This window comes from Gigantopelta aegis, chromosome 6 (assembly GCF_016097555.1).
Source record: "Gigantopelta aegis isolate Gae_Host chromosome 6, Gae_host_genome, whole genome shotgun sequence".
NCBI lineage: Eukaryota > Metazoa > Mollusca > Gastropoda > Neomphalida > Peltospiridae > Gigantopelta > Gigantopelta aegis.
Genome location: NC_054704.1, coordinates 92054142 through 92126230, shown reverse-complemented (window position 1 = coordinate 92126230; position 72089 = coordinate 92054142). Strand labels below are relative to the sequence as shown.

Here is a 72089-nt window from a genome sequence, read left to right as displayed (position 1 = left end):
TCCTGGACTGACACAACCAGTGTGTAATATCTGAACCAGTGTGTAATATCTGTTATCAGACACGGGTGCCTCATCAGATGGGACTATAAGCCCTGGGGTAGATGAAATGATATCCGAGGTGGACTCCATGTCAAAAGGGGTTTAACACTTACTTTGATAGGCCTGTCATCGGGGATTATGGCAAGGGGAGAGAAGCTGGCCCTTAGGGGGATGTGTACATACTCTCTTATAAAGACCAGATTGTGGAGAGAATAGCAGATCATTTAGATACGTGTAATGATCACAAACAGCACACAGTGTTTGTATGTGCAGGAATATAATGTACACATGGGTACTAAATATTATAATTATCATTTAACTACATGTGCTTAGCTTCAATATGTTTATGTGTGTATGTGTTTGTGTACATGTGTTTGTGTGTGGAGAAATAAAGAGAGACAGAGAGAAAGAGAGACAGATAAAGAGAGAAAGAAATAATGCATATGTCTGTGTACGTGTGTGTTTGTGTGTGTGTGTATGTGTGTGTGTGTGTGTGCATGTGGGTTTGTGTATGTGTGTATGAATCTGTGTATGAGCATGTGCCTGTTTGTGTATGTGTGTATATAAACACTGTATATGTGTGTGGTATGGATTTAATAACCCTCATATGCCATACTGAGACAAATGGTGCGTGTTGAACATCTGGATATAAAACTCCTCTCTTTTTTTTACCTTTGATCTTACAACTGAATTTGTTCACAAGGCAAATTAAAACTTGCCTTGGAAACATTTTTCACAAGATATTCCGATTCTTAGAATTTTTCTCATTAATTTTCACTTGTGAGCCAACTAAACCTTAAGACCACACAAACACATGCCCAACATACCAGCAAAGCACCCAAAAATACCATCCACTACAAACCTCTTCAAACAAGACAGGTGTGAACAGTTTTAACTCTTACGTCACCCGCATTTCTTCACTAGTGGTAAGACTTCCAGTGCTTCCCCCTCCCCATCCCTACCATACCGTCACATGTGGGTTGACCCCTTTCTCCTGATAAACATCTTCACAGCAATTAAACCGTCCCATTTATACCAGAACATTTTTGTCTTGATCTTTGAAGGTGATTGTTATCAGGAATTTCTGCACATGGTCATTTCTGCGTCTGTGTTGTTATGTGGAACTGAACAAATATTTGACTTGTCCAGCCAGCTCAAGAAAACGGTGGACAAAGGAATGTTTTGCGAGTTTTGTCTGTTTTAATCCTAGAAACCTCTGGATTTTCATGTGGTCAAAAATGTCCATTAGTTAATAAAAGCACTGGTTTCAACTTTGGGGGAATATTTGAGTGAATAATGATACAGAACAGAATACATGACCATGATGGTTGTGGTGATGATGATGATGATGATAGTGATGGTGGTCATGATGATGGTGCTACTGCTGCTGATGATGATAGTGATGGTGGTAATGGTGGTGATGATGATGGTGATGGTGATGATGGTGATGATAGTGATGGTGATGATGGTGGTGATGATGCTGGTGTTGGTGGTGATGTTGGTGGAGATGGTGATGGTGGTGGTGGTGGTGTTGGTGATGATGATGGTGCTGGTGATGATGACGATGATGGTGGTCATGATAATGGTGATAATGATGATGTTAGTGGTGGTGGTGATTGTGGTGATGATGATGATGATGATGATGATGATGATGATGATGATGGTCATAATGATGGTGATTTATCTTACATGTAGTTTTGGGACCGCCAGAACATGACTGAGATGTACATGCAAGAAGCAAACAAATTGAGCTGTCACCTTATTTCAGTGTCACAGAATGATTTAGACAGGATGTCAATATCCTCACATTATGGGAGTCCAATTTGTGGTCTGCCGTTAAAGAGGAGTTTGATTACACTCTACTTAGCCATCTGTCACATTAACTTTAATTCTCCTAAATTACATAATCCAGTACACACTAACCTGTATTAAACAGCCACCTGTCTTTAATAGGCCAGAGGGGGTGGGAAGTAGCCTAGTGATAAGGTGCTCGCTTGATGCACGGTCAGTGTGGGATTGATCCCCATTGGTGGGCCCATTGGGCTATTTCTCATTCCAGCCAGTGCACCTCAAGGTACCTTAGATGAACATTCTACCAACGAGCCAAACCTCACGTCTAGTTGACTGCACGTACAGGTAAATTTAACAAGTATTGATTTTGCAGTGAAATCTTTCTTTTTTTGGTGAATCGCTGTATATTATTACTACAAGTGGCATTTTTATCTTTTGATTTCTGGCAGTGACAAACAATATATTTCCCACAAAGCCACCAAAAAAAGACATTAATTTAAAATGTCATTTGTCAATAATTCAGCAGAAATGTGGGTCAAAAAACAGAAGAAGAAAAAGAAAATGGAGAGATCCATATTTTTGTCATCGGCTGCAGGTTTTGGCAGAAGTAGTTTACACTGATGTGTGTTCAGCCAGTGTGGGTTATCTGCGATCTGTTCGCCTGCCAATACAAGTTCTGTTTTGTGGAACTTACACAAATAAACCCATCTTTAACTCCCATCAGACCTCCGAGCTTCCACAACACATACACGTGTACACAAACACATACACATGTACACAGAACACATACACATGTACACAAAACACATACACGTGTACACAGAACATATACATATGTGCATACTGCATATAACATTTACCAAAAGGCCATTGCCAAATTCCAACAATAAAAAATATCACAAAGCTGCAAAAATACAGGAGTAAACACATGTACATAAAGAAATGAATGGGGTCTTTTTTTTTAAAGCACCCCAGCACAGCATTTAATCAATGGCTGTTACATGTGAGCTAAAGGGTGTTACAATGTTTAACACCACCACTAGAGCACACTGTTTTATTATCCATTGTTTGATAATTAAGATATATATAGTCAAAGAGAAAAGTAACTAAAAAATTTTCAATAGCAGCAAGGGCTCTTTTATATCCTAGACAAGACCCTGTTGGAAAGACAAATAATGGAGGAAGGAAATGGTTTATTTAACGACACACTCAACACATTTTATTTACGGTTAACGAATAATGAAGGGTTCAGGGTGTTGCTGGATACAACTGCTACAAGCAAGTTCAGCTGGCCCAATCAGTTACTTTATTAAACCAACTATGGGTGATGTGTTACTTTATTAAACCAACTATGGGTGACGTGTTACTTTATTAAACCAACTATGGGTGACGTGTTACTTTATTAAACCAACTATGGGTGACGGTTACTTTATTAAACCAACTATGGGTGACGGTTACTTTATTAAACCAACTATGGATGACGTGTTACTTTATTAAACCAACTATGGGTGACGTGTTACTTTATTAAACCAACTATGGGTGACGGTTACTTTATTAAACCAACTATGGGTGACGTGCTACTTTATTAAACCAACTATGGGTGACGTGTTACTTTATTAAACCAACTATGGGTGACGTGCTACTTTATTAAACCAACTATGGGTGACGTGTTACTTTATTAAACCAACTATGGGTGACGTGTTACTTTATTAAACCAACTATGGGTGACGTGCTACTTTATTAAACCAACTTACGTGTTACTTTATTAAACCAACTATGGGTGACGTGTTACTTTATTAAACCAACTATGGGTGACGTGTTACTGTATTAAACCAACTATGGGTGACGTGTTACTTTATTAAACCAACTATGGGTGACGTGTTACTTTATTAAACCAACTATGGGTGACGGTTACTTTATTAAACCAACTATGGGTGACGGTTACTTTATTAAACCAACTATGGATGACGTGTTACTTTATTAAACCAACTATGGGTGACGTGTTACTTTATTAAACCAACTATGGGTGACATGTTACTTTATTAAACCAACTATGGGTGACGTGTTACTTTATTAAACCAACTATGGGTGACGGTTACTTTATTAAACCAACTATGGGTGACGGTTACTTTATTAAACCAACTATGGGTGACGTGTTACTTTATTAAACCAACTATGGGTGACGTGTTACTTTATTAAACCAACTATGGGTGACATGTTGATTTGTTTGCTGTTGGGTTGTGTACTGTATATGGGGAAAAGTGAAAGTTTGTTTTGTTTAATGACACCACTAGAGCACATTGATTTATTAATCATCGGCTATTGGATGTCAAACATTTGGTAATTTTGACATTTAGTCTTATAGAAAGAAAACCTGCTACATTTTTCCATTAGTACCAAGGGATCTTTTATATGCACCATGCAACAGACAGGACAACACATACCACATCCTTTGATATATCAGTTGTGGTGCACTGGCTGGAACGAGAGTATATTGAAACCCCACCCACCAAAAAAAACCCCACTAATAACCCCACCAAAAAACGAGAACCAAAATATAATTATATAAATTACAGCTGATAAAAGACAAAACATTTACATGTGCTAATTTTTTTAATTCATAAGTAAACAGTATTTTTTAGATTTTGGCTTAAAACCATAATACCTGTATAATTAAATTACATACTAAATAAACAAACCCTACAAAGTAATCGCTCTGCTAACATTTCTCATTCACAAAATCAGCACGAACCCTCTGATGTCAACAAATACACCCAGCAATCATTAGCTCCATATTCCACCAACTGTCGAAATGATTCGGGAATGTGTTTTGCATCTTGCCTTTTTATTTCTGTGGCTGAATAAATGCATTTTGAATGTGACTGGCAATTGTCGAGTAAATACAAGACTCCCGCTTGCCGGCATTTGAATCATCACAGACTGATTCCCAGCCAATAATAATATATAAGCCAGACGGTTTGCCCGAAGCCAAATCTCAGCCACCAAAGAGCTGTTCTGTAGTTCAATAATATCTCTGAAATGTAGTGAGAAAACAGAAAACGTTCTCCGTTTTTTTTTCTAAAATTAATTTATAAGATAGTGTGTTAGAAGATCTTAACTGCATATGTGCAGATAACCTTGTTATAACAGGACACCTTGTATAACCAACCACCTGTCTTTACAGTTACTTCATATACATGTGTATATGGAGCAGTCTTGATTTTTTAATCAAAGGCTGCGGTATGTGCAATCCTGTCTGTGGGATGGTAAATATAAAAGATCCCTTGCTACTAATTGAAAAATGTAGCCCATGAAGTGGCGACAGCAGTTTTTCTTTCTGAATATTTGTGTTGTCCGTAACCATATGTCTGATGCCATATAACCGTACATAAAAAGTATTGAGTGTGTCATTAAATAAAACATTTCCTACTTCTTCTTCTTCTTTTTTTTGAAGAAAAGGAAAGGAAGTGCATGTGCATGTAATGAGAAAGGAAACCTGCTGTCATTAAACAATGGGCTTGATTTTTTAATCTTTTAAATCAATTTATAATCAACAGAACACCCAAGAAGTAAATACATATATATTATTCTGTCTGTATTATGAACATGAAAACACAAGGGACATCTTATCTTAAAAATAATTAAAAAATAAACAAAAATTAAAAAAAACCCTTACATCCTATATTCTAAACCTCTATCCTGCTTTTTCATTTTTTTTTATCTTGCATGTTTCACTCACACTCATGCTGGCAGCCACCTTTCAATTCACCTTGTGTTTACTCCAATCACTAGTCTGACGGAAAATTCCCCAAAGCATCAAAGGTTTCGTTTTTATCACAGCAGATTAGCAATGTGGCTGTTATAACATTCTGGGATGAATTACAAATTTACAAAAATTATTCATGTGATGCGGAAATCACACAACAGGTGTGTTCACTTTGAAAATGATTACTGAGGTATTTTGTGTTAAAAAATAGAACCACACACCTGCCAAAGCACATTATTTCTCAATTTTAACAGAATTCTACATTTTTAATGCTTAATCACAGTAGCAGAAAAGCACCAGTTTAAAGGAAAATATTTTAAAATTTAGTTATATTTATTTTGTTACTTTTCACTTGTATCAAAATATGTCAGATACGAAGCTGTTTATTAAGTTGTAACTTTACAAATCTAGTTTCCTACAGGCATTAAACATTCCTCAAGTCCTACTACAAAAAACATAATGCATATAACAAACTTATACTAACAGGTAACATTTTATTTTCAAAATACTGAGCACGGTCAGTCTGGGATTGATCCCCATCAGCTATTTTTCGCTCCAGCCAGTGCACCACGATTGGTAAATCCAAGGCCGTGGTATGTGTTATCCTGTATGTGGGATGGTGCATATAAAAGATCCCTTGCTGCTAATCAAGAACAGTAGTCCATGAAGTGGCGACAGCGGGTTTCTTCTCTCAATATCTGTGTGGTCCTTAACCATATGTCCAATGCCATATAACCATAAATAAAATGTGTTGGATGTGTTTTTGAATAAAACATTTCCTTCCTTCAAAATCTTGATTAGCAATAAGCTTATATCTAGTCTTGATTATCAACAACTCTTTAATGTTTTAAAATTGTGTAGCGATCTCTGAAAGTTGTGTAGCGAATCGCGGCGTAATATTGAACAAAATGTTCCATGACTAAATGCTTACATGTGTGTCTTTTATTATAAATCATTATACTTCCTCAGTGTCTAAATCAAAGAAAGAAATGTTTTATTTAATGATGCACTCAACACATTTTATTTATGGTTATATGGCATGAGACATATGGTTATGGACCACACAGATATTGAGAGAGAAAACCCGCTGTTGCCACTTCATGGGCTACTCTTTTAGATTAGAAGCAATGGATCTTTTATATGCACCATCCCAGAGACAGGGTACTTCATACCACAGCCTTTGATATACCGAGAAATAGCCCAATGGGCCCACCAACGGGTATTGATCCCACACCAACCGCACATCGAGCGAGCATTGTACCACTGGGCTACATTCCGCCCCTGTCTAAATCAAGTGCCACAGTGACCCATAATAATGGCTGAGCATACATGTATTATGTTCTGAGGAGTACTAGTATCTAAACAAGTAGTCCTATTCTTTCTTTTCACACAGTGTTCAGTAATAGTCCTGCCATTCAGCTTTTGGCAACATAAGATCAGTTTTATTGCATATAGATATTCCACATTTGGGTCACAGGACACAGGATCAAACCCTCTTGGTGTACCCATTTTCTGACTGAATTTTCCTCATCCCAACCAGTGCACCACAACTGATCAAAGGCTGTGGTATGTGCTGTCCTGTATGTGGCAAACTGCATATAAAAGATCCCTTTGGAACAACGTTCACACAATAACATCAAAGAGGGTTATGATTGTCTCAGTGGCTGCGGAATAGGGAGAAGCCCTGTCCCCCCCCCCACCCCCCCATCCATCAACTCCATTATTATGCTCAATAGGCTGCAAATGTTATACCTGAACACCTGAAATTCAACATTTTCCTGATTCCCCCTCTCTCCCTCACAAGTTCAAGTCCTTCAGGCTCTATAAAATCCATTCCCCACCCACAATCCCCCACCCCCACTTTCAAATACACTCCACGGGCCCTGGATCTACATGTATGCCACTTTCAGTAGCAGGTTTCTTTTCTTATTCTGTGCACGAAGCATCGAAGAGCTGGACAGCTATTAGTGATATGGAAATGTTTTATTTAACGACGCATTCCACACATTTTATTTGCGATTATATGGCATCAGGCTATTAATGGTAACAACCACTAATTAAACAATGCACCAAGGTGTCATTAAACAAAACATATATTTCCTTTCTTTTCATGCAGAAGTGTGTGTGTTAGTGCGTGCGCATGTGCGTTTGTGCGTGTGTGTGTGTGTGTGTGTTCGTGCACGTGTGTGTGTCTACAATGGTACCCAGCTCATTCCGACATTTTTTGTCACCACATGGAACGGTCTTCTTCTTCACTCGGTTCTTTTTTCTCAAATCCCAAACCAAACTCTCTGCTTCTTGAAGGTAAAGTGCTAACTCGTGCGTCTGTTGACTATTTACTTTGGTCACAGGTGTCGAAACGACTGCAGTGTTAACACAGCCCCGAAACAAGCTGTAACACTTGTGAGAGAGGGTCGTTTTCAAGAGGCCGGTCCTTCAAAGTCACAAGAGCCTATTCAGCTCCTTTGTGAAATGTGGTGAATGCTAGCCGTGTAACACAGGTGATAGTTCCATTCACACCAGCATACAGATTCTCATGTTAATCGAGTCCGGCGCACGTCTTTTTTGTGAGTTCGGACGCAGAACAACAATGACAAAAAAAGAGAAAAAAAGAGAGAGAAAAAAAAAGAGTGAGGTGTCTTTGAAAAACCATTCTTTGAATTTGGTTTGCTGTGCTAATTTTTCGTTATGTAACTTAAGCAGGAAGTTGTGAAGAAGAACAAATTATCTGTGTTTCATTGTTTGTTATGTAACATGAATGGTAGGTACATAATTCTTTTTTTTGTTGCCCCACTCTTTTTGACAAATCAGGGCCATTATTTTTCTCCCTTTGTGTGTGCTAATAGTCATTATTTTGACCTCTAAGTAGTTCAAAATCAATTATGTCAGTCATGAAAATCTGTGGAGCAGATCCCACTCAGTGGTAGTGTTTATATGAGGTGTGTAGTAGAGTGTTTATACGAGGTGTGGTAGGTTGCAAGATCAACACCCCTTGGTGGACCTCTTGGTCTTTTTATTTCTACCAGAGTTTACCTGTATACTATAACTGATATATAAAAGGCTATGATATGTGCTGTCATGTCTGTTGGAAAGTGCTAAGAGGTCACAACTGATATATACAAAACTGTGGTATGTGCTATCCTGTCTGTGTAAAAGTTTTGTGCACTCTGTAGTCAATACATAAAAAGCTGTGGTATGTGCTGTCTATTGCAAAGCTGTAAGAGTTTTTTGTCTTACTTTCTCAATGGACCCATTCTCTAATTGTTTTTTCCCCATCCCAACCAGTGTCCCATGAACTGTATATCAAAGGCCATGGTATGTACTATCCTGTTTGTAGAAAAGTGCATATAAAAGATCCATTGCAGCTAATGGAAAAAATAGATTTCTGTGTCAGAATTATCAAACATTTGACATTCAATAGTCAATGATTAATAAATCAATGTGCTTTAGTAATGTCATTAAATAAAACTAACTTTCTTATTTTCTAGACCATTTATCACAAGTAGACTATGATAAAAATACTTAACAGCTGTTTTTGGTTGATTGATTTCAACTTATTTTCGTGCTTATATCCAATTAAGGTTCAAGCACGCTGTCCTGGGTACACACCTCAGCTATCTGGGCTGCCTGTTCAGGACAGTGGGTTAGGTGTTAGTTTGTTAGTGGTTAGTGAGAGAGAAGAGGGTGTAGTGACCTTACACCTACCCATTGAGCCCTTAAGAACTCGCTCTGGGTTGGAGCCGGTACCGGGCTGCGAACCCTGTACCTACCAGCCTGTAGTCCGATGGCTTTGCCACTGCGCCACCGAGGCTGTTTTTGGGATGAATAACTACCTAGGCTGTCATTTAACACCCCTTTCCTTTTCATTCCCAGCTTACTGCTAATTAAAAAAGCTTGTCCAATGAAAAAACATTTTACAGGTGTCCACAGAAAAGGCTTGTCCAATGAAATGGCATCTTACATGTATCCATTTTTACATACATGAGAAAAAAACCTTCCATGTATTATTAAATGATGTTATAATAAGTGAAGTAAGACTGCAACTGAAAACCATCATCTCTTCATGCTAAATGAAATCCAAATTGACAGCAAATGCAAACACATGTCACAATTTTCTTCTTTGAAATAAACCACTCTACTTTTCATACTATTCTTCTTTTTTCTAGTAAACAAAAAAATCTTCGACACCATCTCCATAAGTGGCAAACTTGCCCACAAGAACATGCATCTCCATTTGAATTAAAGCATCAATGGGGCTAAGCGAAACCAGCAAGGACAGTCGATGCACAGGCTAATCTAATAAAGGTGGAATGGCCGCACAATAATCAATGCTACCTGATCAAACTGAAAGGCTGGTCCGCTCAGGGGACTAGGCACCCCTGGGGGTCATTTGTGCCTAATTGTGATTATACCCTCACATGAGGTAACGTTGCAGCACGTTATCGAGGTTGTCACTCAATTAGCAGCATTTGGTGCTGCATTGATAGATGTTCCACACCACATGGCCAGCATTGCATCACACACTACTGTTGGACATTTGTGTGATGTGTGATGTGTGTTTGTGTGAGTATGAGTGTGTGTACGTTTGTGTGTGTAAGTATGTGTGTCCATGTCTCTGTCAGTACTGAGGGGTGAGACGTAGCCCAGTGGTAAAGTGCTTGCTTGATACGCGGTTGGTGTTAGATCGATCCCCGTCGGTGGGCTATTTTTATCTCCAGCCAGTGCACCACGACTGGTACATCAAAGGCCGTGGTATGTGCTATGCTGTCTATTGGATGGTGCATATAAAAGACCCCTTGCTGCTAATCGGAAAGAGTAGCCCATGAAGTGGTGACAGCGGGTTTCCTCTCAATATCTGTGTGGTCCTTAACCATATGTCCGACGCCATATAACCGTAAATAAAATGTGTTGAGTGCGTTGTTAAATAAAACATTTCCTTCTTTTTCTTCCTGTCAGTACAGTGTGTGGTGGTTGTATGTTTGTGTGTATTCTATGTATATCATATTATGTGGCTCTTCTAATTAGTGGCAACCTCATCAAACAGCTATCACAGTCAGCTATGTACAGTAATAACAACATTAGTTCTCGTAAATGATTACCTTTCAGATCTGTGCTAAACAACGATGGAAAACAATGTTCTCTATGAAGAAGGAATCATTTTTCTTTCTCTTTTTACAAACAACATATCTGGGAAGAGTCCCAGAAGGTCAAGTTGTTGTCATGTCTGTGGTGCCATCATTCAGCACCAAGTAACAATAAAAAGGGAAATGGACTGATGAATGGATGGACAAAAAATATGTAGCTCAGTGATAAAGCACTTGCTTGGTGTGTGATCAGTCTGGGATCGAACCCCTTCAGTGGACCCATTGGGCTATTTCTCATTCCAACCCAGTGTACTACAACTGGTATATTAAAGGCCGTAGTGTGTGCTATCCTGTCTGTGGGATGGTGCATATAAAAGATCCCTTGCTACTAATGGAAACAATATTTTGACATCCAATAGTCGATGGTTAACAAATCAATGTGCTCTAGTTGTATCGTTAAACAAAACAAACTAACTTTTTAACTTGTTTTTGTCAGGGGCAGATACATGAATTTAAAAAGGGGGTATGCATATAAATAAATAAAACTTAGTGTAGTAAATGCTGTATGTTATGGGTGCAAAGCACATGTCAAGGTTGTGAAACACTGAACACTCTCTGCAGTGACCTGACTAATCAGGTGTGTGGCACAAGTAGCCACAATAGACAAGTACCTGATGCAGAGACAAGCACGTGGCAGTTGGAGAGACAAGGACTGGGGTGGGGAGGTGAACAGCAGAAGAAGTTAAAGGATAGGAAGAGCTGCCAGATCAGGAAAAAATTAGATGGAATTCAAAGAAGAGAAAGGAAAGGGGCAGTAAAAATAATAATTTTAAAATAAAATAAACAATGGTGGGTGGATGGATGGATGGATGGATGGATGGATGGATGGATGGATGGATGGATGGATGGCTGGCTGGCTGGCTACGGATGGACGGGATGGATGGGTGGATGATGGAGTTGGATGGATGGATGGACTATATGGATGGAGGATGGCTGGTGCATGTGTGTGGTACGTGTGTGGACGGACTTACATCACTGCATGGAATGGATGGAAACTGATGGCATGGATGGAGCGAAACGGATATACGGCCACAATGACAGTTAGTCATATGAACTAGAGAACTACAACTGTGTTGACGCACTTACATTGCCAAAACAAACTGTCAAAAGCCACACTGAAGTTAATTAATGAGAGAACTACAACTGTTGACATTTATTGGTCAAGCACCTGATATACATTCAAGTCACATCCCATAATTCATGAGGTGTGACAGAACGTTGTCTTGTACTCACTACTGACCCACTGTGAGAAAACGGTCTCAATTCGCAAATTTTACTTTCTTATTTTTATGTTGCAGGCCTCTATGAATTTAAAATTTGCATAAACCATTTATAGGTTATGCAAAAACAAATTCAGCTAACCCATTTTGTAACCCGTCATAACCATGCAAATGATGTCATAAATTCAATGCGCGAATGAAAAATGGGTTGAGCAAAACTATGGCTCTTGCAATTTGCAATGGTTTTAAACTTTATATATAGATGAAGCCTGTGATATTTGAAAATTTGTGTAACCGATTAATGGTTTATGCAACAATAATTCCCTTATTCTACGAGTGGTGGGTACCAAACCCAGTCTGATCATCGTGTGTTAATTTCTCCAACAATCCTAAAATGAAACATGGTGAATATTTATTCATTAACAGTAATCAAGTTGCATTAATTTTGTTACTCAACAGAGTTATCATATAACTCAATTCAAGTCCATATCAAGTCACACGGATTACGGACACATGTGTGTCCGCCTTAATTAATTTTCTTTTAACTGGTTATGTAACAATAAATTATAAGATGAAAGCCACAAATGTCAGATGTATACCATGTGAGAAATGTTATTCTATGTATATGGTGTATGCTTACTAGAGGGGGCGGGATCCAGCTCAGTAGAGCACTGGCCTGGCATGCATGGGTTGTGGGATCAAAGCCCCTTAATGGACCCATTATATGATTAGGTTTTTCCAGTCCCAACTAGTACCCCATGACTGGTATATCAAAGGTCGTGGTATATGCTGTCCTGTCTGTGAGAACGTGCATATAAAAGACTGCTTGATGCTAATGGAAAAATGTAGTGGGATACTAAATGTTTGACATCCAATAGCCAATGATTAATTAATGTGCTCTAGAGGGTGTTAAAACAAACTTTAACTTAGAGGAAAGATGTAGCCCAGTAATAGAGCATTTATTTGCCCATGGTGTAATAGGTTCAAATATGTATGCTCTCAGACAGTGTTTCCAGTACCCTTTTAAACCCATTCCAACCAATGTCCTATGGTTGGTATAATTCATAAGCTATCAGTCTGTGGAACGTACATATGCAGTGAAACTCATCAAAACTGTATAATTCATAGGCTATCAGTCTGTGGAATGTACATATGCAGTGAAACTCGTCAAAACTGTATAATTCATAGGCTATCAGTCTGTGGAATGTACATATGCAGTGAAACTCGTCAAAACTGTATAATTCATAGGCTATCAGTCTGTGGAATGTACATATGCAGTGAAACTCGTCAAAACTGTATAATTCATAGGCTATCAGTCTGTGGAATGTACATATGCAGTGAAACTCGTCAAAACTGTATAATTCATAGGCTATCAGTCTGTGGAATGTACATATGCAGTGAAACTCGTCAAAACTGTATAATTCATAGGCTATCATTCTGTGGAATGTACATATGCAGTGAAACTCGTCAAAACTGTATAATTCATAGGCTATCAGTCTGTGGAATGTACATATGCAGTGAAACTCGTCAAAACTGTATAATTCATAGGCTATCAGTCTGTGGAATGTACATATGCAGTGAAACTCGTCAAAACTGGATCCTCTGTAGGCATAATCCAGAATTCCCTCAAATATCAGAACATAGCAGAATCTTTCTGAACCAGATACCCTTAAAATCAGGTTTTTTACTTGGTTCTGTGGATATCTGTGTTAGACGGGTTTCCTGTACTGTACTAAAAAAAAAAAAAAAAAATCCCTAATTTTGTTTAAATGAAGATTGAACACATGCTCATTCAACCTCAACAATGATTCTAATCTATGCAAAAATTGGTATTATTACAATGTTGGTTTTTGTTAAAACTATATTCTGAATCTTTATGATGGCCACCAAACTCAAAATACTGTATGAAACCAAATAATAATAATAATAAGCCATTCGGTATGGTAATGACACCAGCTTGCCAGCAATGCACCATTTCCTTCATGCCTCATCTTCCAGATATTTAACCATAAAACCCAATGCATTGATGTGGATATGACAATCTCACACATGCCTTAAAATAAACAAACCCACACAGTAACCACTGTGTTGCAAATGGAAGACTTAAGCTGGATCTTACTACATGTATTATCCAAAAGTGTTATAGCATTAAAATCACACACTATATAATCCGCTGCCATGTTAATCCAGCCACTAAATCTCAGCACTGTAATTTTCTCGCAGACACCTTCTCCTAAAAATGGGATACAAACCATATCAACTTACACTTTTATATTGCCCCCAAATTCTTGAAATGATTCCAACTTCCAATTTGCTAGCTTTTCCCAAAATTTTATTAAGCTGCAGCTGCCAAATGGTGGAAATTAGTGCCAAAAACATTTGTCTTCCAGATATAGCCAGGCTACCAGTCCAAGCTTAGTTCATTTTACTTGTATTTAATTTCATGGGGAAATATTTTTTAAATCTTAAGCAATCATGGCCAAGTTGTTAAAATAACCCTAGGTTTTCCTTGTAATTATTTCTGCTCAAATACAAAATGCACTTTAAATTTGATTGTGTATGAATGTATTTGGTTGTTGAAAATCACCATCTGGATGGGTGGGGGGAGGGGGGAGGGGGATGGGGAGAGGGAGGGGGATGGGGATGGGGAGGTCGAGGGGGAGGGGAATGAATGATTTTAGAGTTACAGGACCAGTGTATCATCCCAACCCCACCCCTGCATTCAATGCTTGGTAGGTTAATTACTAGTTGTTTGTTAATGAGAGAGAAGTTAGTGTAGTAACTTACAGCACCTTACTTATGAACAAATTTAACTTCATTCTGGAGAGCTGGTTCCGGGATTCGAACACAATACCTACCAGCCTTAAGTTTTATGGCTTAACCATTACACCACTGAGGCCAGTCCTATTCCAGTGCTGATCTCTAACACTGAGGTGGACATAATCCCCGTACCTGAAGAGTCCTCATCTCCGATTTCACTGCTAATATAAATACAACCGGACAAGCTATTCTCGGGCCGGTCGGGTATTGTTTGCACAATACCGACATACAACCTCTTTTATTTCTATTAGTCATACAGTTGTATTTACACTCACAGCAATCACTCGGCTCAAACAGGCCATCAATTCTACATTATCCTGTACTCGTATGCTTTACATGTTAGATTACCAATATCCAGTACTAACCACAAATTGAACTGCAACAATGCCTGATGCAGTATACTATTAATTAAAAAGCAGATGTTTAGGAATAAAATTCTGAGTGGATTTTTATAATTTTATTGCCAATATGAAAAAGGGAAGAAAAGAAAGAAAGAAAGAAATGACTTATTTAACAATGCACAGCACATTTTATCTATGGTTATATGGCATCACAGGTAATGAAAGAGGAAACCCGCTGTTGCCACTTCGTGGGCTTCTCTTTTCCATTAGCAGCAAGGGATGTTTTATATGCACTATTCCACATATAGTAGATACCCAGCCTCTGTTAAACCAGTTATGGATCACTGGTTGGAAAAACAAATAGCCTAATGGGCCCACCGATGGAGATCGTTCCTAGACTGACCGAAAATGCTTTATAAACTGTACAAATCAGTCATATGTGGGGGCGGGAGAGGGATGGTAATTTCTGGTCACAGGTATAATTTTTGTTAAAATATTAATTTTTTTAGTTTCACTTCATTTCACTTTTTTTAGTTTCATTTTATCTCCAACTACAACCCTTCATTTTTAAATATGACACCCAAAGAGCAGTTTATTTTTATTATGAAAAATCAGGACCCAGCCAACATACATGTAGGTGTTATTTGCAAGTTGGTTTTCCAATATAATGAATAGACTGTAGTAGTGACATACATGTATGTATATGTATGTAAAAATATAGTCATTAATTGTTTGTTGATATTGCAACTTTCTAATGTTATTTTGTGCACTCTGTTCCCATGTGGAATGTTTAAATGCAATAAATTTTATCTTATCTTATCTTATCTTCAATACAGTTATAAACTACCAGCAATCTGTGTATTTAAAACCACATACCGGGTATACTAAAACTATACATCTAATAAACTGATTCTGAGAACAGGTTACAGGTTATGAAATGTTTGTTATGTGTGTGTTTGCTGTAGATTTCCGGTTTGTAACACTGGTAAAAAAAAATAGGCCCAAGAAAATTGAACGCAGCTGGGAGTGTTTTACACAGGAGCACAACCAGTGGTGTTACTTAGCACGGTGTTGACACGAGAATAGTCCAAGTTTTCCCAGGAACCTCAAAAATGCTGCAAGGTTTGCTTTAATTAGATATTAGTACGCGATGAAATATGTCCCGTATTGAACATGTAAACTATACATATACAAGACACTGTGGAGTCTTAGGGAAAAAGTTCTAATAATACATGTAGAGTAAGGGTGTTTGTTTTTTGGTGGGTTTTTTCTGTTAAAGATTGTTACAGAATGATTAGCCAATTATCAGTAACCAACTTGAAAATAATCCAAAATTTGTTCTCGTTTTTCTCTTCTGTACAGGAAAAACATTAACAGCAAAAAAAACGAAGTTGAGGTTGTATTTTTATTTTTCTCGTTAACAGTATTACACTGATTAGCTTTGTTTACTGTATTTCAGAAAAGAAAAAATGTCTTCAGCAAAGGTTTATAATAATTAGTTTTCATTTTTAACTAACAAAAATATACATAGATACATGATATGAACAATTAAAAACTGTAAGGGATTTATCATTATGGGTTGGAGGATAACAAGAATAGCATTTTAGTTTAATTAACACTGGCTACAAAACATATACATTTTAAAGAATAAAATATGGCAGAGCCACCAAGCATAAAATAAATTTTAGAACAGCCTTAATAAGCATACATGTAAAATAGAAAAGATATGTATAACAGCTACTATTTATAATAATAATAATGAACTTCTGTACGTTTACGTCACATTTGTGAAGGATTCGAAATGTTCATTAACAGATTTCCACCTTTTAAAAAAAATACTTTTCAACAGATGTACATGACATGTGGTTGAAAACTGAAGAGCAATGTTTCGCAAACACTCTTCCAATATTTTCATGGACCCCGATAAAGATCGAGCCAGAGACGTAGCTATGATGCAACCCCCTCATCTACCTGATAACAAAACTACCGCTGCATTTACACACCTGCAAGCGAGAAGAACGAGTATTTAGGAATGAGAAGATAAAACAGCTACAGTTTCTGTTTTCCCGCTGATTAAAGGCCAGGAGTTGATCGAACGTTGAGATAAAAATTCACCAGGTTTATACTGTCATACTGATAGGAATCTCACCCAAAAATTACTATGTGGCAAGAATCCGTAAGAATGTGCAAAATGGAACAGAAGTGAAGAATTTCTGTAACTTTAGTTTATGTATACAGCTAGGTAAGCCTCCTGATAGAATGTGTAGGGGTTCTTAAGGGACTATATTCCAACAGCGAACATTTTGTTTTGCCTTTACCATAGTTTGACACTCAATGGCTGATATATTTTCTGTGCTGGGGTGTTGTTAAAACATTCATTCATTCATTCTTAATTAATTAACAATATTTCTAGTCAATTAAAAATTGATTACCAACTACTGTTTAATGTTTTAAAATTGTTTAGCAATCTTTGAAACTTGTGTAGTGAATTGCGACGTGATACTGAACAAAATGTTCCCTGCCCGAGTTTGCAACCATTGTAACTTATTTTTAAGTAATACATCCTCTTGAACAACTGAGGTTATATCTTGAATATAGTTTATTGTTTAGAATATCAGTATCTGTATATCGAATGTGTTTCTGGTCATCCTAATGTTTAAGTAGTAGCTATATGAAAGAGTTTAGGTGCAAAAAGTGATATATCCATTTTTCATTTTCAGTAAAAGTGGGGGTTTTAATTGGCATATATCGTGTTTTGATTTTTTTTAAAACGTGCTTTACCCAATACAATTTCATAAGGATCAATCACGTTTTGCGGCAAATCAGCGGGCCTACGATTAGCCCTTACTGACATACAATAGTGGCTTTAACTAAAAACTAGAAAGAAAATGGTTTATATCACGTTTTGCACCTGAACTCTTCATATATATATACACACACACACACACGTATATGACATTTTTAAAAAGAAAAATATTTAATATGTTATTTCAGTCATCAAAAAGGTTGTGTTAGTTCGAAATATCTTACAATGGCTGCAACCTGAGGACCGTAACTTGAATGTACACATCACTACAGTGTTTGCCTGAGATATAGCAGTTTGTAGGATCGATCCTTCAGTGGTAAAGCGCTCGCTTGATGCGCGTACGGTTCGGTTTGGGATCAATCCCCATCGGTGGCCCATTGGGCTAATTTTCGTTCCAGCCAGTGCACCATGACTGGTATATCAAAGGCGATGGTATGTACTACCCTTTCTGTGGGATGGTGCATATAAAAGATCCCTTGCTGCTAATCAAAAAGTGTAGCTCATGAAGTGGCATCAGCTGGTTTCCTCTCTCAATATCTGTGTGGTCCTTAACCATATATCTGATGCCATATAACCATAAATAAAATGTGTTGAGTGCATCGTTAAATAAAACATTTCCTTCTAGGTGGACCACTCCATGTTTTTGGTTTTAACCCTTTTCACATAAGTGATATATAAAAGTTATTGTATACACTGTTCTGTCCTGTCTACAGAGAGATCTTGCTGGTAATGAGAACAAGTAAGCAACATGGCAGAGGCACCTTTCAGTTGGTTTATTTTTACTTTCAGGAAGAAAAAAAAATCTATTTTAAATTTTTCACAAATTATTTTCAGTTATCACACATCTACATATTGTTTGTTACTTTTTACTTTTAGCCTTATTAGCAACAAAGCTTTTCTAATTTAATGTTACAAGGTCAGAAAACGTATATGTATATATAATTAGCATCAATCTCAAAAGCAGGCACTGATTACGAAAAATGTTTTTATAATAATTAACAAAAAAATTACAATCTATTTATGAAAAATAATAAATCTATCAGAACGTGTCTTCAGGGCACTCATAAAGTTTAGCTGAAGTCTTTATTTCATACTTTTTTCTGCAGTGCCCAGGGCTGTAAAACATACACAATGTTTTATGACACATCAATCATCTTATTATAGCCCAATTACATGTACTTGTCCCTGTATATGTATATTAGCAAAAGGATAATAAGGTCTAGACAAAAAATATATGTGTTTCCGGTTTCCCGACCTACCCTAATTTTATGTAGTGGCCCTGAAATTTTTTGAAGCAAATTGAAATAATTAAAAAATGATCAATGATTTTTTGCACTAGTTTTGGAACACCTTGGCCAATTACGGTTTCTCGATTTAATTCAATTTTAAAAAAAAAGAAAAGAAGGTCCTACCTACTTACAGTACCCTATTTAAAAACTTCTTTCTTTAAGGCCTAAAATATATTAACAGGTGAAAAAGGTTACAGTTTTCTTTATAAGCAGAGCCAAAACAAATAATTGTTTATTTTTTAAAATGGCTATATAAAGTACAAGAACATATTATAATACTCAGATGGGGTAAACCGTATAGAAATTGGAACCCTAATGTCGTGAATGAAAAAGTAGTAATGCTACCTATTTTGAAACGGGTATTCATAAATGACAAGTTAAAGTTTGTTTTGTTTAACAACACCACTAGAACACATTGATTTATTAATCTTCAAGCTAGTGGATGTCAAACAGTTGGTAATTTTGACATAGTCTTAGAGGAAACCTGCTACTGTTTTCCATTAGCAGCAAGGGATCTGTTATATATTATATATATATATATGCACCATCTCACAGGCAGGACAACACATGCCACAGCCTTTGATATACCAGTCGTGGTGCACTGGTTGGAACAAGAAATAGCCCAATGGAGGTAGGAAGGGATGCAAGGCTTAAAATTAATTTTGATGTGAGGGAAGCAATCTTTGCTTCTCCATTTTTAACCTGAAAGCAACAGCTAAAACATTCCGGCTCAGTTCTAAAAAATATTAACAAAATTAGAGTAAGGACTAAAAAAATATGCGTGTGTTTCACGTTTCATCCTTGAAAAATATAGGTTAGGTATTATTATTATTTATTTATTTTATTTTTAATTGAATCAAACTGAAAAACTAAAAAAAATCAGGGATCATGATTTAAAAAAAAAAAAAAATATTTTTTAATTTATTTTTGTTTTGTTTAACTGAATCAAACTGAAAAACTAATCGGCCGAGGTGTTCCGAATCTACTTTAATGAATTTATAAAATCAGGGATCATGATTTTAAAAAAAATAAAAAATGGAAACACATATTCTGCTTTAGGCCTAATTGTGGTAAGGACTTAGAAAAACATAATAAAAGATTGTAATTTAAATAGATGCTCCTAAAAATTATGAATTCTGCATATATCTGGATTACTATATATATATAAGAAAAAATAGATGAAAAACATAAGTTACTTGCAGTGTAAAACCAGATTATCAGAAAACATGGTGTGTATTTAGAGCATCAATTGTTGACTTCCCAATGTTAGTTTGAAGCCTTGAGAAGTAAGTTTGTGCACTGACACACAAGTACATTATGTAATCTGCTGTTACAGGTGTCAACTTACAGGTAAGTGTACAGGTAAAGTGACCGGGACATCCGACCTAGAGTGGTCCAGACAAAATCAACTATTGACGGATAGGCCACTTCATCCAGCCATTTTGACACCCAATAGCTGGCGTGCTTTTCATACTGGAGTGGATATAGTTTTCATTCTAGAGTGTCATTACACTTACTTCATTCATTCATTCATTCATTCATTCATTCATTCATTCATTCATTCATGCATTCATTCATATTCACATATTTTCATTCATATTCATATTCATTCATTCACCTATTCATCCATCTATCTATTATCCAACAAATACCTACTTCTTCCAGCCACTTTAACACCCAATAGCAGATATATATTTTTCATGATGGACTGTCAATGTCATTACACTTCCTTCCTTCCTTCCTTCATTCATTCTTTCTTTCTTGTATGTTCTAACAGCAGGGCTATTTTATAACCTTTTTTGTTTTATCTTTTTATCTTTTTTTAAAATGTTTTTATTTTTATACAAAATTACTCCAATATTTAGTTTTGGTTAATAAAAACTAATTGTATACTATTGTAATTTATCCATTTATAATAATTTTCACTAATCTTTTGTTTCATATTTGAAAATGGACTAAATTAACAACAATTTTCACAAATTTTACTTTGTTGAATTTTTTTTTTTATAGATCTACAAAAATAAAACATTTATTTTATTTATTTAAATATTATTTATTTTACAAGTTTTCATCTTCTGACCCACCCCATTAACCTGCATTAAAAGAAACTATTAGGTACTATAAATTAAGACTCAAATACACACAGAACTGTAACTCTTAAATACAAGTACACCTATTATTTATTATTCCAACACTTATCATTTCCATACCTGTCATACAGTCTCTCGGCATCTAATCTAAACAGGCAAATTGTATATTTATGCAGCTACGCCTAACTTCTTAGTTCACATTCCGTAACGTGGTGGACTAACCCAAAACGTAACTCTGCGTACAATAACAGCCCAGCAGACAAAATGTTCTTTGAGACTTGGGTTACATTTCTCGGATATTCACCGCACAAATCCGGCTTGTTGACTGGGAGGCTGGGTTTTTCGAGTGTGGAGGTTTTTAATGAAAACCGATATATCTGTCCCAATCTCTGTTCCAACCAACTGTAACAACACAAAGCACTTGGATACAAAAACAGTACAGTTTTTCACTCATACGAGATAGCACACAGCTTTTAAAAAAAAAAAAAAAAAAAGGATAGATGCATGCAGGCAGAGTATATAAATTTTATTTATACTTTCTGAAAAGAACGTCTCTTTGTTTGATAAATATTTGTAAATCTTTATCAGTAAAAATACAAATTTAACTATAAATACAAAAATTATGAATTAAAGTTAAAGTTTGTTTTGTTTATCGATACTACTAGAGCAAAGTGATTTATTAATCATTGGCGATTGGATGTCAAAATATGAATTTAACTATAAATTAAAAAAACTAAGAATTGAAGTTAAAAAGTTGTTTTGTTTATCGATACCAGTAGATCACAGTGATTTATTAATCATCGTGAATTGAATGTCAAACATTTAGTAATTTTTTACTCAATCTCAGAAGAAACCTGCAACATTTTCCCATCGGCAGCAAGGGTTCTTTTATGTGCACTTTCCTAGACAGGACAGCACATACCACAGCCTTTGATATACCAGCCATGGTGCATTGATTGGGACAAAAAAAACCCCGAGAGAATGGGTCCACTGAGGTGTTTTGATTCTACCACACAAGCACCGCAGGCGAGTGCTCTACCCACTAAGCTAGATCCGGCCGCCATGCAGACTCCAAGAAACCTACAATGGATACATGTATGTATGTAGTACGCTTATTGCAACACTTAGGAATGTGCGAAATTGACAGGGTGCAAGCTGCAAATGTCACTCAGAATGCGCAATATGCTTTCTGATAATTGGTTTTACAAGCATTTTCCACTTTCCATCTTCTTTTTCCACAGTATTCCAGATATTCAGAATTCCTCGTTTCCAGCAGTGATAATATAAATCATAACCTTTTGTCCACGTTTGTCTCAAAAACAAATTTCATTGCTGTCCAATTTTGAGACTAGTTTCAAGCAAAGATTACTTCCTATCCCAAAATATGAATGAAGAAACCTGCTACCAACACAGTTACTTCTACCAGTTAGCAATAAAGTCTATTTGGCAAGACTTCCGAACGTTCCAGCATTCAGTTCATTCATTCAAGTCTTTCCGTCTACATGCTCTTTCAGACATGACAGCATATACCACAACCTTTCATACACAATTCCGGCATACTGGGTTGGACTGGGAAATAATCTAATGTGAAAGAAAACTGATTCTTGCATTAAAGACCATTGATTAAAAAAAAGAAAGACTACCATACCCCCCCCCCCCCCCACATGAAATTATACCTTTGATACAGTAGAATATTGTATTAATTATACTGCACATTATTTTACATTAATTTACAGTGTACATAATTTAATGTTTAAAATACAAATATAATAAAAACCATTTTAGAACATGTTTAAAAAAATAATAATAATAACTATGTAGTACATAGTAAAACAAAGTATAAAAGGTATATACTTCATTTATAATGTATCATGTTTAATTCCAATCATACAACTTTCTGTACAAAGGCACATGTCATTGATTGATTTAATATCAATTTATATTTCTACTATATATTGTACAGTGACATATGTAATACCAAGATCATAAAATGTTAATACATTATAACACAGTCGCAGCGTACCGTAAGCTTCATTTATTTACAATGTACCACATTTAATAACAAATTAATACGTTTCTGTTACATTGTAAGACAACCGAAACCCTCTCCGTAAGTACTACAAAGTTATATGTTTCATTCTTATATCTCGTCCGCCCCTTTTATCGTCTATTTTCGATTACCAGCCAAGCGCAACAAGAGAGTTCATTCACTGGTAAAATCGTCGGTTCGCAACAATATCGTACATGTGTGGAGTACTAAGCGCAAAGCTCCGAGAAGCACACGAACTGAATGTTTTCCCTTCTTCTATTGGAACTTTTTAATACACTCTATCCTTTACTAGAGATTGAACCCCGCTAGAAGTTATTATTGCCTAACCAGGCGTGAACGGGTGTTCATTATTCGCGCACGGTAATATACACACAAAACTGCAATGCGATAAACTACACTTCCTAGCCCCCAACATAAACACACGTGTGTGTGTGTGTGTGTGTGTGTGTGTATTAGCGAGTGGGGGTGAAAAAGAAGTCGTTCATTAGCAGACGAAATGTACATGGTTATGACGTCGTCACGCCAAGTAAACCACTCACCTTGTCCGTAAAGCAGCAACAGCAGCACCATAGTAAGTCCCCGCTCCATTTCTCGGAGAATCTAGTACTCCTATATCCTCATTAGTTCTCGGGTTACAATGTCCAAAGAATACTCACACATCCAACACTTTTTTCCTCTTTCTTTTTTTATTATTATTATTATTATGTGGCTTTTCTACGAGTGGGAAAACTTCTGCATCCAGACTCGTTCACTCATTTAAACGTTTTCGCGCACCAAGCGACTAATCTCGTTTCGTTTCCCGTGATCTCTGACCCAGTCTGCGGCGTCCAATCGGCAGCTGTTCGCTGGGGAAAATCGCGATAAAAATAACGTGACCTTTGACCCAAAGTATGCGTGCGGCCACATGGGTTTGTTTACATTTCAACCTGTAACATGCAGTCGGTGTCCAGATAGTCACGTGGAGTTATGTTTGCAGTCATTAAGCGGGAGAAATACTATGAACTGTTCAAATACGTGTGCGTTTTGTATATTGAACATGAATTTTACCCACGTGATGAAAGTGCTTAAGTGAACGCGTAATCAGGACCGGAGCTAACGTTTTTCAAGGGGTCGGGTGGGGGAGGGGCAGTAATCATAATAGTCATGACTCATAACCTGGTATAACTGGGTGTGATTCTTGTTAGTGAAGTGGGGTTTGTGATTTTAAGAGAATCCACCTATTGGATTTTCCCATTCCAACCTGTGCTCCACTACAGCAAGCTCAAAGCTTTTGATGTGGTTAAAACATGGCCATCAGATGTCTATTATATTGCTATTTCAACACTTGGAACAGACAGACAGACAGACAGACTGACAAAAGCAGACAGAGAAACAGAGACACAGATAGAGAGGGAGCGGGGAGCGGGGAGAGAGAGGAGAGAGAGAGAGAGAGAGAGAGAGAGAGAGAGAGAGAGAGAGAGAGAGAGAGAGAGAGAGAGAGAGAGAGAGAGAGAGAGAGAGAGAGAAGAAGAAGAAGAAGAAGAAAACCAGTTGCACAGAATAGGCCTAATCCTGACCTCCCGAAAAGCAGCAATGGATATTTTGTATGGACTTCCCATAAACAGGACAGTACATACCACAACACTGTTTGAGACAGTGGGTTCCTTCTATAATGCTATAGACCTTGTGTGGCAATTACTTTCTGCTCGACACCTTCATTTACCGCTGATTACACAATTAATGTGCCGAGGTGTCGTTGGTCACTCACTTCCTCTCCTCTCGTTCGGCAGAGAAAACAACACAATCCCGTGGCAACAAAGCAGATTTAGTCTCCCATTGTTTTAGCGCTTTTTACTGATGGAGCAATGCAAACTGAAAAATGACTGGAGGGGATTGCCCCGCCTAATTTTGGCACCCTATACAACACCATCCTCCACAATGGCAATGAGTATACCTTTATAACACAAGGCAGGAAATATGATGAGTGAACAGGGACGTAGGCTGGTAGGGGTTTTCGGGGTTTAGACGAACTCGCCTGCTGAGGCAAACGCATTTTTAACAGTACAGTATTAGGCTATTCATGGCTATTCATATAGGTGTGCAAGAGAAAAGTAGACAAACAGTGTCCGCTAGGTTCATATTTGACACCCCCCCCCCCCCCTCCAAGCCAAACCACGCCATGCTCCTGGTGAGACATCGTATTGATTGGATCTACCCATGTTGAGTCTGTATTATTGAAAACAGGTGGTACAATGTTATTATGTATGTTACATTGAGGTAGCTCGAGTCACCGCCAGTCCTCCCTTACATATTGCAATAAGCTAGGGGAGGGCTGGAGGTGACTCGAGGTAACATTAAGGTTGTAAAAAAACCAAAATCAAAAACGCGTAGTAAGATCATCACACAGCTTGTGACATTTTTATTCAATTAATTTACACAGGGTCGTATCTAAGGGGGCAAGGGAGGTAGTTGCACATAACCTCCTTCCCCCCCCCCCACCCCCGAAAAAGTGCGGATCCAGAGAATATTTTGTCGGGGTTTGGACCAACGGAAAAAAGCACGTGGATAAAAATCGTCGAAAAGACACCTCAGAGAAACAAACAAAAAAAGAGGGGGTCACATGAATATTTTTTAGGGGGTACGGGTCCCCACTTCACCCTTCGATCTGCCTTTAGGGTCGCCACGTGCGTTCCCACCCTCCTTGAATCTGCCTGAGCTCACTGTAATATAGTATAACAATGTGTATGTTTTCGTGTCTTATCGCGGGGGTTTGCGTTAACACCACACCATCCGTAAATGGGAAATAAAAGATCAAAGAATTGTAATTCTTTTCGCGTCTCTACGTGAATTCTTTGATTCGCCGCGGCTAAATCTGCCCAAGCCGCGGGATGAGGGACCGGGACTAACTGCACGCGTTTTAAACCGACTCCGTGGAGAAATTGTGTAACATTAAGACACGTGACAATAAATTACAATTTTTACGACACAGGCGTGTAGTCGACCTCAAACAAGACGATGACAATGGCGCGAAAAACACACAGCGGCGCGCTTCACTGTTGAAATGTGCCCGGCACGGCACACAAAAACGTGTTAAGTCTTCAGTGTGGGGTGGTTTGTCTTGTCTTGTCATGTCTTGTCTCTTTCTGGGGGTGATAGGTTTCCGGTGTCTATTAATCCCCGTGTTACACAATCGACTGAAGACAAAAACCCCAGACAACAGGTGGTGGCTGAATATTATTATTATTAGTCCCCTACTGGTCCAACCGGAGAGGACTACAGATTTCATCTCCGTCTGTCTGTCTGTCTGTCTGCCTGCCTGCCTGCCTGCCTGCCTGCCTGCCTGCCTGCATGCCTGTGTCTGTCTGTCTGTCCGTCCGTCAGTCTGTCCGTCCGTCCGTCCGTCTGCGCCCGTCTGCCTGTCTGTCTGTCCAACATAGGTTTCCGGATGTTTGAGATACTGAGCTGAAATTTTGTATATGGCTTTAGCATGTACTGTTACAGATCAAGTTTGACTTTCATGGCGATTTTGATAGGGTTATGGCCCTTGAACTTGGGATATAATTATGAAACGAAAAAAAATTCCACATAATTTTTTTTTTTTCCACAGTGCCTTAATATACTGAGCTGAAATTTTATATAGCTTTATCACGTACTGTTATATATGATATCACGTACTGTTATAGATGATATCACGTACTGTTATAGATGATATCACGTTTGACTTTGTTGACGATTTACTCATTTTAACAGAGTTACGGCCCTTAAATTTAGGTGATACGAAAATTTGCTTTCAGCATATTTTTTTTTCACAAGGCCTCGAGTTATTGAGTGGGAAATTTTGTGTATAGCTTTATCATTTTGATATAAAACATAATGTAAAATAAATAAATAAATAAATATATATATATATATATATATATATATATATATATATATATATATATATATATATATATATATTTTATTTTTATTTTTATTTTTTTAAAGCTGTGCCTTTGAACTGGTAGGTACTGGGTTCGGATCCCAGTCGAGGCATGGGATTTTTAATCCAGATACCGACTCCAAACCCTGAGTGAGTGCTCCGCAAGGCTCAATGGGTAGGTGTAAACCACTTGCACCGACCAGTTATCCATAACTGGTTCAACAAAGGCCATGGTTTGTGCTATCCTGCCTGTGGCGCAAATAAAAGATCCCTTGCTGTTAATCGGAAAGAGTAGCCCATGTAGTGGCGACAGCGGGTTTCCTCTCAAAATCTGTGTGGTCCGTAACCATGTCTGACGCCATATAACCGTAAATAAAATGTGTTGAGTGCGTCGTTAAATAAAACATTTCTTTCTTGAGAACCTACTGAACACACACAAATGATGATCGGCTAATCCACTATTTTCGCCGACCGTCGTCTTTTTCTCCAGGATGCAGTACATTGCTTTATGTCTTCGAGTGTTATACTTGGCCCAACATGTCGAGAATTCGAGTGATGTTGGCAGTTCGATGGTTTTGGGCATGAAAATACATGCATTTGAGGATCCGAACCTGTTAGGGTAGTCCCATCCCGAGAAAATTTTGAATTGCAGCCTTTTGAGCTCAGTTGCAGAACAAGTTAGGGTGTAAGGGGTGGGCATAGCGGCCCTCCCACCCCCTCTCTCTGTTTCTCTCTCTCTCTCTTTGTGTCTGTCTCTGTCTCGCTCCATCTATCTGTCTGTCTATCTGTCTGTCTGTCTATCTATCTATATGTCTATCTGTCTCTCGTTCTTGACCAAATTACAGAACCAAATAGATGTAGTTTAAATCCCTTTTTTCCCCCGAACGTAAATACTAGTGTACCACTAGTTTTGTCTCGCCTTTACAAAGTAAAAAGGCGAGATACAGGTATTACTTTTCCTACGGCGGTGACGGCGGAGACAACGGCGTCAACGTTGGCGTTAAAATTTACGTTTTGCGTTTAATTCAGTTTCTCGCAAACTATAAATCCTAGGTCAGTGAAACTTGGTTTATAGTTGCACCAATGGTTGTTCATCACAGCGCACCGAAGTGGCTAGACCGAATATTTCCGTCTGTGTAAAGCTTTATTTCATGTTTTATATTTATGTTCTAATGTTTTGTTTAATATTTATATCTATGTTCTATGGCTTTTAAACATAGATGTAAAAATAAAAAATAAACATAATAATATATATATATATATATATATATATATATATATATATATATATATATATATATATATATATATAAATGAAATAAAGCTTTACAGAGACAGAAATATTCCGTCTACGAAGTGGCCGAAACAAACAATTTCTGCGGAATTCTTGTAGTACTTCTCATTTGACGCTCACTCATCTCTTTGGCTTGTTTGTCCGTCCGCCAGTCTACTCCTCCCTGCATCCACCCGTCTGTCCATCTGATCGTCAATTAGGATTCATTAGGAAATAACCTCTCTTCCGTGATCTCCTGTAATGGTTCTATGTTGTGTATTCGTCCGTCCGTGTGTGGGTCATGTAACACACACACCCCTCCCGCATAATATGCATTTTGGGTAACTAAAACCATCAGCAAGACCTAAAAGGCATTTATCACTGTAAGCAATACTGTGTAATTTAACAGGGAAAAAACCGGTAACAATCGAAAATATTTCACACTGCCAACTAACTATTTAGTTTCAGTGTCTGCTGCATTCAACCTGCCTGACCGGCCTCGGTGGCGCCGTGGTTAGGCCATCGGTCTACAGGCTGGTAGGTACTGGGTTCGGATCCCAGTCGAGGCATGGGGTTTTTAATCCAGATACCGACTCCAAACCCTGAGTGAGTGCTCCGCAAGGCTCAATGGGTAGGTGTAAACCACTTGCAATGACCAGTGATCCATAACTGGTTCAACAAAGGCCATGGTTAGTGCTATCCTGCCCGTGGGAAGCGCAAATAAAGATCCCTTGCTGCTAATCGGAAAGAGTAGCCCATGTAGTGGTGACAGCGGGTTTCCTCTCAAAATCTGTTTGGTCCTTAACCATAAGTCTGACGCCATATAACCGTAAATAAAATGTGTTGAGTGCGTCGTTAAATAAAAGATTTCTTTCTTTCTTTCAACCTGCCTGACTAAGTGACTCAGTCTGTATAGAGTTTTAGCATTTCTTTCTACACAAAATATTTATAAAACTAAAAGATAAAATAGGCCTCTATCTTTCTCTTCCTTTTCTTTCTCTGTTTTATTTTTGTTATTGCCATAATGTTTTTACCCCCCCCAAAAAAAAACCCCACCCCAAACAAACCCAACAACAAAACAAACAAACAAAATCCACCAACTATTTCATATTATGAAATAACTTTTATGGTGTTTATCCTGTTAAATGCACCAACAATAGCTACAATGTTAATATGATGGCATTTTCAATTCGCCGATTCACACAGTTTGCGGATGATTTTTTTTGGTTCATACCCCGATGAACGTAAAAGAAATAACAGACAATACTGACATGATGGTTTACAGGAGGATTGTATAAATTATAAAATTACATAATGCACAATATACACGGATTAAACTGATTAACAAAATCTACTTACAATAAACAAAATACTTTTTGGCTATTTAGAAATATTCGCTAACGACAGTGTAAACCATGAATACAGATAAAGTATGACACTATGTTACATATAATATGTAGACATTGGCTAAATATTCATGGCTGGAGCGTTCTTGTATGGTGTTATTATTCGGACATCTGCACGTATATTTACAATTATAGAAGTGATGGACGTTTAAAAACGCTAGTGATAATATTTATAAGTTTTGTTAATGAACAGGTAAAGATTCGTCTGTACTACTATGGGAATAAATGTTTGTAAGAGGATGAGTCTCTAAAGTTGTATAACAGATATATGTATCAGTCAAATGCAAAGTTTGCAAATTGTTAAAAAAACTAAAAAAACTAAACAAAACTGAGCTGCCAGCGGGTTTTCTCTCTAAGACAATATGTCAGAATTACCAAATGTTTGACACCCAATAGCCGATGATTAATTAATCAATGTGCTCTAGTGGTGTCGTTAAATAAAACAGACTAAGTGAGCTGGCACATTGTCACGCAGGAGCCTCTATGCTGCTATTCAGGGTCGGTGGAGTGTAACTGAATGGAAGTGGGTGAAGGGCACTGTCAATATGATAGCCCGGGGTGAGAAGTGGGTGAAGGTCACTGTCAATATGATGGCCCGGGGTAGAAGTGGGTGAAGGTCACTGTCAATATGATGGCCCGGGCTACTTTCATATACGGCATTTCCAGCCTTCTGAGCACGATGACAAGGTACAAGCTGGGGGTGGGGGTGACATGGTCTTGCGATCCCCCTGTATGTTTTAAGGACGATCCCTGCTTTCTACACACGTTCAAAGCCTAGGTACGCCCCTGAATGGAGTTTTTATTATTACTACAGGTAAACAAATGTGTGCACCTGTCTTCCATTACGAAACACTGGTAAATTATGTAATGCAAATAGATCAAAGCCAACCAAACGTGGATTGATTTTGAGTGGATTTTATTGTGCAATTTAACATGCAAACGAAGCACCGAATGTTTATATGGTATCCTCGAGTACTAAACAGACCCAGGGACATAGTGGAAATAGATGCTCATTCAAATTACCCACATGATCCGCCTCTGGTGCGTCCGTCCATCCATCTCTCCATCTATCGATAAGCACGCATTTATCTATTTGTTCACAAATGTTCAGAGGCGGATCCCTAAATTTTTTCAAGTGCCATCAAAATGTTCAAGTGCTCTTTTTGTTTGTATAAAAAATGTTTTGTACGTAAGCACTTGTAGCTGCATGTAGTTAAGCTGTGCGTGTATGCGCAAGCTCGCAGATGTGTGTCGTGTTACTGAATCTCATTGGGGTTCACCACATTATCTAACGCGAGTAACGAGCGCCTTAAAGTGGCGTGATCAAAGTTGCATACTGATAGCCTTATAGATTTTGTTTTGAAATTGTATAGATTTTCAAGATTACTAATGAATTATAGGCTTTGTCATTTATATATATATAAGCCCTACCTAAACAGCTGTCTCTAGAACAGTGCCCTATACAGCTATGTTTTACAAATGCCCCTTTAATGTATAACTGCTCTACCTAGACAGAGCCGTTCCTAGAATAGTGCCCTTTAAAGTTATAATTTGTAAGTGCTTACAAGTGCCCCTTTGTATCGTTTTTTGTTTGTTTGTTTTTTTCTTTTTGTTTTGTAGGCTCAGCTATATCTGCCCTACCTAGACAGATCCGTTCCTAGAATAGTGCCCTTTAAAAAAAATTATCGAAGGCAAATTACAAAGAAATATATGATAGTCATACTTCTATACGAAGCAAAGTTGATTGTATGACTTTTTCCCCGAGTCCCCTTTCCCGTTCTCCCGCCCCCGGTCAACGCTAAAATTCACGATTTAGTGATTGAGATCTAAGAGTAACGGGTTTGAACTTTCTAAATAATAATTTTTGGGTTATAAAACTTCAAAAAAGGAAGTGATCACTGTCTGAAAATAGGTAATTTTGTTATTAATATGCCACGGGGAAAAAAACACATTCTTGGTTTATAATACTATGCAAAATAATGCTTAAAATAGTTTTAAAATTATTCTTTAAAAATGGCTAATTTTGCGGTTCAGATGCCAAGAACAGGCGTTTAAAGCCATCCAGTTTTTAAAATTTACCAGGGGGAGCATGCCCCCGTACCCCCCTACACATTAGGAGAGACTAGATCGTAGACACCGAGAGTCGTCAACTACTGAGCGTCTACTGAATATTCATGAGCAACCGGTTGATATCGAAATTTTACATCAAGTAATGTCCTAGTGTATATATAAAAATAACTTTTATTAAGATGCCCTTTTAACGAGACAATGTGCCACTTTTTTCTTAGTGCGCACCCCCCACCCCTAAAATATGTCCTGGATCCGCCCATGGTGTTTTCGTTCATTCGTTAATTTGTTCCACGGTCGCCCAGACATCAATCCGATCTTGGTAACAAAATAAAATTGTAATTGAAGGGAGAAAACTCTTACAGACTTCCTACAGTAAGTCATACAAATTGTGTGCCGTTCTTCACCGAACAAGATAACTAAATTAAAATAAAGAATGAAAAAACGTGTGAGGACCATAGGCGTACGGGCTCCAATTTTCATTAGCGAGCAGGCTGGCTTTTGCCGAAAATGCCCGAATCTTAATTACAACATTTATTCATACTAGCATTACTACCAAACATCTATATAGCGCTGTAAACGAACCACTACGCATTTTTACATGGATTACAACTAATTTTGAGGATAGAATGATGAAAATACATGGTAAAATGTTCTCAGGTTATAATTTTTGCCAGAATTTGAAGTTTTGCTCCAGGTCTAGGGGGCAGTTGCTCCCCCCCACCCCCTGCCCCTGCCCCTGCCCCTGCCCCTGCCCCTGCCCCTGCCCCTGTCTCGTACGCTTATTGTGAGGACCTCTTGTTTTTATTAGTCATGAAAGCATTGCCCTGTAATAATCATACCACCCCACCCTGTCCCAACCCCCGATTCTATATATATTGTAGATCAGTAGTGTTAAATTATTTTGTTTTAGGTATAGTTTAAACTACGGCTTTTTTTGTATCTAATGGTTACTTAAACACTTTGTCGAGAAAAACGAAAACCTGCTGTTGTTTAACATAGATTAGACGTATTCCTAAAAAGTTAAAGTGTTTGTTTTGTTTAACGACACCACTAGAGCAGTTAAATTATTAATCATCGTCTATGGATTTCAAACATTTGATAATTTTGACTCGGCTTCACAGGAAACCCGCTACATTTGTCTTTTATATGCACGTTCTCACAGCCTTTGATATACCAGTCGTGGGGAAATGGTTAGGCTACTCCTACTACTGATAAAGGGGAGCAATTGATCTTTTACATACACTTTGTCATAGACAAGACAGTACATACCACGGCCTTTGATGTACCATTTGTGAGGCACTGATTGGGACAGGATAAAACCCGAATCAACAGAGAACGATCGATTCTGTAACTCACTGCAGCTCTCGTTCCAGCCAGGGCATCACGAATTGTATACCAAAGGCCGTGGTATGTGCTATCCTGTCTGTGGGATGGTGCATATAGAAGGTCCCTTTCAAAATTATAAAATGTTTGACATCCAATAGCCGGTGATTAATAAATCAATGTGCTCTAGTGATGCCGTTAAAGAAAACAACTTTAGGCTATACACGATTTCCACGTGGAGCGGATACGTTACTGAGATGTTTTGGGCACCATAGCTCTGCACTCTGTTTAAAGATTTTGATATCATGTTTTATTTAATCGTATTTTTTACCCGACACCCAGTGGCCGATTTTCTTTGGTGCTATTAGTGTCTAACAATGCTGAAGAACTTAATAATCTCGGAAAATATTTATTCAGAGCAAATGCCATCGGAGATTAGCTATTGGAGCAAATTGGTTAATATTAACATTACTTCCATTTATTCAGTATACTGTAGTACTATTCTATTACATGTATATTAAACCAATAATACATGTATCTCTCAGTATACTTACTAATGACTTATATGTATTAAATAATGTAAGTCAATAGAACCGTAATTAATTAATAAGTTGTAAAAACGTAAAGCAATAAAGAACTTGAACTTGAGTGTCACTAAAAATTAATTAATTGATTTATTCCTGCATCGTTTGTCGTTTCGTGATACATAGCGTTGGACCATCTGTACCTACTGGGTTATTTGCACGTAGTATATATAATATGCACATACAGATTTTGGAAAAATAAAAATAAAAAAAAGCAAGAAAGAAAGAAAGAAAGAAAAAAGAAAGAAAGAAAGAAAGAAAAAGAAACAACAACAACTAAAACAAACAAACAAACCTCAAGACGTCATATTGTTAAGTTCTCTATTTCCTTCTTTTTATTCTTGTTTTGTATTATTATTTAAGCTAATATGTGTTTTGTTAATTTATTATATTTTACATTTTATTAATATATAACATAGTAAACTAAACTAAAGCAAGCATCATATCGATAACGAAATACTATCTAAAACATCGCTAAGTACAGGTATGTATTCACAGAATACAATATCATTTTAGAAAGGAAGGATATGTTTTATTTAACGACGCACTCAACACATTTCATTTACGGTTATATGGCGTCGGTTCATTTTACGACTCCATACTCAAACGGATGTTCCTATTACAATAAACAAAAACACTAGTTTGTATTAACGAGGCGGCGATGGTGATTGTTGTGTTGGTGCAAACATGGCGTAACCAGGATTTTATATGCGAGTGGTGGCGCTAACACTTGTCTTTTTTCATGTGGTATGGGGCGACAGGTAAGTACAAACGGTGGTAAAAAAAAGAGATGTGATTGCCCACACGCCGTCTTACCCCCTGGTTATGTAGAGGCGGATCCAAGTCGTACCAGGGGCCCGCCCCCCTGAACATATTCAATTGCACGTCCCCCTTTTTATTATTTATTTATTTATTTCTTTATTGGGAAATCCTTTCCCGTTAGTCCCCTCCCGCTGTGCCAGTGAGGGTAATGTAAATAATATTAACAAGTTCCAATGGGCACACACTGATAACCAAACTCATATATATGCACTGTTTGCATTGGTACATTGGTAATTAAGTACCGTAAATCTTGTCTTGTGTCGTGATCTCGCATGATGTCTCAACATAAATAATGTTTCGTGTGTGTCCGGCTGATCAGACATCTTTCTGAACGCCATAAACAGTTTGTTTAAGTCGGGTTAAAGTTAAAATTACAATTTATTTGTAATCATGTTTTAACTTATTTCTTGACCCATGTACATTGTATTTGGAACATATTTTTCTACATAATTATACTACTAGTTTAATCGCGTTAAGTTTGGTTTACGTTTCTCTAATTGTACTCTTAGATTCTTTAACGGATGTTTACAATTTGGAGGTTAACACCGTAACAATATTTTAATTTTACATCCCTTGCTTCAAGAAAGTTACCCCAGAGCAAGGGCAATGCCATTTAGAACTTTGTTTATTTAATTAAATATTCTTCAATAGAGCTTAACTGTTGATTGTTTTAATGGATGATTTTCCTATTGGGAATGATGTTTAGCTACACACCTCCAAAAGGAAGTGTTCACCAAGTGCTCGTTTTCAGTTATACATACTACCACAGGCTTGTCGTTCCAGCCACTGCACCACGACTGGTATATCAAACGCCGTGGTATGTGCTATCCTGTCTGTGGGATGGTGCATATAAAAGATCCCTTATTGCTAATCGAAAAGAGTAGCCCATAAAGTGGCGACGGCGGGTTTCCTTTCTTAATATTTATGTGGTCCTTATTCATATGTCCGACGCCATATAACCGTAAATAAAATGTGATGAGTGCGTCGTTAAATAAAACATTTCCTTCCTTCCCAGGCTTATGAATCTGACCATTCAGTTTCAAGCTCTTTTTACATTTTGTTAACATCTTCTTTTTTTAAATTCCTTAAAATTATCAGGATTATGTTTTATAAAAACTACTTTTACTAAACTCTTACACCAGTCATTTTAGCAACTCTCTAACTATACCGCACTGTTACCAACTTATCTGATACCTTGTCTGTACATTTCGAATCTTTGTTTTGCTTTAAGCACAGAAAAGCATCCTGCAATTGTTTATTTTTCACAAATTCTTGATTATAATAAAACATTTTGAATCTTAGTACCATAACAAAAGAAAAGTCTGGAATTGTATATTTTACGTAGATTCACAATTTGAGATTTACCCAATTACGCATAAATTGAATTCTATTTTCTTTTTTTTACATGAACTTAAACTCCTCATCCCGTAATGGCCGCCATGGGTAACCCAGAATCTTGCTAACTTCAGCACTGACGTCATCATATGACCTTGACTTCGTTTTCAACCACTGGTAGAATTCGGGACTCCAATCATCAGCTTTTGGCCAATCGGATTTCTTGATGAGAGCGTTCCTTCTCACCAGCACGTTTTTGAGATTTTTACCAATTGTCATCAACAAAAGGAGAGTGGCAGTTGAGATTCGTTCTCGTATGATCAGCGTGTGTATCCGCGGACACCGTCTGAGGAGAAAGACGAACGAGGAGTCGCTTCTGTCATGAAACGACCGCGATCCGTGGAGCCGAGGAAGCCTTCTTTGGTCAAACACCTCCATTGTCTTGTGGTAATACATCACTAGCTTGTTGGCGAATTCTGGAGTCAGGGTAGAATAAGGTGACGAAGATTTGATTCTAGACACGGGGGCGTACGGCTGAATTATATGGGTCTTTCTTAACGAGCCCCTGATCTCCAAAGTCACTCTAAGCTTTGGCGCCATTTCCTTTACGAGTTTCCAGGCGTCAGAAGAGACTGGTTCAGCTTCACACGTGTAAGGATCTTGAACGATGCTTAGATGAGCGAGGCCTATTCCACCGATCATAAGAAGGGACTCCTCATCCAAGTGCTGCGCACTGACGGTGAGTCTCGATAAGTTGGTAAACTGCGCCAGTTCTGGAATTGGATGAGGAATTTTCGAGCAGTTGAGAAGCTCAAAAGTCCTCAGACAATCTCTGCTGCTGCTGAGAACAGCTTCTACAAGTCCTGCCACTTCGTTCACGTCGAGAAGTAGGTCATTCAGCTTCAAGTGTTTCAGATTTTTCATATTGCCCACAACAGCCTTCAGTATATCCAGGATTTGCCCTCCAGTTCCATAGATGCTAACACCGGTGAGTTCTCTGATCTCGCAAGCAAAGGTGAACTCGAACGTATGCAGCAGAGGCATCGGGAAGTGGTCGTAGAAGACAAAGAAGCAGTTCAGGACTCTTAGGAACTCGTAGAGGTTATAGAAATCGCTCAGAGGAGTGATCACTATGCGTTTGAAGAGCGACCCCACGCGGAGGAAACACACCTGTGCCTTTCTCCCACACAGCTCCCGAGTCCAGCCTTTGTACATGCTGTAGGTTTTCTTGGTCAGAGTTCGCTCCAGCAGCGTGAACGTTTCCCACACCCTGGTCGCATAAAACGTCTGGTGCCAGCGCCTGCAGACCTGGGAAGCCTCGTGGCGGTATTTGGGGATGATCAGCGCCAGAATCTCCTCCAGCAGCATGTCAGGCAGCTCGATCCACCGCCCATACATCTCATCCAAGTCCGCGTCCTCATACTCGTACGCGCTCCCATTGGACGGCTCCGTCGACTGGCGGATAAGACGCCATTTCTTACTGGATTTGTTTGGTTTGACAATCTGATCAGATTCCATCTACAAATAATAATAATAATAATAATAATAATAATAATAACAACCACCACTACTATTCCTACTATTAGTACTTCTATTAATACTTTTAATAATTAACACAACAACAACAACAACTTCCGCTACCGCTACCACTACTATTACTACTACCACCACCACCACTACTACTACTACTACTACTACTACCACTCCTACTACTACCACTACTACTACTACTACTATTACCACTACTACTACTACTACTACTACCACTACCACTACTACTACTACTACTACTACTACTTTTACCACCACTACCACTACTACTACTACTACTACTACTACTATTACCACTACTACTACTACTACTACTACTACCACCACCACACTACTACTACTACTATTACCACTACCACTACTACTACTTTACCACCTACTACTACTACAACCACCACTACTATTACCACCACCAACCACAACTACTACTACCACCACTTACTTTTACTTCTATTATTATACTTCTATTATACTTTTAATAATTACCACTACAACAACAACTTCCGCTACCGCTACCACTACTATTACTACTACTACTACTACTACTACTACTACTACTACTACTACTACTACCACAACTACTAATACTACTACCATAACCACTACTACTACTACCACTACTTTTACCACCACTACTACTACTACCACTACTACGACTACTACAACAACAACTACTACTACTTCTGCTATTACCACCACCACCACTACTACTACTATTACAACAACTACTACTACTACCACCACCACCACTACTATTACTACTACCATCACCACCACCACCACCACTATTACCACCACTACTACTACTATCACTACTACTACAACTACAACAACTACTACTACTACTACATCTGCTACTACCACTACTACTACTACTACTACCACTACCACTACTAAATTACAATCTGCGTCCCCGTCTTACGAAGCGATCATAGCGCTAAGATCAACTTAAGTGCATATATACCGTATGCACTTAGGTGATCTTAGCACTATCGCTATCCTCCCATAGACGAGGCACTAGATAGCGATTCGTGGAATCAACCACTATTATGTCAAATACTCTTTCGACTCTGCATTGTGCATAGATACGGCCTGATCACGACACTCGTCATTAAAAAGGATCTACTAGCGGAAAGCTCGGGACAATCACTTTAAAGCAAATGTGTATGAATAAAACACCAAAAACACAGGTAAAACGTATTTGTTATAAAACAGTCTTTATTTCTATAGAAACATTTATAAAATGTTGGAAGTTGACACAATACTGAAAGTCGGACAAAAAATTACTGAGACTAGAAAAAATAGAATCATCAGCTGTACATTACTAGAAAATCAAGGTTAACACTAAACACACACATCAAAAACAAAATAGAAAAATACAGCTTAATCCCATTTATTTAATGAATGTTCATTAAGTTAAAATTATTTCCATGCTTATATCCAATAAGGTTCAAGCACGTTGTGCTGGCCACACTGGGCTATTTGGGTTAAAGCCAGTACGAACCAAACGTATGGATGCACACCATCATTATTTACTCTATGCAGTTTAATACCATTTCTATGTCGGAATATATTTTGTGAAACATTTAAGAATTAGCGTAGCGCGATAATTAATTAAGAATTGTACGATCTATATACTTAAATGTAAAATTTGTTGTAAAGCGGTTAGAGTATGAATTTTGAACTAATTAACATAAGGGAGAACGTCAAAGTATTTAGGAGATTTATCAATTACTAGGGCCTATATTAAAATTGCAGTTGTCAAAAGTTGAAGTAGTGACAAGTGAATGTGAAGACTGACTTGAAAGGGATAAAGTGGTTTCAGTATTACTGTGTGTGTGTGGATTTCAGAGGAGGTTTGTGATTGTGTGATATTATTCTCGGAAAGGACAGGTCGCGTAATTGTGCACGAAGGCGTATGTGTTTTCGCGCGTGTAAGTTGTCGATTTGGTGTTTTTGTCAAATGTGACAGAGCTGCGCTCATGTCTCTCTTTTGATTTGTTAAACATTCTCTGCTATAACTTCTAATATAAACTTTATTTTTGTTACCTGTCATATACATTATCTGTCTCAGTTCAAAACCGGAGTCGTTTAAAGCCTGAATTATGGTGGCTTAATGTAAAGTCTCCATCAAAACGTTCGTGTCTGTCATCCGACATTGTGATTGTCGTCTGTCAGTTTGTCACTGTCACTCACAGCGCAGACGATATTGGGATAAAAATAGAAACGATGGAATCCTCGGGGATTCCGTTGTTGACGTAAGTGATAAAAAGTAGTTCCGGTAATAACATTCTGTTTTTATTTGTTTACCGAAAAAGTGCAGTTTTCATGTTCATGGAAGAATGAGAGTTTTTTGGGTGTTTTTGTTTTTAGATCACGTGATAGCATTTTAACCAATCCAGACGCCTATTACAAAATAGTAACTATAAAATGGAATTATACAAAAATATGGAGAGGGCTACGTGACTGCTAGTTTAGGGAGTACTTTCTCTTCACAACTACCATGCAAAACAATCACCACAGGTTGACCACCAACATTGTTAGCTAGTAACACGTATATAGGTGCACAGCCTCGTTGTGCTGTTAAACAAGTGACACATTATCACTTGTACAGTTGTCAGTCAGTCCTAAAACTAACAGGTAATTTCAAACCAGTAGGTTTGAATTTAAATACTACAGACGTACCACTTTTTTGGCCAGGAACGTTTTTTGGCTCTTCCTATGGCGCTCGCATAGTATAGATCTCATCATATACATTGCTTTAATGGCCATACCGACTTTTAATTGCTTCCGACGACCCTGAATCACCAAAGATTTGAAAAGACATTTATGTACTTTGTATTATTTTTGTTCAATACTTTTTTTTAGACTATCTAGAAGACATTAATTAATTAATCATCACCAGCTATTGGACGTCAAACCTTAGGTTGTTTTTAACATATAGTCAAAGAGGAAACATTAGCAGCACAGGATGCACTTTCAAACATGCAGAACACATACCACGGTCTTTGATATACCAGCTATGGGTCACTGGATGCACTTTCAAACATACAGAACACATACCACGGTCTTTGATATACCAGTTATGAGTCACTGGATGCACTTTCAAACATACAGAACACATACCACGGTCTTTAATATACCAGTTATGGGTCACTGGTTGCGATGGGGAACACAATCAGAGAATGGGTCTACTCGATCCCACAACCCGCTGTGTGTTCTACCGACTGAGCTAGACCCTGTGCCCGAGCCGTCTGTCCAAAAAATAGGCTAGTGATCAATGCTAGACACACGAACTAATCTTATCAATTAGCAGAAAGAGCTCTAATATGCGCACGGACATACCACGGACATATGGTTTAATACCATATAATTTAGCAGTTAACTAATTCTAGTTGAAGCCGGTATTTGGGTAAACGTTCTCGGGAAAACACTTGTCATGACAAGAAAAGAAAAAATAGGTTTGATTAACGTGTTTATGGTGTCTTCGGTGTGCTTATTTAGACACTTGGTCTAGATAGTTAGAGAAAAAACTACGTCACATAGGCTACTCCTATCGAACAGAACCAAAACAGAACATCACATACCACGGCTTTCGATATATCACTTGCGGGTACTGATTTAGATGAGGAAACAAAACGACGGGTCCACCAACGTTTCTTGGACATAAGCACGAAAATATACAATAAAATCAAAGCCTAATGTCTAACATAAGCGCATACCGCGTCCATGCACGCTTTGTTTGCAATACATTCGCGAACAGATTAATATGTAAACCGTATAAATCAGGTAAAACCAGGAACAACATATTACAGAACAGCATTTTGGCATAACCTGGTCAGCATATGAGAAAATAAAAGCAAGAAAGACAAGCAGAGTTCAACAGTTTGGTATAATGAGTCCAGATCAAAAATCGCCCACAATTCCGAATACAACCAGGGTAATTGGTCGTAAAATTTCAGTTAACATCATGCCACCAATAATTCTGTTTGAATTCCCTATCTTTCAAAGGTTTCCACTCATATCCAAAAATGTTTGAAACCTCCCTGTTGGTCAGTTCGAAAGACGTGCTCGACTTCTTCAGCCACTGGTAAAACTGATCGGACCATTCAGGCGACTTCGGCCAATCGCATTTCTTCAGCAACGCATTCTCCCTAAGCATCAAACTCTTCAGAGATTTACCTCCCTTTGCCAAAAGCAAGACTGTTGCTGTTGAAATTCTCTCCCTTATCGCAAGGGTATGCAACTTGGAACATCTTCGAACGAAGTCCAGAAAACACACATCATTTCTGTCATGAAATGACCTCGAGCCATGAATTCTAGGTAAGCTTTTCTGAAGCACAGCTTCCAGGGTGTCTTGATAGTTGGTAACTATGGAATCTGCAACAGCGGGAGACATCTTGGAATATGGCGAGGAGACGATGATGGTATCGACGGGAGCTCGTGGCTGAATGAGGAGGTCGTGTTTCGCAGGACCTCGAAGCTCCAGCGTGACTTTCAACAGTGGCGCCACCTCCTTAAGATGACCCCAACATTCCCTGGACACGGGCTGCGCTACAGCCGTGTACCTGTCCTGCACGATGACCAGTCTCGACAAACCGTTCAGTCCAAGCTCCAGGACGATGTCATCATTCAGATGCTGTGTGGTTATAGTCAGTTGCGAGAGACTCGAAAATCGACACAGCTCAAAGACCGGAAAAGGAATTTTCGTACAGTTAAGGATTTCCATAGATTCCAGAGTATATTCCAGATTATTGGCAACAGCGTCAAACAGACCCGATACCTCTTCCGTATCCAGAAGCAGCTGCCTCAGTTTGAGATGCTTCAAGTTTTGAAGATTGCGGAGCAGCGTCTTAAGAATTTCCAGTATCTTACCTCCAGTACCATGAATAATCACCCCGGAGAGACCCCTGAACTCACAGGCAAACGTGAAGTCGAACGTGTGGAGCAAGGGCAACGGGAATTCGTCGTAGTGCAGAATGAACTGGATAAGTATCCGGATAAACTCATACACGTCAAAAAAGTTATCGATTGCGGTGATGGTCATGTTCTTGATCAGGTATCCGACTCGTCCCAGACACAGCTGTGCTTTCCTGGCGCTCAGTTCCTTTTGGTTGACGTCGCCCGTTTTGAAGACCTGTCTGGTCAGCGTGCCGCTATACAAGGTGAAGGTCTCCCAGACTTTTGGCGCATAGAATGCCGCGTTCCATCTCGAGCAGACCTGCGAGGCGTGGTGCCGGTCTTTGTAGGACAGCCTCGTGAAGATGTTCTCTAGGATGACGTCAGGCAGATCCGTCCACTTGTCGTCTTCGCCCTCGTCCCTGCTGTCGTGACCTGCAGCCCTGGCGTCATCAGAAGCAGATGACTCGCCAGGATTGTCAGCAGTCTGGTGGAGCTTGTGGATCGCTAGCATAAACTCAAACAGTTCTTCGTACATCTGTAAAGAAAACGAACAAGAATGAATGATGAAAATATGATAAAGTGTTTTTCTTAATTTGCTGTAAAATTTAAAACGGTATTAACCTACCAGTTCATCCGCTAAATACCCAACTAGCCATCATTCGAGTAAGAAAGTCAGTCTATAAAGTCAGTCAGTCAGCCAGTCAGTCAGGATGTCAGTCAGGATATCAGCCAATCAGTCAGGGAGTCAGCCAGTCAGTCAAATAAGCCAGCCAACTGTCTAGGTAACACAGTATCAATAGTTTTAAGTAGATATTTACTAGTATATACAAACACATTGTCTTCCTGTCACATTTAGTAAATGTTATTAAAAGGTTACAAATGAAACACATTGCATGCAATAGCAAGTTCTTATTTTGATAACTTTGTAAACCACACTAAAACGGACTATTGGAGTACCAATTGTCCCTGAAAATATACAAATTTGATTTGATATCGACATTTTAGTTTGTAATTGATCTATAGCCATAAATAAGAAAAAATAATGGTTAGTTTGAAAATAATGGTTAACTTTCCAACGTAGGAAGCCTATCATTTTTAGTTTTACATAAAATTAATAATTGTGAGTTACTAGAAACACCAGGTTAGATTTGCCAAAAAGTTGTAAGTAATGTGTAGGCTAAGTTAACGGTAAAAAAAACCCCTGTAATTGCCAAAATTATTTCACATTGCTTAATACCTAACCTATGGGTCTGCGGATTTACATGCTATTATCCTGTTCAATTATTTAGACCCAAAGGTTTTTGCAAATGTTACGTTTATGTCCTATTCGATATTTGTTTTCTTTGCATTTACATGAAAACAAACCCAAACCCCGACAGGTTTTATATACAAATCATCATATAAAATGCACGAAATTGACTTAATTCCACTTTTTAAAAATCTCTGTGTCTTTTGAATGCACGTTATTTCGCCTATAAATAACTACGGTCATTTGCATATCAAAACATTGGGATCTGAGGCTACGTGAAGGCCATTATAACTTGTTTCACTCAATCAAGGTTATTATTGTTTTGCAGTGTGTAACAGCATTGTCTAATCTTTCCGTTAAACATAGATGTAAACAAACAGAACATGTAACCCTTTCTTGTAGGTGCATTATATTTAATATATTTAGCTAATGTATTATGTATTTTTATTTTATTATATCAATTATATATTAGCATACCATACCTAACCTAACACAACTGAGGTGTAGCACAGTAATAAACACAAATCACCTCACACACCGCAGGAATGTGCTTTCCAAATTTATAAATAAATTTAATGCAGGGCCGGACCCAGAAGACCGGGGGGGGGGATAAAATGTCAAAGGCCACCAACATCAAATAATAATACAAATGTTATTTAATTTGCCTCTAAATTGGGATATATATATATATATATATATATATATATATATATATATATATATATATATATATATATATAGTATTTAGGGTGGTGCTAGGGGCTGGGGTTTGGGGGTGGGGTGTTACATTTGTAATGCGAAAAACCAAAGGGCTATTGTTCAACCACTTTTTCATCCCGCAGACACAGCCCTGAATGTTCAAAATACGATAGCATTGCTTGGTCAATAACATCATTATTTCGATCTATGACTGCACGTGCTATTGTAGCAATGTGTAAACCACGTAAAATACAAGTTAGGTAGGGTATATAAATTCATTGAAAATGTATTAGTCGACATTCTTGTTATTGTTATTTGAGGAAAAATATGGGTAAATCGAAAAACACTTCAGTTGATGTAAAATCGTGTATTAAGAACGTTTTCGATTATTTTGAAGATGAATATCAGCGCGGTAGACCTAGGTATGCTTCTTATCGAATTGTCGATCGAGTTTCCGCTGCACTTAAAGTTTCGGTTTCAACAGTAAAAAGAACTGTGAAAAATCTAAGCTCTACGAATCCAAGCACAGAAATCACTGTTGAAAAACGCGACCGAAAACTCATCGATTTATTTGATAAAGATGTTATTAGACGACGAGTATACAGATTTTATAGAGAGGGCGAATTACCTACATTACATAAGATTAACGTGGCTTTAAGGGAGGAATGTGGATCAACATATCCATATCAACTTTACGAAGAACACTCCATGACCTCGATTTTAAATACCAACATATGTCTACAACCGGAAAAGTGATTTTTGAGGACGCCAATATATCAGACAGGAGACTGTCCTATCTCCATGAAATATCCAGTTTACGAGAACAGGGGTATTTAATAGTGTATCAAGATGAGACCTGGGTGAATGTCAGCCACACAACATCCCACCACTGGACAGATATCCACCCGGGCACAAGTACCGCCAATCACCTGCCGAAATCAGACGCTGCTGATCGAGTTCCTAAACTCTGTTCGGTGACTGGGAAGGGAAAAAGACTTATTATTTGTCATGCTGGCTGTGATAAATATGGATTGATAGATGGCTGTGAATTGATCTTTGAGGCTAAAAAAACAGACGGAGACTATCATGGTGAGATGAATCATGACAATTTCATCAAATGGTTTGAAGAACAACTTATGCCTTCTCTACCAGAACCTTCTGTTATCGTCATGGATAACGCAAGCTAACACAACAAATTAACTGAGATTACACGATGTCCTGCACTAAACGCTAAAAAGGAAGAAATTCAGTCGTGGCTACGAAACAAAAATATACCTTTTGAGAGTAACATGACAAAGCCAGTTCTTTATGAACTTGTGAAAAGTAACAAATGTGCAAAGCAATTTGTTACTGATGATATTGCTGAACACCATGGGCACTTGTGTCTAAGACTGCCGCCAAGACATTCTGAACTCAATCCGATAGAACTGATCTGGAGTCAAGTCAAAGGGCACATAGCTCGTCATAATGATGGTAAAATGACCACGGTGCGGAGAGAACTTGCACATGCATTGAACTCTGTCACACCTACACACTTCTCTGACGCAGTTAAACATGTAATAAAGATCGAAGAAGATTTTAGAAAACAAAATAGTTTTATAAGAAATAAAATACCCCCTGTGATAGTCCCCCTTAACGAAGATAGTGATGAAGAAATGAGTTCGTCGACTGATTAAGTTATTTCTCCATACCCATCAGGAGTATTACTTTAATGTATGCATGAACTCTTTAACACCAAAAACAATTTATTTCCATATCATTCACTATCAAACAACCTAACAACCTATAAACTAATCGACTAGAAATGCATATAGACTACACATACATACGAGAGAAATGTTTATTTAACGACACACTCAACACATTTGATATACGTTTATGTGGCGTCAGACAAAACGGTTAAGGAGCATTATGACAGTGAGAAAGAAACTCGCTACCGCCACATGGGCCACTGTTTCCGATAAGCAATTTTGATAAGCAATAAGGGACGTTTTATATGCACCATCCCATAGACAGGATAGCACATACCACAGCCTTTATACATCAGTTGTGGTGCACAGGCTGGGACTAGACACAACCTAATGGGTCCACCATGTGGGATCGATTAGTCGAACTACCATGAGCGAACGCTTTACCTCTGAGCTACGTCCCGCTCCATATACAAAAGAAGCCTTAAGTGGGGTTGGGGTTGTGCAGAGGGTCACACCTCCACCAATCGCATGCATACCATATTCTTCTCTCTCTCTCCCTATAACCATATAACCATAGATTAAAATATGTTGAGTGCGTCGTTACATAAATGACGTCTCTCTCTCTCTCTCTCTCTCTCTCTCTCTCTCTCTCTCTCTCTCTCTCTCTCTCTCTCTCTCTCTCTCTCCCTTCAGCGCGCGCGCTTATGTATTCCACAATATAATTATAATATTTGATACATATTTTTTTTTCAAACTGAGGTTTTGTCACTTGAACTCCCCACCTGAATCCGCGCCTGCTTTATGTTTACAGATATTTTCTTAAATATAGGTCATACTACGATTTGTGCGGATAGGACGATAGAACCGAACATTAGTTTGAAACGCACTATAGAATGATGCTTTTGATATGCAAATGACCGTAGTTATTTATAGGCGAAATAACGTGCATTCAAAAGACACAGAGATTTTTAAAAAGTGGAATTAAGTCAACTTCGTGCATTTTATATGATGATTTGTATATAAAACCTGTCGGGGTTTGGGTTTGTTTTCATGTAAATGCAAAGAAAACGAATAGGACATAAACGTAACATTTGCAAAAAACTTTGGGTCTAAATAATTGAACAGGATAATAGTATTATATGTTCGTATCATCTCGAAAATATCTAACAATGACACTATAGCCTCGGTGACTTACACGGTGGTTAAATCTAACAACTATCCATTAACTGCTGTCACGAACAGACGTCACAGATAGATGAAGTGTGTGCCTAGAACAGTGAGCTTAAATCTTAGTTGGATACTAGCACGGACATAAACTGAGAGAAAAACAGAAGCGATAAACACAAACAAACTGTGTATGGCACTAGACGGAAGTGTTACGAAAATCAGTTTGTGGAGAATCCTGATATTATGTGGAATTTGTCTCTGCCGTAGACCAGTATGTTTGGTATTCCAAGTGAATGTAATTTTTACAATCCATATTTTACAAAATGCATTTTGTTTATTGCTAGACAGAAATGAACCGTGTATGCGTTTAATTAATACACACTTTGAAGCATACCCCCTAAAAAACCAACCCACCAAAAAACAAACAAAAACAACAAAAACCCAACAACCCACCCCCCCCTCCCCACAACAACAACAAACAACCAAACATACAAGAAACAAAACATACAACAAAACAACCACCATCAAACAAAAACAACCAGATATAGAATTTTGAACTATACTTCTAGTATAAATTAATCATTACAAACAAGCAAGTAAACAAACAAATAAGTTGTCTACTGGTTTAGAACCGTTGGTGCCTGTGGATGGATTGTGTGTGAGTGTGTGTGTGTGTGTGGGGGGGGGGGGGGTACCTGGTAATTAAAAAGACAGAAAACGTTAAATACACTAAAGCGTTTACAATTTAAAAGCTCCTAAGGGCAGAATACATCCAACGGGTGCTTGATTTGAAAAAACCCAATCACTGGTTAGAACGTTTGTAAGCGTATTACAATATTAGTAATCTATATTGGAACTGTAGTCATTAACAAGTGTTTTATTAATACATTAGTTCTAACTGGAGAGCCTAAAACGCGGGATGATGGGATGAGGTTAATATAACATTAGACAAAGAACACATGGATTGGCATTCTACAGTGGAAAATATTCATTCAATTTTTGTTAGTTGATATGTTAAATAATTTGGCGCTGCGATAATTAGTGTTTTTTTAAACAACGCATACTAAACTTTTTAATACATATATAACACGTTTATGTGTTGAAATAATGTTTTTAAAACAGAGGCAGATCCAGAAGAGCCCAAGAGGGAGTGCCCCCCCCCTCCCCACTAGCACCTATACTGTAGACTACAGTGCTCCGTCAAGTTCTCTGTGATGTCCAGGGTTCATTGGCGGATCCAGATTCCCGCCCCTTTGAAATGCCCCAGTTTAATGACGTCATCGTCCAGAATATACAACACTAAATTGATCTAAAAACGCGTCTCTGAGAACCTTTATTTAAAAAATGTCAGGGATAGATAGATAGATAGCTAGATAGATAGACAACTAGTTTAACGTGCTCATATACCACTAGGGTTTCGAACACGCCCATCCAGAGTCCGACCTCCGATAGGATCGGTGGCCTGACAGGGATGGGGGGGGGGGGGGGGGGGGGATAGAGTTGAAAATGGCCAGAATTTTGAAAATAGCAATTAGTAAAAAAGTTATTAGAATTTTAAGAAAAAATAAAATAAAAAATAAAAAGAATTGACTAGCCGAATATTTATATAATTTGGAGCATTTTAGAAGGACAGTCCAAAAATAAATATGAGAAAGAAGAAAGGATCGGACTATTTAATAATATTAAAAAAAGAAAGTAATTTCGACATAAATTTTAAACGAAGGTCTAACAGTTTAAAATCCGATCTATATGTCCACGTGAGTGGCCTCGTTAAGGTCGTTTGGGTGCACAGCTTATAGGGACGAGATGGGTTGCATCTCGTCAAGAAAACCCCCAGATTGACAGTCATTGGGGGGGCGCAATTATTTTTCTGGATCCGCCTCTGAGAAGTTATAACATTTATTAGTCAAAACGTACGAGGTAATTCATACCTATATCCAGGTATTATATCTTGTTGGTTATCAACCGCCAATCAACGACAGCTTGGAGATCGCTATAATCGTCTTCTGTCTTGAAAACAATTAAAACCCGATGGAATAAAACTAGATTATTACATGAGTGTGCACTGTACGGCATTTATAAAACAGTCAGACGAGGATCCAAGGGGGTTCTGCGGATACACACTCTCCTCAAACTCTGGAAACCCACCGACCCTCACCCCTACCCCCACACATCGAAAAATGCAATGATGGACAGAGTTGTTTGATTTAAATCATTGATTTAAATCACTGCAAAAAAATCAAAACAATCATGCATTTCGATTTTTAAATTTTTTATTACGTTTCATTTGATTTTTATGATTATTGCATTTATTTTTATTGATTATTTTGTAAACATGTGATTTATCAATTAACTTGCAGTACAAAAAATGAAGTGTTATTTAAAATCAATTGTTACTTACGCTAGATAATTATTTTTACATGTATTTATAATTGAATTGCAATTAGATTTCAACACCATGTAGTCTAACAAGTCATACTGATCAGTGACAATTCCCCCAAATCTATGATTGGGATGATCCTGGGAGATCAACACAATAGAAGGTGTCAAGTGAAGCCACTCTGCTTCAATGTGATAAATTGGACGAATTTGGGGATGCTCTAGAGTCCGATCTAACAGATGTGACTTGAAGTCACTGACTTCACGTGTCAAATCACCTTATATAGCCATCCTGGCTAAACACCAAGTACTTAAACATTAACTCAATAATCCCCAAAATGCATTTTCGAGGCATTTCCTTTCAGAATGCAGTGAAGCTTCCAAATCGTGTATTTAATAGGGAGCAAGTATTCATTTCAGAAGCTCCAAATTAAAGTTAAAAAAAAAAAAAAAATCAAATAAATCTGATTAAAATTCTTTTTTAAATCCGATTTAAAAAAAAAAAATCCGATTAAAAAAAATTAAAAAATTTAAATCATGATTTTTTTCAACCCTGATGATGGAGCATGGGAAATATTGGTAGTGTTGGTGAGGGGCTAAGATTTTGTCTCATTTTAATAAATAAAATAACTGCAGCCAAGCATGATAAAAAATGGTCCATTATAGGTTTTAAAAATAAATTTAGTATTTATTATATCAAAATAAAACAAAAATATAAATAGAAAATCTAAGAATGGTTATCAAATAGTGTTACAGGGACAAAAATAATGGATTGCAGAGCGTGATACTCTTTATAAGGGGTTGGGGATCGATCAATGGTTACGTAACGCTCTAGGAGGCAGGTGATATCACGAGAGTCTGAGAGGAAAGGGGTATTTATCAAGAGTTGAATAATAACGGACACTGCCTGCCGCTAACCAAACATAATGTGTAAGAAAACGATTCCACGGAAACGGATATTTGGAATTGCTACTTGTCACGTGTATTATCCATCGGCTATCCATTTAGTAAGACATGTGTATTTAGAATTTTCAGTATTAAGAACATTTTCATTATTTTATTTGTTTATTTTTTATTTATTTATTTATTTATTTTGAGGGGCTGGGTAGACAGGCTGAGTTCTGCCAGACTTTTGAGGTTTTAAACGAGAATGCCCGAATCGTGGTAAAATCGTTTATTCGAAGTCACATTACTTCCAACAGCTACATAAGGTTGTAAACTAATCGCTACGCATATTGACCGACAACGACTAATGAATATTAAAGTACAAAATAGTATGAAAGCGCAGCTAGCTCGGTCTGTATGTATGTTGGTCTTAGAAGAAATAAAAATCCGTTTGAGACGGGGATGTGGACGTTTAACACATTAGTTCATTCATCATCGGCTATTGAATGTCATAAATGTGAAATTGTCACACGCAGAATTCAAAGAAAACCTACTACATTTGTCCATCAACAGCTAGGGATCTTTTACAGACAACACATATCATGGCATTTTATATACCAGTCGTGGGACACTGGTGAAAACGTGAGGGGGGGGGGGGGGGGGACAATAAGAGAATGTGTTCACCATGGGGGTTCGATCCTACGACCCAAGAACTCAGGCGAGCGCTCTACCGATTTAGCTAGATTCCGCCCCCAAAACCAAGAACTCAGGCGAGCGCTCTACCGATTTAGCTAGATTCCGCCCCCAAAACCAAGAACTCAGGCGAGCGCTCTACCGATTTAGCTAGATTCCGCCCCCAAAACCAAGAACTCGGACGAGCGCTCTACCGATTTAGCTAGATTCCTCCCCCAAAACCAAGAACTCAGGCGAGCGCTCTACCGATATAGCTAGATCCCGCCCCCAAAACCAAGAACACACGGCTATATAATGCTGAAATAAAATATTATAAGCAACAAGATGCTAGTTGTGATGTTACACCAAAAAATTGTTTTTATATAGAACTTTCACATTTCACCATTCGTTCTTAACTCGGCTAAAACTGCAGACTTATACTGCGCAAATAGTTGCGCAACACACTTGAAGCTAGTGCGCGTGCCAGCTGGAAAGAATAAACAAAAGGCGCATGGTTTGGGTTTCACATCTGTAGACTTTTCTAAGATCGTTACAGACGTATACAGAAATAGACACTACGCCATGTTGGTTTTCCATGTCTACGAATCGTTTAAAAGAGTTTTCCTACAACGAACGAGCTGATTCCTAGTTGCTTCGCACTTACACTAAAATAGCAGTGGCGTAGGAAGGTGCCAAAAAGGGGGGGGGGGGGGCACACTCTTATATTTACACACTTTTACACTATTATAAAGCAAATATAAAGCAAAATATCTGAAAATTATAAATAAATAAATAAATAAATAAATATTGTATTTTTCAATAATATCAGCTCAAATTTGCAAGATTTTATATTGAAATATATGCCTCAGATGATAAGTGAAATTAATGTAATAATATAATTTGAATAAACTATATTGAGCACATTCGTGCATATATGCACGCACGCGCATGCACAATACATTCAAGTATGCGTGTCTTTTAGTGCTTCAAAAATGTCTATGAACTTTAAAATTAGAAGTGTAATTATACCTATAGAGACTACATTATTTTAAAAGACCTTATTTACTAAAAAAGAACAAATCTTATAGGCCAAACTGATAATAGTGGCAATATAACTTTGCAGCAGGATTTGCGTGTTATATAATTATATAGATATATTTATGACTTGAATCTCGGTAACACCATCACTAGGCTACATTGAGACACAAAGTCTGTGAGTCTTTACAACGAGTTCCCCTCACCTTTTCACAGTACTTTAGTACATCATTGGTTCCATGTTTTCCCCCAGTAAGGAAGAAATCTCCAACCTCGTTATCTCTCCTTTACCTTCTTTCCAAAATTCTATCGGATTACAAGTTCCACGAAGACGCAGTTTGTTTTCTAACCGAGGTCAAGGTCGAATTTGTTGGCAGAAGCGCACAGTCTGTATTGGAACCATACTGAGCTATTCTCGGTAAGTGATATTGCAGGAATGATCGCAGACTCGACAATGGATTTGGAAGTGCTCACCTGGAGTTCGTTGAAAAAATCGTCCCATGATTGAACAGGCCCAGTATAATAATAATAATAATAATAATAATAATAATAATAATAATAACTTTATTTAATGAGGGTGACAGGTTTAGCACAAGCTAATCTTCTACTAGGCCCTCAGCAATACATTGAAACATTGGAAAAGAAAAATACATGTATACTAAGTACTACACTATTATAATAAATGCATACATACATACATATTGACTAGAAAAATCGTATATTAAACAGACATCTGTTAATTGCGTAATATTGACACTAAAATCTCAAAACATAATTATTATATAGAATTAAAACTAATACGCCAAATAAACGTCCATGAGTCTTTAGGATATTGTTTTAGGCTGCATTTAAAGTTCGCAACTGACTTCTGGTGTCTAATATGAAGGGGTATTGTATTCCATATCTGAACACCTGAGTAACTGAAGGATTTTTTTAAATATAGTTCAGTGTGAGGCCTTGGTAGCTGAAGTTTGTATAACCCCATACTCTTCACTGTTATAACCAGTGCTGTATAGCCCATCTTATATATTATCATACGTGTCCAGGAAATTGTGCTGGAGACTGTGCTCTGAACTGTCACGAGCAAAGGTTTTAGGGGGTGGAGTCATATTCTACCCCCAACACCTTCTTGAACACTACATGGGCTTTGTAGGCTACACACACACACACACACACACACACACACACACACACACACACATATATATGTATATATATATATATATATATATATATATATATATATATATATATATATATATATATATATATATATATATATATATATATATATATATATATATGTATATGTATATGTATATATATATATATATATATATATATATATATATATATATATATATATATATATATATATATATATATATATATATCGGGTTCTTTCCCGTCCCATCCAATGCCACACGACTGATATATCAAAGACCGTGGTATTTGTTGTCCTGTCTAAACAAAGATTCCTTAAATTAGTGCTAATGTGAAAATATAGCAGATTTCGAATCCCCCTGGTCAAGGCGAATTTTCGTTTCGAAAATATATTTCCCGAATTCCCCTGGAAACTTCGCAGTCACAGAGTCGCTTAATTTTTTGCACACGTTATCCTGTCTGTGGGATAGTGCATATAAAATATCCCTGGCTACTAATGGAAACAATAGCGGGTTTCCTCTCTAAGACTGTCACGGGGATTCTATAATACCCGTAACTGAATAAAACACGGTTATCAAAATATCTCTCCTAACTGTATATCTATTAGATCTCTCTGTAACGGGCGGTTAAACCCTAGTATGGCTCGTCTAGGTATGATCAGAGATACGATCTTATATAAAGTATATATTATTATAGCACGTTTAGTTCACTAGAAAACACAACAAAAACACAATACACTTTGGAATCTGTATTAACCTACGCTGACAAATGTACTGCCGCAGTAGTTAATTAATAACAATAATAATAACAACCCAGAACTGATCACTTAATTAGTTAATCTCTAGGTGTCTAGTTTACACAATATGCTAATCACTTCACCGTGACACAACACCCACACGTGTGATAATTGAGAAACGCTAACACACACACGTGTGATAATGGAGAGTCGCTTCCAGGGGAACTTAATTAATAAAGGAATTACAACACTATTCCTAACTGGTTAATTTTTAATTAACCCTAACTACTCATTCAGTAACCTTGTAACACAGAATTAATACTGGTACCTATCACAATAAAGACAATAACCTACAGTTTACCTAGGTCTTCTAGGATGACTGGCTAAGCTTTATATTACCAAATACTCGTATAATGTTAGAACAAAAAGTCTACGATTTACTTCGTCAGATGACCGAAGACACTGTCTAAAGAATATTGGTATAATACAGTATTAAAATATTTAAAGTCACATCAATCACATCAAGGTTATACAACAGAGCAGAAATAATATATTTACCAAAGTCCAAACGGACAACGTTCCCGGGAAGCCTTCCTTTTTGGTTCTCCTCGATATCTCTCAACCATAGCTATTTATTATAAATCAGAATATCGCCTGGGGGTACAAGGCGGTCCTCCCCCTATCATCTGATATTCCACCTCTTCCAGAGTCGGTATATTTTCTTAGATCGCCAGACTGGATGTCGCCAATCACGGTTGTAAAAACCGTACTCGCGGAGGTATTACGTAACTACTGGCCACATGGCTCCGCATCTGGGCTGGGTGTGTAGTAGAATGCCCGATCGCGCGAAGGCATTACGTAACAAATTGCCCATCTGGGCTAAGTGCATTTGGAACTGCACACGGCCTTCTAACACAATTAATATCGCCACAGGCGAAAACAAAAATTAAGAGCATGTACCGTCACAAAGACTATATGTCAAATTACCAAATGCTTGACATCGCATAGGCAGTGATTAATAAATTAATGTGCACTAGTGATGTCGTTAAACAAAACAATTTTTTTCTGCATGGACGTACGTAGAACGTATTAAGAAAAGTATTGGGGTCATTCTACAGTTTGCGTCACTTTTCAAAATACAAATTTAAGATAAAATAATTAAAAGATATAAATTTTTGTTAACTTTTGGAAACTAGATGAACAAAGAAACATAAAATGATATCTGGCCATACAGGGGCCATGTTCCCGAAGCTATCGTTGTACATGACGACATCGTTAAGGCGTCGTGGAAGAAAAGTTGATGTGCCAGAAAGTGTCGTTCCGGGTGTCAGTTACTAGCAATATCGTTATTTTAACAACATTTCCTACCCTGTTGTTAGAGTGTCGTAAAGTAAAATATTTATCGTAGATGAGCATGAAAAACACGGAATATTGTTTTAATCGTACGATTCGGTGTCAACATTCGACATCCTGCACAACATCTTCATAAATCAAGGCTAATATTCGTTCCTCGTATTCAGCCTTGATACATGTAGTCAAGATTATTGATATCCACTACTAGCGACCTCTATTGGAAGAAAATTTGTAACACCGATTATGTCCCTTACACGATGACATCGCTCTACCAATCACAGCATCGGTAACATGTGACAATCTTGAAAGCAATATCAAAAATTAACCGCCGAAACTTTTTTTTTAACATATCGTGACGAACACGACACGTTTCCACGGACGCTGACGCTGCCATCTTTGTTTACAATAACAAGGGAATCTATAAGTAGCGTTGCGATTCGTTGCAATCAGATCTCATCGCATCCAATGAAATTTAAGCATTTTGTGGCACGATTTCTTGACGACATCAAGGCTGAATACGAGGAACGAATATTAGCCTTGATTTATGAAGATGCCTGCACAATGACAACTGCGATGGTTGTAATGCTTTGGAATGACCCTTATAGAAGAAGACAGACGGTGCCAAGAGTTTTTAGGGATAGAAATAATCGTCTTGATTACATGGATGACATAGAATTACAAGACAGATACAAAATGGATAGGAGAGGAATACTGTATCTATGCAATACATTGCAAATGGATCTCGAGAGACAGACACGCAGAAGTGGTGCGTTACCGGTGTCGATACAAATTGTAGCAGCCCTACGTTATTATGCTACAGGACATTTTCAGGCAGTAACGTGTGAGGTAAATGGTATTAGCCGGTACTCCGTTTCTAGGTGCACACACGCAGTTTCAAAGTCTATTGTCACCAAATTGCAGAACGTACATGTAAAATTCCCTTACACGGATGCTGAAATGAGAAACACAAAAGAAGATTTCTTTAAATTGGCAAATTTCCCCAACGTTCTCGGGGCCTTAGATGGAACTCTCATCCCAGTGCAAGGTCCTCCACGTGACGAACACATTTGTTTCAGCCACAAAGGAAACCATGCTATCAACGTTCAGTGCATAGTGTCAGCTAATGGTGTTTTCTTGGACATCGTGGCAAAATAGCCTGGTGCAACACATGATGCATTGATATGGAGAAATAGTGGAATTGCGGTATTGTTTGAGAATGGTCAAGAGTAGTAAATATACATACATGTAATTGGTTTAATCTGGGATATTATAAAGAGAAGAGAGAGGATAAGAAAGAGGAGAAAGAGGTAGAAGACGAGATAAGGTTATACGTGAGGTGTATGTTTATTTTTCTTGTTTTCCGCTATCTCCAAACAAGCCATAGACAAGAACAAACTTAAGCTAACATCATATATTTCATTTAATCGTTATCATTAAATAAATTAGCCCATGGAGCCCATTGTTTATTAAACATTTCGTATTTGCAATTTTTATATAAAATACATCTTTCTATTTCAAACTTTTGCTTCAACAGATTTTGATTTCTAAATATTTTTTTTGTATCTTAGTTCCATAAACATAATATTTTATGTTAATAATTAACCAGTTAAGGAAGTTAGATTTTTCGTTATTAATAATACCAAAGATAACATTATCTTCATTGAAATTAATTATAATACCAGTCAATATCCAGTTTTGAACTGCAACCCATAAGTTGTGAACTTTATTGCATTCGAAAAATAGATGTGGTATGGTTTCTGGGTGGTTGTTACAAAAGGTACACATGTTTGACTCAACATAGTGAATAATATATAAGAAAGTGTTCGTAGCTAAGATTCGGTGAACTAGTCTATATTGAAACCATATTAATGTTGAATCCTGAGTGCTCTGAAAAGGAAGTAAATAATATTCTGCCCATTCACTTGATGAAAAGATAAAACCTTGATTGGTGTATCTAGCTTGCGATTTTGGAGTTACGGAGTTAGAGTTTAATAAGTTGTACATATCCTTACATCCTCTTTGTCTTTTTAATAAAAAATTAAGTTTAAATGGAAGAATTGGGTTATTCACCATTTTAAATCTGTTATCTTTCAAATCATCTAAACTATATATGTACGTTTTTACTGCATTTGTTAACGAAGCATAGCTAATGAAATTGGTGGATATATTGTATTTTTTTTATGAACTGATCATATTTTAAAATATCACCTTTTGAACCTTATAAGGTCTTTATAAAAACAATTCCTTTTTCGAAATAATTTTTATATAGAAATGGCTTACGATCAATGAGTATTCTATCATTCAGCCAAATATTAATACATAAAATATCATCTACGGTTTGAGGATTAAGTTCTTTCTCTGTTTTTAGCCAGCTAAGTAGGGTATCTCTCCAAAATCTATTTGCAATAAAAAAAAAAATCTTGTTAAATATCCGTATTTTAATATCTTCTTTGTTGTTATACCAGTAACCGAATTAAATAGGTTTACCCATTGTGAATTACTTATAAATAATCTTCGTAGCCATGAGCATTTTAAGACAGTCATAAAATTGTTTAAGTTTATCATTTTAAGACCTCCAGCTTTATAGTCTTGAGTTATTAAATCACGTTTTAATTTTTCAGGCTTATTCGGCCATATAAATTTAAAAAATAACGTATTTGAGTTTTTTAAGATCGTTTCTCCAGGACTAGGTAATGATATTAAAAGAAGTGTTATTTTAGGTATTGTTAAAGTTTAAAAAACAACTATTTTTCCTAAAACTGTTAGTTTTCTAATAGACCACAGTTTCATGGAGTTTTGCATTTCTTTTATTTTAGATTCATAATTAACTTCAGTAATATTTTCCAAATCTACTAAAACATTAATACCAAGTAAATTGAATTGTGTTGCGCCCCAGTCCAATTTCCATCTTGTATGGTGGTAAACATCTTTAGAAAACCTTTTGCTCCCAATCCATATAGCTTTTGATTTTGAATAATTTATTTTTAGGCCTGAAATCTGTTCATAATAGTCTAATTCCATTAGTGTACTGCGAAGGGACTCGGTAGATCCATCTAGAATAAAACATGAGTCGTCAGCATATTGCGCTATTAAATATTCTTCACCATCTATATTTATGCCTTTAATAGTTGGGTTATTTCTAATAATAATTGCAAGGATTTCAGCACATATAATAAAAATGTATGGCGATAGTGGGTCGCCTTGCCTGCATCCCCGTTGTAAAATGATAGGTTGAGATAGAAATCCATTTTGTATTACTCTTGACATAGAATTATTATAAAATGTTTTGATCCAATCTTTTATTGATGATTTAAAATTGAAAATGTCAAGTGCTTTGTCTATAAATGACCATGATAATGAATCAAATGCTTTTTCGAAGTCTATAAGAAGTAGTAATCCAGGAATATTATTCAGTTCGGTACATTGCATAATATCATGTATTAGTCTTATATTTTCTCCAATATATCTTCCTTTTACAAAACCAGTTTGGTCATTATCTATTATTTTGTCCAAAGTTAGCTTTATTCTGTTCGCGATGCACCCTGAAGCCATTTTATAAATGCAATTTAGTAGAGTTATAGGTCTCCAGTTTTTAAGAAATTCCTTTGGTTTATTTACTTTCGGAATACATGTAATTTTTGTACATTTGACATTTCTTTAATAGAATAGCTATAGTTGATGGCCCTGGTTATAAAATGTCCTAAATCAATCCAAAACATTTTGAAAAATTCAGCTGAGAAACCATCTGAGCATGGACTTTTATAATTTTCATGGTTTTAAGATATGACAGAGAATGGTCAAGTTGACGGTGGTATGTTATTAGGGGATTCAGGATACCCTATTAAACCATGGCTAATGACTCCGTTCTTGCAGCCGGCATCACGACAAGAAAGCGCATACAACAGAGCTCATAAAACCACTAGAAGCTCCTGTGAGAGGGCATTTGGTGTGTGGAAATCAAGATGGCGCTGCCTACATAAGTCGTGAAGATGCATGATATTTATTCCAGAGCGATGTGTCCTTGTCATCGTTGCAACTGCTGTTCTTGAGATCATTTGCAAAGATATGTTGATCCCAGATTCCCCAAATGACTTCATTGATGACGCAAGTGACGTACAAGGTGAGGTGGTAGATCACGAAGTCAACGATGCTAGAGACGATCAATTGCGAAGACATGAAATAGCTACCCGGAGTCAACTGTTATTGGCGCACTTCAACAACTAATGTGGCTTTGTCTGAACATTCCATTAGTTATCATAAATACAAGTAGCATGGACACTGTGATAACGAATCAAGATTACAATAGACATAATAAAGCTGTTTCAGAATCACTTCCATCTCCTCCTTGTTTTACAGAGATAAACCCAGCTTTCTATTGCGGCCAGTTTTTGTTTTTCTACAGCTAAGTGACATTTTTCAACTTCTGGACGTTCCTTTTCCACCGCAAGTCTTTGTTGGTCAGTCTTTAGCCTTTCTCTTTTGATGGTGACGAGTCCGACAGCAGGATCATCAGGCATACGGGCTGTTTTCCTAGGTGATGACGCAAGAGATTTATGCTCAATCGGTTTCCTGTAATATAAAAATGCAATTGTGATAAATCATATGAAATAGGGGCGGGACCGTAGCCAAGTGGTAAAGCGCTCGCTCGATGCGTGGTCGGTTTGAGATCGATCTCCGTCGGTGGGCCCATTGGGCTATTTCTCGTCCCAGCCAGTACACCACGACTGGTATATGTGGTATGCACTACCCTGTATGTGGGATGGTGCATATAAAAGATCCATTGCTGCTAAACGAAAAGAGTAGCCCATAAAGTGGTGACAGCGGGTTTCCTCTCTCAATACCTGTGTTGTCCTTAACCATATATCTGACGCCATATAACTTTAAATAAAATGTGTTGAGTGCGTCGTTAAATAAAACATTTCTTTCTTTCTTTATATATGACTTTTATCATGTTTAACCTAGCCACTAAAAGCGGCCTAGAAGTACGATAAAAACTGGATATAATATAATAGGTCATATAAAATTTAATTTCTGAGATCTATTTCGCACCTCTGTACCAAACGACACATGGATTTCCCATGTTACGACATGCTTCCAACGACAGTATAATGATACTGTAACTGCACGTTCGACTAACTGTCGCTCAACGTATCATTGTGGTGTCGTTATTGTACTTTTGCGACGTCGCTAGGGCATAACGACCGACAGCTACGGGAACATGGCCCCAGAACTGTAATCGGCCTGAACAAGCTCATTATGTCATTAGTTTATAGTGATCAAGAGCACATCACGGATGTGTTATTTGGGTGTCCGTAATAACATATGGAAAAACTTTAGAATTAAAAACTATCCAAGGGTGTAATTATACATTTCCACACGGACATTCTGTATATGACTTAAATTATACACTGTGGCAGTTTTAATTATTTAAAACTATAGAGTCCTTCAAAATAAATTTCATCACAGTCATAAAGGTAGAAGGTATGCTTTCCTAAATAAACAATTTAAAGTTCAAAACTAAAGTTTCTTGAGAAATGACAGCTAAAATATTCTTGCGTAACACCAATGGCAAAAAAGTAACAACAATGACAATGTGTAACACCAGTGACATTCAAGACTGTATCCTTGAAACACTATTATTCTTGAGACTACCACTACTTGTTAGCAAAAGTAGGTAATTCCTATTTCCTTAAAGCCGCACACCCTAGTTCCATCCAGCGAAAATAAATTATAATTTGGTTAACCTACAAACCTGTAACACACTTAGATCACGTTTTTATCAAATGGAGTGAAAAAGCAGGTTTTATATCGATAACTACCATGGGAATCCCCATGTCCCAATTGCTTGAAATAATTTTGAAAGTTTGTATTCTGATGTCACCGGTAGATGTCGCTCGAAGCACAACAATGCCTACGTCACGACAAATTTCACAGACTTGGGGTGCGTTCTTTTCACCTCCCCTGGACATGTTCCAACTGGTCTGTCCTGGTTGTATCCCCTCTCCAGATATCGTAGGACTTAGTAAAATTATTGGTTTTAAGGGTTTGTAACGTTTTGTATTGAGATACTTACTTGTCTGAACTTTATTGTTACTGAAAATGTTCACGAACTGTGAAGAAAAATCTCACAAATGAACAACAACAAATCGGATGTTGATTGCGCGAACCGTGCACGAGAAAACAAACCGAACCAAAATGATAACGGTCACATGGTATACCAACGTCTGTGACATTGAAATGGAAATATCCCGTCTAAAAATAGATTAGACCTTCTCTGCTCAACGGCTTTTTTCTCAAACGTGCGTCCGTTTTTCAGAAATACGAAAAATGCATTTTGTGGTATTACAAACACCAGGATTACCAGGATTACCAAAAAACACTTCAGGTGAATGGAAATGTATATTCTAAATAATAAACGGTAAGTAAAGTGCAATTTTATTTGTGAAAAAAATGGGTTTAATAGCGAAAAACAACGCCGTAATGGTTAACAACTAGCCGTAACTACGGTGTGTCCCTTGAAATGTTTTTTTTCTTCTGTTTTTTTTTGGGTTCAGCCTACAACTATTAAAGACCTATTAGCATAATTGTGTGTTTCTGTATTGATAAGATACGGCCGGTCAGACAGTTTAAAAATATATACTCAATTAAGAAAAGAATTTTAATTTTGTTTAAATATTAAATTAAAGGTTTATTCATTCATTAATTTATGTAGTTATTTCCGTGCTTATATTAAGGCTCGAAATCTATTTTACTGTATAGGCCTACTTGTATTCCCAATAACGAGTAAAAAGTTGTAATCCTACTTTTGCTTTTACACAAGCGCTGCAAAACTCTACGTTAAATGTTCCAAATATGTTCAGAAAACGAGGACGCCTTATAAATACGTGATGTCATTCTAATGTTTTCAGTACATACACTATACAACAAATCAAACAAATTATGTCACTATTCAAAAAATAAATCATACGAGCTGTGTCATAATTCAAAAGAGTTGACTCTTTCCTTTCCTAAAAAGCTATTTTAATGCAGGATTTTCAATATTTAATTATTATTTTTAAATAGCCTTTATTGGAAATGAAAACATACGTAATGTAATTTTCCAATATTTGACAACTTGGTAATACAGTTTCGGTATGATTTTAAACTAGGGTATCCGCGAGTACTCGAATACTCGGGCACGGGTATTGAAGCCCAAGATGTCCCAATTGGGACATTTTGGGCCAAGAGGTGCCATATACTTTGTTGCAATTACTTAAATCGTTCAAAATGTTTTTTTAATTTTATTTAACGACACTTTTAGAGCACATTAATTAATTAATGGCTATTGGATGTCAAACAAATAGTAATTCTGACATGAAGTCTTGAGAGGAAACCTGTCACATTTTTTCCATTAGCAGCAAAGGGTCTTATATATGCACTTTCCCACAGAAAGGACGGCACATACAAAGTTCTTTGATATACCAGTCGTGGGGCTCTGGTTACACCATTTAAAGGTATGTGGACATTTTGAAACTGTGCGTGCCAAAACGAGTGGGATGTTCGCTGGGTTGTAATCCGTTCGTTTGAAATGGACTACAATGATGGGTCGATCCTCTTGGTGAAGTTATTGAGTTTTCCTGTTCCAACCATTGATTCATGAATGTGTGTGCGTGTATCTACTATATAGGTATATATGTATGCATGTACGGATGTAGGTATGGATGGATGTAGGCAGATGGGTGAGTGAGTTAGTACGTAGGTACGTACGTACGTATAAATGGATCGATGGATGGTTTAAAGTTTGTTTTGTTTAACGACACAGCTAGAACACATTGATTGATTTAATAATCACCGGCTAGAGTTTTAGAAAGAAAACCCGCTACATTTGGCCATTAGAAGCAAGGGCTATTTTGTGTGCACTATCCCACAGACTGGACTCTCTCTCTCTCTCTCTCTCTCTCTCTCTCTCTCTCTCTCTCTCTCTCTCTCTCTCTCTCTCTCTCTCTCTCTCTCTCTCTCTCTCTCTCTCTTCTCTCTCTCTCTCTCTCTCAGTATCATATATTAGGAATACAAATTGTATTATTTTTATTCTTAATATATGATACTGACGATACCAGACACAGAAAGGTAATAATCTATTTATCATAAAATCTCAAGCTTAATACAACGTGTCTTTATAAACTGCATACGCAACTCTAATTCCACTCAGTCATTACTCGATATTCAAATGACTGAGGAATATATAGTGTGTGTCTTTTCAAAAAGACTATCCTTACATTAAAATAAACTAGTAGGCCCTACCTGAAATGTTTTTTGTTTTCAGAACGCTGGACAGGATTTAAAGGCGCTCAATCACGGATTTAGTGGGCCTTATTTCTATAAATATGGATTATAAATGGAAATTACATTCATTTGGAATACCAAACCTAGTTATTGTATGATCCAAAACATTTTAATTGAACTACGATCGAGGGAATTCCATGATACGCTTCATTTTTAAAATTTGGATGTCTTCTTGTGAAAAGTCATAAAAATACGGCAAAACAGACTCGTAGTGATGAGGCTGTATATACGACAACCGTATAATATATTTTAGAATTTTATATAAACGACCGCCGAGACTTGGCAAATGAGGGTCGGCTATATAATAAAATAATTTTTTTAAATATATTGTTTCATGACGAAAATAACTGCGAATACACCGAAATAAAAAAATAAAAAATCGGAACATGAACTCACCATTTATTATTATTATTATTATTATTATTATTATCAGGCGCGTGTGCATGGAATTTAGCAGGGGAGAGAGTCTAGACGGTTACAACGCTATAGCGCTTGGTTCGAAAACGGATAACATGTTTTCCAGCGTCACAAATGTGGCATACGACCAGCCAGTCGTTTTTCGTTAAACGTTTGCAAATTAAATTATTTTGACTGATTTGCAAAGTGGTCATTCGATTTAATGTACAGCGTAAAAAACCTCCAAACAAAACAAAAACAACAACAACAACAACAACAAAACAAACAAACAACAAAACAAAACAGTATAGGAGTCTACTGTCGCATGTTTTGCCGTCCAAAGGTTGGCTTAATTATTACTTAACCCAGTTGAATCCAGTTCTACGTGCAGGGACAAGTTCAGCCTGCCGTTTGTGCGTGTGTACATGTACGTTAATCGTGCATTTTTATAAAAGTCCCCCCCCCCCCTCCCCCGATAAAACACCGCCCCATCCACCTCAAAAAGGTAGTAGACTAATAATAATAATAATTAATAATAATAATAATAATAATAATAATAATAATACACTATTGTTATTATTATTATTATTATTATTACATGTATTATAATGTTGGTAAAATCACGTGAGTGGGGGCTGTTGTTACAGAAACATTACATAAATTTAGAGGGGGACCCGGGAGTGGTCTCATCGTTACTGGTATAAAAATATGTATTTTGAATTTCATTGCCCCTTGCAATTTTGCACTTTTGAAATATGACTAAATAGGGCCTACAGCAAAATAACCTTTTAGTCATATTTATTTGCGGTAAAAATTAACTTTTTAAAATTTTTACGTAAGGAGCCTGTCACGGAACATGCTCTTAAATTTGTTTCGCCTGTGGCGATTTTAATTGTGTTAGAGGGCCGTGTGCAGTTTATTGCCCGTAGCCCAGATGGGCAACTTGTTACGTAAGACTTCTGCGCGACCGTCCTCGATCGGTACGCCTAATACACACCCTCAGCCAGGTGCGGAGGCCATGTGGCTAGTAGTTACGTAATATCTCCGGTAGTGCTGTTTATGGCCAGGAGATTGCTCGCGGTTGGCGACAGCCAGACTGACGATCAGAGAGAAATATACCGACTCTAGTAGATGTAGAATATGAGATGAAACGTGAGGTACCGCCTTGTACCCCCAGGCAAAATCCTGATTTATAATAAATAGCTAGTGTTTTAGAGATATCGAAAAGAACGAATTAGGAAGGCTCCAGGGGATCACGGACGTCGTCCACTGAACGAAATATATTAGTTCAGACGGGACTTTGGTAATTATATATTTTCTGCTCTGTGTATAACCTTGATGTGATTGATGTGACTTAAATATTTTAAGACTGTATATACCAATATTCTGTAGACAGTGTCTTCGGTCATCTGACGAAGTAAATCGTAGACTTTTTGTTCTAACATTATACGAGTATTTGGTAATATAAAGCTTAGCCAGTCATCCTAGACGACCTAGGTACACTGTAGGTTATTGTATTTATTGTGATCAGTACCAGTATTAATTCTGTGTCACAAGGTTACTGAATGAGTAGTTAGGGGTAATTAAAAATTAACCCGTTAGGAATAGAGCTGTAATTCCTTTATTAATTAAGTTCCCCTGGAAGCGTTCCTAAATTATCACACGTTACTGAACGAGTAGTAAGGGTTAATTAAAAATTAACCAGTTAGGAATGGTGTTGTAATTCCTTTATTAATTAACTTCTCTTGGAAGCGTTTCTCAATTATCACACGTGTGGGTGTGGTGTAACGGTGAAGTGATTCGCATATTGTGTAACTAGACACCTAGAGATTAACTAATTAAGTGATCAGTTCTGGGTTGTTATTATTGCTGTTATTAATTTACTACTACGGCTGTACATTTGTCAGCGTAGATTAATACAGATTCCAAAGTGTATTGTGTTTTGTTGTGTTTCTAGTGAGCTAAATGTGCTATAATAATATATACTTTATATAAGATCGTATCTCTGATCATACCTAGAGACGAGCCATACTAGGGTTTAACAGCCTGTTACAGAGAGATCTAATAGATATACAGTTAGGAGAGATACCTTGATAATCGTGTTTTATTCAGTTACGGGAATTATTGAATCCCCGTGACAGGAGTAGAAAATTGGGGCGCTCGTCCCGGATCTGAAACGGGACATGCATATTTAAAAAGGTATTGTTTGTAAATGGGGGCTTTATAAATTAATTTTACAAATTAACCAGAAGTAGCACGTTGTTCACTAGAAAATTAATTAATATTAAGTGCGTCATATCTAAACATGGATAAGAATTTGCTGGATAGGCCTACGCTCAGTGTAGTGGAGATTAAGCGAGCACGTAAGGCCGAGTTAGTTGAAATCGCGAGTGAGCGGGAAATTGATTTAACATCAGCTAAAACCTTAGGTGATATAAAGACAATTATTATCCAGGAAGGTTTTGGTGATAGGCCTGTTATGGAAGACAGTGAGATTGTTCCAGAGATAGAGATAAATGAGTTAAGTGTGGAACAACAATTAGCTTTTAAAAAGCTTGAGTACGAAAGAGAAGAGAAAGAGAGAGAAAGAGAAGAACGTGCATTAGATAGAGAGAGAGAGAGAGAAAGAGAAGAGAGAGAGAGAGAAGACAGATATAGGGATAGAGAAGATAGAGAGAGGGATAGAGAGAGAGAGAGAGAAAGAGAAGAGAGGGATAGAGAATTCCAGTTAGAAAAATTAAAAGTGGAACATGAGTTAAAGTTGAATACCGAAGAAGTTAGACGTGAGGCAGGAAATGGTTTTAACATGTCGGAGGCTTATAGATCAGTGCCTGTATTTGACGATCAGGAGGTAGACATGTTCTTCCAACTTTTTGAACGGGCCGCTAAGCAGCTAAATTGGCCGCAGTCTAAGTGGACATTGTTAGCCGTGTCTAAGTTTAAGGGGAAGGCTAGTGTAGCTTATAATTCAATGAGTGATGAGCGAGCAAGTCAGTACGACCTAGTTAAGACGGCAGTGTTGAGGGCGTATGAATTACGTCCTGAGGATTATCGTTTATTGTATAGCGAGTTGAGAAAAACGCAGGGTCAGTCTTATAGTGGGTTTGTGGCTAAGAAAGCAGGGATGTTTGATAAATGGGTTGTTTCTCATCAGGTAGAGTCATATACCGAGTTACGGGAGTTGTTGATCTTACAGGACATTAAAAATGGATTACCAGTTAGCTTACGTATTCATTTAGAGGATCGTGATGCCAAAAAGATAGAGGAGGCAGGCATAGTGGCAGATGATTACGTGTTAATATACAAAGCTCAGGCAGTACCGGGTAGCTCTTTACAACAGGGTGATAAGAAGAAATTTCAGCCAGGTTTTTCCCGGGAAGGTAACTATCGGGGAGAGTCATCTAGTTGGTCAGCTAGTCAGGCAAGGAATGCACCTGGTGAGCAAAGTAAGGATAGGCCTGCATTATCAGCCAATGCACGAACTTTTCGTCCACATTGCAGTTACTGTAAAAAGGATAACCATCTTATCGGAGACTGTTTTAAAAGGAAACGCGATAATGCGCAAGTGGTCGGTTTAGTGAGGTCAGCTCCGTTAGCGAGTGAGTTAATGGTTAGTCCCATGGCAGAGAAAGTAAACCCGTATGTGTCCACTGGTATGGTTTGTGATGTGAAACAAGAATTGAGTCCTAAGGCTATATCAATCTATAGAGATACCGGGTGTAGTCAGAGTTTGATCACGCAAGAGAGTTTAGCTGGTATTGAAAATTCAGACATAGGACGTAGTTTGGCCTTAACCTCGGTTACTGGAGAAAATATGGTTGTCAGGTTACATAAGGTTTTCTTGTGTTCGAAGTTTGTGACGGGACCAGTCATTATGGGTGTTGTGAAGGACTTGCCTTTTGAAAACATAGGAGTTTTGTTGGGTAATGATTTGACTAGTCAATGTTGTCAGCCGCAATGTGGCCAATTGTTAATTGAAGACAGCCCTTTACCCATAGAAGAGTGTGAGGTTGATGAGACTAGATATCCTGCGTGTGTAATGACTAGGGCTATGGCCAGTAGGTTAGCACAAGACGCAGAGGATATTTGTGATTTGTCTGATACGTGTGTGAGCCATGAAATGGGAGTGGATGAGGTTATCAGTAAAATGGTAGATAAGTCAACTGAGAAATTAAATGTGGTGGAACCTGTTGATCTCCCGCAGAGGGGAATTGAACCAGTTGTGTTTGATAGAGGGGATTTACCTTGTAATAGACAAGAGTTAGTACTAGTGCAGGGGGCTGATCCAAATTTGTTGGCAGCTCGCACTACCTTGTTAACTGTGGACAAGGGAGTATTAATGAATAAGAGAGTTAGAAATAGAAAGGATAGGAAGCAACTGAGCCATGCTCAGAGCAAAATAAAATCAGTGTTTGATAGGAAGGCTAAGAGTCGGGAATTTAAACCAGGGGATAAGGTGCTGCTGTACCTTCCCATTAAACGGGGTTCTGTGCAGAACAGGTATTTCGGGCCCTATGTTGTGCACAAACGAGTTAATGAGACAGGGTATGTGATAAACACTCCTGATAGGTTTAGGAAAAGTAGGTATTGTCACATCAATTTGCTAAAAGGTTATTTTGACAGACTGCCGATAGTTCCAGAGAGACTGGTCCAAATTGAGAGACACTCAATTTCCTGTGATGACGTCACGACTGCAGAGGTCAAGTTGGCCAACGGCCAGATTCTAGCAGACTTGAACCCCCAGCGAGCAAAGCTGACTACATTGATACAAGACAATGTTTCCATTTGTCGGGACCTTCCAACGGTTACCAATACCTTAAGCCAAGATGTGCGCTTGAAACCCAACGCTACACCGCGTCAACAGCATGCCTATCGGAGAAAACCTGGAAAACGTGCGACGCTGAGAAAGAAGGAAACGAAGTTCCATTGGTCAGGTGAATGCGAGAAGTCATTCAACCGTCTCAAGCAGAGGCGCTACTCGTCTCCCGTGATGGCAGCACCAGACTACCGAATGCCGTTCAAGCTAGCTGTGGGTGCCAGTGACGTGGGTGCTGGAGCTGTGCTGTTCCAAGAAGACGAAGACGGACTGGACCATCCTAATGAAAGCCTCCAACCAGAGAGTTTTGAGATGGAGTCTTCTTCTGCAAGAATACCCAATTACCATTGAACATATCAAGGGCACATCCAATGTAATCGCTGATGCCCTGTCCCGAAGTTGAACGTTATGATAATGTGTTGACATTCTTTATTTCTGTTTTGTTTATATATATTTTATTTGTATACCTAGAGACGAGCCATACTAGGGTTTAACAGCCTGTTACAGAGAGATCTAATAGATATACAAGTAGGAGAGACATTTTGATAATCGTGTTTTATTCGGTTACGGGAGTATGTATTCCTCCTGTTCCAGATGGTTCGGTAATATGGATCAATCAAATACATGTACTTATTTACCGCCTATATACAGTGTTGCTGTGAATATACACTATAGGCTATATACACGGCCTTCCTATATATAGTCACATCGTATATAAACACCGTCTAGTTAAGAGTATTCTTTAAAAATGTAACAATTCCTATCTCAAGTCAATTGTTATAACATATTTTGCATGATAATGAATTTGACAAGGTGGAAACTGAAGGTGTTCATGATCCAGATGTTTAGAGTTTTTCGCGTACGACTAACGATAAATTTACCTATAGATGCAAAGGCCTAACTAGTCAAGATTGTCGACGTTTAACATGCTTCTGTTACTAAAATAAATTAATGTATAAGCTTATTATCATTCAGTACTTATTTTCATTGTTGTTGTTTTTCTATTTACCCTACATCGCAGAGGACGGTCAAGCGTTCTCATTACACGAGCTTGGTAAATCCATTTGTCACTGCGATTATTCAGGGAATGCCCGTCACGTGACTCAAAATAATACGTCACACCTCTGCACTCCAAATAGCTGTTATTTTTCTCAAAATTATGGACATTACCCATAATTCAATTATTTTTATAAAATATCAATAATAAGTGTGATATGGTGGTCATATAGATGGTTCAATAAAGTACTTTTAGGTACAAATCAAATGTATATATTGTCATATAATACCTTCTTGGGTCAATAATTAGGTCAACCATCTGTGAGAGAGCCCATTTAATGCTAAACGGTTTTGTGCAGCTACATAATATGCAAATAACCGATTTATGCTATAAATCGACATGCAATTAAGTGGAATCCACTATATTATAATTTTATTTATTTTGCATTGAATCCATGTCTCCTCATCAGCCATGCAATAATTGCAAACCATTCAAACAAACGGTTCAGAAGAATGTCATACATGCACTGCATTGCCAATAGACGACTTTGAAGTTCAGAATTGCGCAAGCACGACATTCCGGAAACGGTTTATTGTGAAAATGGAACCATGCCACAATGGCCCCAAACGAAAATGGAACTAATTGGATAACACGGAACCTAGCGTTGGCTGAAACGGCACCACAACCTATAGCTATATACCTAAAACTGAACCCCCCAAAATGTATGGCTAAAACGGTGTCATTACACGAACAATATATCTTCAATAAAAGTATCATTCTCGCCATTACATTGAGGTACCATTATAGCCAAATCGGGTTTGTTTTTGCTGACAAAAATGGTTCCGTTTTGATAGTGGTTCCAATTTAGTCTAATTCCCAGGAAACGGGGCCTGTCAAAGGTCAGTAGTTCCTAAAAATGATTTGTTTACATTGAAAGTATGTTAGCGATATGTAAATTTTGTAAATTCATATGAAAGGAATGTGAATAATATAGTTTTGATCAGAATATTTCAACATGTATTGATTTGTAAATCAAGGTTTGGGGTTTGATTTCATTCTTTTGCCACGTGATGTTGACAACTTACCAAGTGTCCTTAATGTTTTTGTCATTAAATATATAAATATATATTAAAATATTGCTAAACAAAAGTATATTTTCTAAGCTGGCGGATTAGTTGAAATTATGGTTGGCTAGTACATTTTAGTTGGTTCTGGTCAGGCGGGCTAGTGAAATATTATCCATTTTTGCACCCCTGAAAAGTTTTACTTTCAAAATGTTGACGTGTTGTCAGGGGGTGGAAATTAGTGTTTGCTAAATTTGTCACATACACTTATGCCTGACGTCGGTGAAAACTTCAAAAGAACAGTGATTAATAATTAACTGTTTGAAAGTGGTGGTTATATAGTGATAGTGAGAATGGTTAGTAATTAATTATTTATGAGCAGTTAAAACTTCAAAATGACAGTAATTAAATTAATATTTGTTTGATGATTATTAGTGGTAAACTTGTTCATGGGACTAAAATGAAAAGTAAAGATGGTTAATATAATTATAAATGACAGTGAAACATGAACAGATATTAATTTTATTGTTGAATATTATTATCACGTTGGTGACATTTACATTTTAACAATGCTAATTTCTGAGGAGAGCAATGACTCTTGCAAAAAAAAAATCAGGGGAGCTTTTTTTTAGCTCCTGAAGATTTTACAAATGGCAGTTACTGTGATATTGGTAAACATGCCTTTCAGTAATGTTGAAACCAAATAGTCATAGTTTAAAATATACTATATCGGTAAACATGCCTTTCTGTAATGTTGAAACCAAATAGCCATAGTACTGTGATATGGGTAAACATGCCTTTCTGTAATGTTGAAACTAAATAGCCATAGTACTGTGATATCGGTAAACATGCCTTTCTGTAATGTTGAAACCAAATAGCCATAGTACTGTGATATCGGTAAACATGCCTTTCTGTAATGTTGAAACCAAATAGCCATAGTA

General features: G+C 37.5%; 3 protein-coding genes across 3 annotated transcripts in view; all 3 read right to left on the bottom strand.

The window, feature by feature from the left end:
- LOC121376457 (tyrosine-protein kinase transmembrane receptor Ror-like) overlaps positions 1–24195 on the bottom strand; it is a 354346-nt gene extending 330151 nt beyond the window's left edge. Inside the window, exon 1 of the mRNA XM_041504330.1 lies at positions 23896–24195. Coding sequence (XP_041360264.1) covers positions 23896–23944 — 49 coding nt within the window. The 5' untranslated portion in view covers positions 23945–24195. The remainder of the gene's footprint in view (positions 1–23895) is intronic.
- An 11432-nt stretch (positions 24196–35627) lies between these two features.
- LOC121376197 lies at positions 35628–52600 on the bottom strand. The gene is made up of 2 exons (XM_041504015.1): positions 52507–52600; positions 35628–37588 (listed from the first exon to the last, which is right to left on the bottom strand). The coding sequence occupies exon 2, from the start codon at positions 37586–37588 to the stop codon at positions 36137–36139; it is 1452 nt and encodes a 483-aa protein (XP_041359949.1). The 5' UTR covers positions 52507–52600; the 3' UTR covers positions 35628–36136.
- Positions 39953–59729, bottom strand: LOC121374788. Its single transcript, XM_041501898.1, has 3 exons — positions 59530–59729; positions 56499–56505; positions 39953–43058 (listed from the first exon to the last, which is right to left on the bottom strand). Exons 1-3 carry the CDS (start codon positions 59727–59729, stop codon positions 41580–41582), a joined length of 1686 nt encoding a protein of 561 aa, XP_041357832.1. The 3' UTR covers positions 39953–41579.
- Positions 59730–72089: the final 12360 nt, after the last annotated feature.

Coding starts and splice junctions, on each gene's coding strand:
- LOC121376197 (XM_041504015.1), bottom strand. CDS start 37,588: ATGGAATCTGATCAGATTGTCAAACCAAACAAATCCAGTAAGAAATGG.
- LOC121374788 (XM_041501898.1), bottom strand. CDS start 59,729: ATGTCTTCGCAATTGATCGTCTCTAGCATCGTTGACTTCGTGATCTAC.